At 30.9% G+C, this 62,421-nt stretch overlaps 6 protein-coding genes and 2 pseudogenes across 19 annotated transcripts; 5 read left to right on the forward strand and 3 right to left on the reverse strand.

Annotated features, from left to right (window-relative positions):
* Positions 1 to 509: 509 nt before the first annotated feature.
* Positions 510 to 19,711, forward strand: LOC111282952 (ADP-ribosylation factor GTPase-activating protein AGD2-like). 12 transcript variants are annotated; one of them, XM_089760580.1, is made up of 20 exons: positions 510 to 738; positions 1,070 to 1,146; positions 1,610 to 1,710; positions 2,094 to 2,164; positions 3,149 to 3,211; positions 4,460 to 4,504; positions 5,078 to 5,143; positions 5,798 to 5,845; positions 5,956 to 6,051; positions 6,159 to 6,200; positions 6,997 to 7,212; positions 7,334 to 7,462; positions 8,386 to 8,601; positions 11,802 to 11,888; positions 11,993 to 12,247; positions 13,315 to 13,433; positions 14,729 to 14,819; positions 15,358 to 15,824; positions 16,164 to 16,302; positions 19,625 to 19,711. In XM_089760580.1, the coding sequence occupies exons 1-19, from the start codon at positions 691 to 693 to the stop codon at positions 16,273 to 16,275; spliced, it is 2,349 nt and encodes a 782-aa protein (XP_089616706.1). In that variant the 5' UTR covers positions 510 to 690; the 3' UTR covers positions 16,276 to 16,302; positions 19,625 to 19,711. The 12 variants fall into 12 exon arrangements, with proteins under 12 accessions (XP_089616706.1, XP_089616707.1, XP_089616714.1 ...); XM_089760581.1 differs by lacking the exon at positions 19,625 to 19,711 and adding an exon at positions 17,494 to 17,607; XM_089760588.1 differs by lacking the exon at positions 19,625 to 19,711 and having other exon boundaries at positions 15,358 to 15,658; positions 15,762 to 15,824.
* Positions 16,781 to 18,099, reverse strand: LOC111282955 (small ribosomal subunit protein mL103 (rPPR7)-like; annotated as a pseudogene).
* Positions 18,152 to 22,118, forward strand: LOC111282954 (uncharacterized). The gene is made up of 7 exons (XM_022871277.2): positions 18,152 to 18,963; positions 19,625 to 19,711; positions 19,824 to 19,868; positions 19,960 to 20,055; positions 20,188 to 20,289; positions 21,373 to 21,527; positions 21,603 to 22,118. Exons 1-7 carry the CDS (start codon positions 18,406 to 18,408, stop codon positions 21,682 to 21,684), a joined length of 1,125 nt encoding a protein of 374 aa, XP_022727012.2. The 5' UTR covers positions 18,152 to 18,405; the 3' UTR covers positions 21,685 to 22,118.
* Positions 22,119 to 23,015: 897 nt separating this feature from the next.
* On the forward strand, positions 23,016 to 29,231 carry LOC111282464 (putative RNA-dependent RNA polymerase 1). Of its 2 annotated transcripts, XM_089760579.1 has the most exons (5): positions 23,016 to 23,127; positions 23,350 to 23,893; positions 25,594 to 27,464; positions 27,642 to 27,792; positions 28,180 to 29,231. In XM_089760579.1, exons 2-5 carry the CDS (start codon positions 23,372 to 23,374, stop codon positions 29,053 to 29,055), a joined length of 3,420 nt encoding a protein of 1,139 aa, XP_089616705.1. In that variant the 5' UTR covers positions 23,016 to 23,127; positions 23,350 to 23,371; the 3' UTR covers positions 29,056 to 29,231. The 2 variants fall into 2 exon arrangements, with proteins under 2 accessions (XP_089616705.1, XP_022726288.1); XM_022870553.2 differs by lacking the exon at positions 23,016 to 23,127 and having other exon boundaries at positions 23,291 to 23,893.
* A 10,050-nt stretch (positions 29,232 to 39,281) lies between these two features.
* LOC111281760 (alpha,alpha-trehalose-phosphate synthase [UDP-forming] 6-like) lies at positions 39,282 to 43,480 on the reverse strand. 2 transcript variants are annotated; one of them, XM_089760591.1, is made up of 4 exons: positions 43,349 to 43,480; positions 40,819 to 42,892; positions 40,454 to 40,727; positions 39,282 to 39,786 (listed from the first exon to the last, which is right to left on the reverse strand). In XM_089760591.1, exons 2-4 carry the CDS (start codon positions 42,861 to 42,863, stop codon positions 39,493 to 39,495), a joined length of 2,613 nt encoding a protein of 870 aa, XP_089616717.1. In that variant the 5' UTR covers positions 42,864 to 42,892; positions 43,349 to 43,480; the 3' UTR covers positions 39,282 to 39,492. The 2 variants fall into 2 exon arrangements, with proteins under 2 accessions (XP_089616717.1, XP_022725143.1); XM_022869408.2 differs by having other exon boundaries at positions 40,819 to 42,947.
* A 6,224-nt stretch (positions 43,481 to 49,704) lies between these two features.
* On the forward strand, positions 49,705 to 51,482 carry LOC111282946 (UDP-glycosyltransferase 74G1-like). The gene is made up of 2 exons (XM_022871261.2): positions 49,705 to 50,560; positions 50,639 to 51,482. The coding sequence occupies exons 1-2, from the start codon at positions 49,775 to 49,777 to the stop codon at positions 51,365 to 51,367; spliced, it is 1,515 nt and encodes a 504-aa protein (XP_022726996.2). The 5' UTR covers positions 49,705 to 49,774; the 3' UTR covers positions 51,368 to 51,482.
* Positions 51,483 to 52,515: 1,033 nt separating this feature from the next.
* LOC111283070 (heat stress transcription factor A-8-like) lies at positions 52,516 to 54,869 on the forward strand (annotated as a pseudogene).
* A 1,858-nt stretch (positions 54,870 to 56,727) lies between these two features.
* On the reverse strand, positions 56,728 to 58,800 carry LOC111283060 (vacuolar iron transporter 1-like). The gene is made up of 4 exons (XM_022871448.2): positions 58,483 to 58,800; positions 58,221 to 58,306; positions 57,888 to 58,002; positions 56,728 to 57,059 (listed from the first exon to the last, which is right to left on the reverse strand). Exons 1-4 carry the CDS (start codon positions 58,725 to 58,727, stop codon positions 56,762 to 56,764), a joined length of 744 nt encoding a protein of 247 aa, XP_022727183.2. The 5' UTR covers positions 58,728 to 58,800; the 3' UTR covers positions 56,728 to 56,761.
* Between the last annotated feature and the right edge of the window lie 3,621 nt (positions 58,801 to 62,421).

The raw sequence follows: 62,421 nt of genomic DNA on the forward strand, positions 1-62,421 counted from the left end.
CAAAAGAGTTCTTTCTTTATATAAATCAGAAAACGAGCATTTTCGTTAAGGAGATTCGAACCAGACATCAATTTATGGGTCCAATGGTAGGGAAATCACCGGGCCTTGGGCCCAATACAAGCCCGGTTTATGGTGTTGGACCTTTTTCTAGGATTTTGGAGCCCAAATCCAAGGAAACCCAAATAGAGACCCCGGCCCGCAAAAAAATTCCAGCTCAGCTTATTTTAGCCTGTAAAAAGAGAAAAAAATTGAAAAAAATCTAGAATCCATTGAAAATCGTAATATTTGGTCGGGACTCGGGATTGATTTTTATTTTATTTTATTTGAATTAAGTTTAGATAATAAATATATAAATTAAATTTCAATTAAATTTTATATTAAAAAATAAAAAAATCGAATTAAATTATATATTTTCATTAATTTTTATAAAATAAAAAAATTATTAAACTAACCTCAGATTTTTAAAAATTTGTAATTTTATATATTATTTTAAAAAACTGAATCAAATCAAATGTCAAGTGAACCATTTATTACTCCTAGTTTTTAGTTCGTGGCGATGCACCAAAAATTACCCTTTCTTTAATTAAACAGCGAAGCATCTCGTGTCCAACGTTTTCATTCTGGATCCACGACAGAGACCCTGAGATTTCGGAGTATTGAAATTCGAAACAAAGAAGAAGCAAATCAGCAATGGCGGCCTTTATCGAGCTAGAAGATTCCCCTATGTTTCAAAAGCAGGTAACTCCAAAATTCTCCACATTTTCATTATTGTACAAATTTTGATCCACAATTATGTTTAATTTATTAAATTCCTTTAATTTCTTAGCCAATCGCTGAAAACTTTTTCTTTTTGAATCAAATTGTGATTCAATTCTAACCGTTTTAGTTGAATATAACTAAGTTTTAATTGATTTTTTTACTGAATAATCAAAATTCGATTGAATTTGTTAAAATAATGACTAATTTTATATTGCCATGTATAAATATACTTCATGATCTCATTGGGATTAGTATTTGTTTTTTGTTAAATGATAAAAAAAAGGTTCTAATGTGTTTGTTGATTGAACAGATATGTTCTTTACAGTACACGGCTGATGAGTTGAAAGATCGCTGTCAAACATTATACGAAGGAAGTAAGAAGTTTATGTATGTTTCTTTCTTTTTCTATGTTCACTAATTCTTTTACTTGTAGTGTCGGATTTGCCTTATCAATCTGTTAAGAATGCTTGGATTCAGTTCTTGCCAATCTTAGTTTTTGAGGTTATGTTTTTTCTGACTCGTACGTCTTTGTTATAAAATATGAATTTTCTTTTCATTCTTAGTATATTAGGTTTGTTCCAACTGATAACATATTCTAAGTGCGCTGAATTCTCCCTGCAAAAGTATCAGCTTCGCAGTAAGGGCTTTGAGCAAGATTTTGGGTTCAAAATTTGGTCTCTAATTCAAATGTATCTTTGTCACATTATTTCCCTTAACATCTGACCTTGAATTTGTCCCCTCTCTCCCCTACCATTATACAATTTCAGCTACAATAATAAATAGGGTATCATTAACTTTATTGCCGACAACCCAATTACCTAAGACCTCTCTCTCTTTATTTCTTTTGCAGGACAGCTCTTGGAGAAGCATATAATGGGGACAATAGCTTTGCTGATTCTTTAGAAGCATCTGGTGGTGGACAAGATGATCCCATTAGTGTCTCCATAGGAGGTAAGTCAATGTGTCTTCTTATTCAAAGTTTTTAACTACCACACCGGTTAGCTCAGTTGTTTCTTACAAATTAATTTCAAAAATTTTGATTAGGTTTAAAGCTTTGGTTCTAGTATTTAAAGTTTTGTCAATTAGTGGTTATAAAAACAGATGTGCATTTGACTCTGTATCTGTGTGTGTTTCTGTCTGCTGAATTATTTTTCTCAAGTAAATTTCTGTGCTCAATCAACAGCAGAAAGTGAAAAACTATTCAAATGCTTTTTGGCTTTTTGCAGAACAAATGCTATTGAATGGCAATTGCTTTTTCACGGTTTCATAGAATAATCTAGCTGAAAGACTGAAGATTCTACCTAAAGAAACTTTTAAATGGTTCCCTTTTGTAGGACCAATCATGACCAAGTTCATCAATGCATTTCGTGAGCTTGCTGGCTATAAGGAGTTGCTTCGTTCACAAGTGAGAATCAATTTACCATCTAAAAAAAAAGACAATTCTTCTCATATAATTGAATGACAAGGGGATAAGTAGCCTTTGTCAAATGCTTATTCCAAATGTTTCTGTTTTTTCACTAGCAATATTTTATTAGATGTTATTTCCTTTGCCAACATTTGGTTTTTCCTTTTTTTTTCCTTTTCGATTTGATTGTGCATGATTACGCAGTATTTTGTGCCTTAGATATATTTAGATCCCTATGAATTGATATGCCTGTGCATATTTTAAAGTTGTGTGAAGTAATAAAGCATGCATGGATGATTTGTTAATGAGATTAGAATGGAAAATTTTGCTTCAGGTGTTGTAATCAACTTACCTTTACTCCCAACATGAGTGTGAAAGACATTCTTAATCAGAAGATGAGCTTCTAGATGGTAGATATCATGTATCTTTAGAACTTGTATTCATAAAGTCATAGAAGGTGTGTAAATGTAAGCTATCAACTAATTCAACCAGCTTTTAATGAGGAAATAAGCTGTCATCTCATAAAAAAGTACCTTTGAATTTGTCTTTGCTTAAAACATTGCTAGGTGCATGCGCACATGGTATCTGTACAAACAGTCTTATGACATTATCTTCTACTTAAAATAGATTCACCTGATCAGATTGTAATTTTGCGTCAAAAAGTGTTTAACGTGTTAATTTCTACATATGCAACTACTTTCTAAATTCTTTATTTGCTCTTAGATGCCTTTGTGTTCAATGTGGTTAGGATATAGCACTAGTAGGTACTGAACATATTTGTTGTGCATGAAGGCTAACAATTTTGAGGCCACCTGCTGCATAACTTCAGATAAGCAAATTTTGTTTTAAAATATTTCTTATATTTGAGAGTCAATATTAACATTTGCATCTTACCTTGCTACATGCCCAATAGAATAGTTATTATTTTTCATGTTTTGTTTGGGATGCTCAATTTTTTATCTGAGATTTGAATACCTATTGCAGGTTGAGCATGTGTTAGTTGATCGGCTAATGCATTTTATGACTGTTGATTTGCAAGATGCAAAGGTGAAGATAATTTAGCTGCTATCTCTAATTTTTTTTCTAAAATTGCTGGTTTTGAAATTGTTATTAACTAGCCACTTTCCACAGTCTGTGTGTGTGTTGAATTTTTCTGAAAAATTTAAAAGAGACTGAGATAGTGAGAGATGAAATAAATCGCTCCCTTGTTGAGATTTTGCATTGAAACGTTGCTCTGTGTGATTGCAATGGGGGTTGTTCATGATTGCCGCCTTTCCCTGACTTTTCCTGTAAATCTTTAAATTTGATGTAGGTGCACTGGATGACATATGGTGACCTTTTTTCTGTTAAACAACCACTTTGGTTTTATAGCAAACTTAATTACTTGTCATGTTTTCTTTGGTCTGTTGATGTGCTGTGTGTTGATTAATTGAGACACTTTTGAGAGGCCTTACCTTATTGGAATCTTTCCCTCCACCATAAACAACCTCTAACATCACTCTTTTCTGGTCTTTTTACTTCTGATTTGCATTTTGTGTTTTCTCTCGTCTTCGCACCTGCAATCACTTTTTCCTTTGAAGTTGGAAACTTTTCTTTTTTCTATTATCCATTTCCACATTATGTATCCATGTAGTTTTCTGTTAGCCTAGAAATATGCTTTTTATTTTATTTTATTTTATTTTTTTTATCTATGTACTTCCAAGTAATAATATTTCTTTTATCTTTCCATATATCTTTTATATTAAATTTGCCTCTTTTCCTTTTTCTTATCATCTTGAAAATGGAGCGCTTTCTAACAAAACTCTGTAATCCACCTTGGAGTCTGAAATTCTGAATGTGAGGAAAAATATAGGACCCTCAAATGAATAGAAGAGCCAATGATTGAGGCATATTATGTTCCTCTTTGCACAGGACATATAACAGCATTTTTTATTCAAGTCATGGACATTATCAAGTCTTTTAGCAGAGATTGTATATTTCCAGCATAAGAACTCATCGTGGATGAAGATATTGGATCTACATGTTCATAATTGTGGAAGCCAAATATTTGCAAGATGGATTGAGATGTCTCCTCAAAATACAACAAATTCAGATGGTGGGAGCTTGGGGGTGGTTGTGGGGGGTGGCATATAAATTGGATGGAAACATAACAATTACATTCATTATTAAAGAGCTCAACATTTTTTATAACTTTTCTTTCTTGCTAATAATTTTAGAGTCTAGAGCTAAATTCATGTCTCTATTCCTCCTTTCCTCCCAAATTGTCTCACAGCTTTTATCCTGTGTCTTTTACAGGAGTCTCGTCGGCGGTTTGACAAAGCTATAAATACATATGATCAGGTATTAGAGACAATGAAACTTCCTTTTTGGCATAAAGTTAATTATTGGGTTTGGATATTAATGACAGTTTGAATCTCCTTCGTTATTTTTTTTCTTTCTCTCTCGGTCATGGTATCATGAATAAATTTTGGAGCTAAGGAATTATTAGTTAAAAACATATTATGTCTATATGTACAGCTACTGAGAATTCTTGTAAATCAAGGGCTATCCGGTAAAAATGAAAAACAGAGAAACCTGTCAGTAATTGGTGACATGTCTTCTGTCTTCTGAAATCTGATTATTCCTTGCAGCAAACAGATTTATTCTAGTTTACTATCTTGAATATTAAGTGGCAAACATTAATGAAGATGTCTCATTTCTAAATAAGTTCTCCAATGGATTTACTAATACAAGTGCTGAGAGCATACACAAATGATGCAGATGGATATGCCCTGTAAAATTTTACATCACAACTACCCTTTCTCTAAAATTTTATGAAAAGCTACAATCAAGCATAATAAAACCATTAAAAGCATAGTGTTCCTTGATTCCGGTCAAATATAAAGCTTTTCACCAAATGTTCTGTACTGCCAGGCACGTGAAAAGTTTGTGTCTTTGAAGAAGAACACACGAGGAGATATTGTTGCTGAGCTAGAAGAGGTATGCCCTTTCCTTATGTAATTATACTATTCTCTGTATGTTTCACCAGTTCTCTTATTTTTCTGCTATACTCCTGGTTCACTAGTTAGTAAACATTTAACCGTTTCAGTACCATCCAAAAGAAACAAAACACCTGTTTTTCCGGACCATAGAACTATGGATTTGATCTTATTTTAGGTTGTAACTATTGTAGTCTTCTTTGTTTATGATGTATTGTGCCTTTTTCTTGCTTACCTTTATCAGAAGAAAGATGTTTCTGGTTACCTTGATGTAATGTTTACACTATCTTGTCTTTCTGCTTAGATATCCTTTATGTTGTTTCCAGTATCTAATAGCTCATACTTGATCTGCATTGACAAAAATTTTGGGTGCAAATCTTTAACATTCTGTCCGAGTCCCCAAAAGTAAATATATCTTTTGTTCTGAGAATTGAGAATCTAACTAACTAATTCCTTATAATTAAAGATGGAATTGTGGCTTGGTTTTTGCAAATCAAGGCATTATTGGTTCAAATTATACCATGTTATTATCCACATCTATTATGTTTTCTTGATAACTTCCAAACTTCTTTGTAGAGTGCAATTGTCTTTTTCATAATAAAACTAACCTGGCTTGTATTCTGGGTTGGATTGGATTGTATTTTGTTCTTGACAGGATCTACAGAATTCAAAATCTGCTTTTGAGAGAAGCCGCTTCAATTTAGTGTGTTTGTTGCAGCTGCAAATCTCCCTGTTTATTTATATTAAAATCATATTTTCCATTTTATTTCATGCTTCATTTGGTGACTTTTCTTTCTGGTTTAAGGAAAACAGGTAAATGCACTAATGAATATTGAAGCAAAAAAGAAGTCTGAGTTTCTGGAATCTATAAGTGCAATTATGGATGCCCATCTGAGATATTTTAAGCTGGTTTGTACTTCCTTTTATGATGTATTTCTTAATTTTCTGCTGGACTCAGCTAGTTATACAAGTTGTCGTGTGTGTGACTAAATATGATTGATTTCCTTTTGTCATAGGGGTATGACTTATTGAGCCAGTTGGAACCATTTATTCACCAGGTAATATTTTACTTTTTTCTTTTATTTTAATAAAAAACAAATGAGACTAAGTTGTTGATTACCACTTTCGAATTAACTGGATTAATTATTTAATGAGGGTTGTTTGTCTCCATGATGTTAAAAACAAGTTAATGACTTGCAGTCAGTAGAATCAATGATTTCTAGAAACTTCTTCTGTAGAAAAGTTGGCTCTGCAAATGGCTATGAGCTATGACCATAATGTTGGATGCTTGTGTTGGCAATCCATGTGATTATGGGAATACTGTGTCTTTGTTTAGAGACTATATTATTTGCATGCCTCTTTCTATTATCTCTTTCTTTTTGCATTAGATGTTTACAGTTACAAAGTATAAACAGATAGACAGGCACATGCAAGACACACACAACTATATTCTTGTATGCTTAATTTTGGGAGTTACCATGTCAAACAACATTATTTGTCTACGCCAATGCATATGAATTTATCAAATCCTAGAACCATCTAGTTGCACGGTTCATCCTTCTTCAAGATTCTTCAATTAAGAATTTCATCTCCTGACTGCAACTAGAGATATGCATTTATATTATTTGTTACATAAATCGTTCTATAAATGCATAAGTTAAATGCATATCTCTGTTTGATCTGCACATTCTGTGTAGAATGTGTTCGCACTTGTCATTTTGAATTTAAAACAAGTGGCTTTGGTCCCATGCCCTTACACTGTTTGTCTTCATCATAAAATTTAATCTAATCTGATTTAATTGCTTTATGAATAAGGGTTTCACTTGATAACTGAATTGATTTTTTTTTGTAAAGGTATTGACATATGCTCAGCAATCAAAAGAATTAGCAAAAGCTGAACAAGATAGGCTTGAAAAACGTATTCAAGAATTCAGGACCCAATCTGAGATAGATACTTTACGAGCTTCTACTAACAAAGAGCCTTCCACAAGTACTGGTGGCATTCATGTTATTGGCATGAGTTCAGACAAAAACATAGAAGCGATCATGCAGTCCTCAACAAATGGGGAGGTGAGTGCTTGATCTTCTTATCTTTTTATTGGGCTGTTGTTTTCATATTGGCATCATGTTTATTTCATCAAGGGTGTTAATTGGAGAAATTAAATATTTCTTTTTTTCATTCATTTTGCAGGTCCAGACAATCAAGCAAGGATATTTGATAAAACGTTCTTCAAGTTTGAGGGGAGATTGGAAGAGGAGGTTCTTTGTACTCAATAGTCAAGGAACTTTATACTATTATATGAATAAGGGTACCAAAATGGTATGTTATATTACTTTATAACCATCCTTGGTTGATCAAGTTTAATGATATAGCTTGAAGCATATTGTCCCTTTATTATGATTATGGATAAGTGGGGCATATACCTGGATTTTAGTCTTTATGCTTGCTAATTTATGGTTGTGAGAAATTTGAGGATGTGTGACAGAGATAATTAAAGTGTTTGTATGGTTTTGTTGCACTATAACAGTGTTAATTTCTTTTTTGCATAGCAAGCTCAGGAGAGAAGTGAAGAGAACAGACTTAAAATTTCTCGTTGCCCCATTTTTTATCTCTTCAAATGTGGTTAGATTTGGAGAAAAATGAGAATGAGTAATGTAATTCTTCATGATTTTTGAATAAATCCTTTAGATGTAGTGATAAAATGTGTCAAAAAACTCTATATCTAAGCAAGAGAAACTGAAATTCCTATCAAATCACTTATCTTCTTTTCTTGACTATCTGTCCTCTTCTCTCCTATTATTTCAAACACACTTTAATCTAGATATGCCTAAAATTATAAAGTCCCTGTATCTAGGTGCTGAAAAGATAATTTTAATCTTCTTTTCCAGCCAGCTGTTCCAAACTGTTTGAGTAGAGAGAGAAAGAAAAGGCTTTTTTAAGTTGCATGAGTATACCTCATAAAATTTTGATTTGCAAGTGAGGTGAATCTTTTCTTATTACCTATAAATTGACTGCTTGTTCTGTGGTGTTTATAAGTAAATTTAACTCTTATGCATAAGCTTTTGGCTACTATTGGTAGGAACTCATTCTTTAAGATAGCTAGAGCAAAAGGTCTTCCAGGAACTATTAAGTCAAAGTATCTAGTCTTAATGCTATTTCCCATGTAGGAAATAATTTTGGGCTTATGTTGTGAAAATGATCTTGCTGAGGCATGATATTTACTTTATCTGCTTTATTCCCAGGGTTCTCACCATCAGTATACTGGTTCAGCTGAACAAAATAGTGGTGTATTTGCTAGATTTCGTGCAAGGCATAATAGGTCCTCATCATTTAATGAAGAAACTTTGGGCTGTCATATTATTGATCTTTGTACTTCAACAATAAAGATGGATGCAAAGGATACAGATTTGCGGCTTTGCTTCAGAATTATATCTCCACTGAAAACTTACACATTGCAGGTGATATTGATTGATCATTGAAATTTTTTCGCCTCACTTTTCTTGAACTTATCAAGGATATGGTTAAAATATAGCAAAGTCGCAGCATGATACATTTAACTGACTGCATATAGTATGAAAAGGATTTTCTTGCTCTTATTGTTGGATTTTTGCTTGGGACTTTATTTGTGTTATTAATTATCTTATGAAACCTTAATTTTAGCTATTTAAGATTGACTAAGGTTTAGATGATGATAGATGAAGGTGCTAGGCACTTAATGGTATTTTGCTAGGTTGCTGTTTTAGCAAGGTGTTGAACAATTTACAGTGTATCATTTCAATATCTTGCTGTTTTAGCAAGGTGTTGAACAGTTTACAATGTATCATTTCTATATCTTCAGGCTTCAAAAATATTTTGGAAAATGCAATCAATTTTTGTGACAAATCTGTAGAGTGGAATTACATGAAACATGAAGCAGGTTGTATTAGCCTCTCCATATATTTTGGAAAATGCAATCAGTTTTTGTAACAATTCCGTAGATTGGAATTATATGAAACATGAAGCAGGTCGTATTATCCTCTGCATATATTGCTAGTATTTATTTTTAATGGTGATGAGGATTCCAGTGTGAAGTTAGAAAACTGTTTTCTATTGTCAAATAGAGTGAACAAAACTATATTAAAGGTATAAAAAGTGAAATTTGTACTTCTATTAGAGCAGTAAACCCACAGGTCAATGCCATGATGATTCTACCAGTGATAGTGTGAACCAGAAATTTGATTGAGTTTAAGCATTGCAAACATTTTGGATAGATGAAGGGAAAAAATCACTAAAATGCACCAAAGGAGTGCCAACAAGGCTAATTTTAATGGAAAAAATGATCTAAATGCACCAAAGATGAAAATGAAGAAGTTTAGTGAAGAGAGTCAAGGAAAGCTAGTGATAAATTATTTTGATGGATTATTCAGCAGAAGTGATCTAGACAGTTTGGAATGCCTTAAAAATTTTTTTTGATTAAAAGTCTAGAAATGTGTGGAATTAGAGTATTTGTTGTAAGGAGGTTGTCAAGAAAATCAAAAGAAGAAAAGCAGTTCGCCTTGTCGAAGCCCTAATGATTAGGTTATCTGATGATAACTTGGTTGAAAAATTTGTTTGATAAGATTTTAATGACTGAAAAGATGCTTGATGGATGGACGAAGAGTACTATATAGATCTGGTGTTATTTGCAAAGTTTCTCTAACCGTACCTGCCTTGAGATTTTGTGAGAAGGTTGAGAACAGGTAAAGGTGTGAGCCAACAATTTCATAAAATCATGGGTAATACCAGTGAGTTTGAATCAGAATAGGCTTACATCAAGGATTTTCAGAATCCTTACCTTTTTGCAGTCGTTACAATGAGGTTACTATGCATATTGAGAGTAGAATTCTGAAGTCCATGTTCTACGTAGGTGTTATGTTATATTTTTAGTAGATGAAACGTAGTTTAGGGTCAATCAATAAGTCTGAATTACAGAGTGCACTTCGGTCATGTTTTTATTTGGGTTAATTGGAATAGAGATAGAATAAACTGAATGTGGTTTTTAATATTATCAAATAGGGATGAAAGTGAAGTAGTAAATGGGGTTCAAGATATTGTTAACTGTGACCATTTTAGGTATCTAAGATTGACTATTGGCAATTTGTAAAGGAGGAGAGACAGAAAATGATTTACTTATCAGATCAAAGCACGCTGGATGAAATGGCTAACTGCTGGTGCAACTGGTGTGTAATATGATTATAGGGATGCCTGTTCACTTAAATTGTAAAATGTAGCAGTTTCCATGCATTTTGGTAGTAGTAGTAGTTAGCAAACGTATACGCAAAAGATTGCAGCTGAGATGAGAATGTAGAAGTGGTCTGTGCTAGTATACCCAAAAATGAAAAAAAAAAAAAAAAGAAGTGAAAGAATGAGAAATGAAGTCATTTTTCCAACAGTGCAGATAGTATCCATTAGGAAAGAAATTAGTGGTAGAAAGTTTAGATTGTCTGGAAAGTTGTAATATAAGTCCAGAGATGTGTAAGTATGAAGGGTGACTTGATACAGGTAGAAGGAATAAAGAGGGGTAAAAGTGAACTAAGGGATGAGGTAGTAAGGATGTGAAATCTAGAACATCTTTTAGAAAGCAGAGTCTTAATTGAGTGGAATAAAGGAAAAGGATTCATGTTGCCAACCTCAACTTGCTTTTTGGAATTAAACTAGAGTCTAGTTGAGACAATATCTTTGCATTATGAATGTTCCAACTAGGTAGTTTAGATAGCTTTTTGAACCTAGACTACTTGCACTTGCATGAACATGAACCTCCACACCTCGTTTTTGGTATTCTTAAGGACTAGTAAATACTAAAAATGTCAAAGAGGTCTGCCATGCTAGCACAGAAGAGTTTAAAATGAGAGCCATAACCAAGAGAAACTAATGATAATGATATGGATATGGTGACTAAATTACTGTGAGTTTTAGGGCAGTCTTCTATTGAAAATTTGATGTTAGATGCTTTGGGATGCAAGACTCTTGTTTACAAGTGTTTGGAACTTGTACAGGTGTTGAACAAAATTGAGCGTGATATATCTTTAGAACTGTGATGCCACTATATCATTTCCTTTTGAAGATAATTAATATTCCTTTGTGTGTGTATGTATGTATATATAATTATATATCTATATATTTATTTATGTATGTATGCATGTATGTATATCTGTAGGCGAGTGTGTGTTTCTTGTGAAAAGGTTGAAGATTGAATGCTAGTTAAATACATCGGTTAAAAGGATGAAACAATTGTGTCTGAAGTTTTTGGAATACCTATTTCTTGATGCATCATATTTGTCAGTAAATTATTGCTAAATTCTAATCAATTTATCAAATCTGCAAAGTTATTGAGAGATATGGAAACTTCTCAAAACACAACATTTTATTTCACACAATGACATGCCCTTTAAAAGCAAATTTCGAAGTGTTCGTAATCAATAGCTTTTAGTCTTTGTTGCCTATAATTTTATACTTCTTCAACTATGGCATGAAAAGCGTGGATCAGATTCTCATACAAACTTGTTTGAAACAATTATTACAGTTATATTTTGAACTAGATAATTGAATATAATAAAACAAAAGACAATATTTGTGAACTTTCTAGATTAAGCTATATAATAATGTTTTGTTTGTGATAATTGTGACTGGTTTTGGGCAGGCTGAAAATGGGGCAGATAGAATGGACTGGGTTAATAAAATAACTGCAGTTATTACATCTCTTTTGAATTCTCATATCCTGCAGCAGGTTCTTTTTTCCTTTTAAACTCATGTTTTTCTATTTATGTTGAAACACTAAATTGCTACTAATGGTGATTTGGTTGTCTGTTGTGGCTGCATCCGGGAAAAAAGCATGTGGAGAATAATGCTTATGCTCGCAGAGCTTCTTCTAATGCTAGGTCACCTAATAGCCTTGGTACTTTAGAGATTGACCAAATAGGCAACAGAGCAGAGCCCGTTTCTGTGGTCCTCAAAGAAATTCCTGGAAATGATGTTTGTGCAGAATGTAGTGCTTCTGGACCTGATTGGGCATCCCTTAATCTTGGCATATTATTATGCATTGAATGCTCAGGTGTTCACCGTAATCTTGGTGTACACATTTCAAAGGTGCAATTTGTTCTTCAAAGAAGAGAGAAAGACTGTATGGCCTTTTTTTTTTCTTTCCAGTTTTTGTTAATTTTGCTATGCTGGTTTTGAGTTTATAATTCATAATCTATATTTGGTCTTCAACCTGTTTACAGTCTCTTAGAAACATAGAGTTTATGCTCTTTGATAGCACTAAAAATTAGTGTCCACTGTTAGCTGTGATGTAATTATTTTTATGCCTGCGGAAAGTTTATTTCTGTAGTAGGGACATTGAAGAGTATTAGGTCACAACAAAGGTTTCTTCTTACTATTCTTCGTGTTGTTATTTTAGACTTTAGTTATTACACTGTCCACCTTAGGTTGCAGCAATGTCTCTTCTTACCATGTTTTAATTATTACTACCTATATGGTTGGTGTGCATGGGTAAGAGTTCCTCCATTTTGATGATATTATTAGATTGTTCAATTGAATTCCACATTATCGTCTCTTAAAGTATTTAGTGCCCTTCATTTCCATTTTTTTTGGTTGTTGAATCAGAATGTTGGGAGAATCTGTTGTACAATTTCAAACCAGCTAGTATACTTGCAAGTAACTTTGCTGTTATTGACTTACAAGTAGTTTTGCCCCGAAATATGTGGTGGACAATATGAGTTGTGTTAGGAGAATATGTTTAGTTCACCCTACACTTTTGGGTGCTGCACCGGGCTGTTAGGAGAATCTGTTGTACAATTTCAAACCAGCTGCTATACTTACAAATGACTTTTCTATCATTGACTTACAAGTAGCTTTGCCCATGTGGTGGACAAACCAGCTGCTATACTTACGAATGACTTTGCTATCATTGACTTATAATTAGCTTTGCCCATAAAAATTAGGCAGACAATATGAGTCGTGATGTTAAATTCCCAACCTTTGAATTTCATGAATTGAATGAAAACTTACTTGCCATTTTAAGTAGCAAAAGAAGAAAATTTAAGGTCAGAAGAACAGATAAGAGGGAGGAGGCTGATAGAAAGAAATTGATATCCTATGATCTTTCATACATTTTAAGAGTCTTCAATAAAAGAATACTCTTCTTCTGTGTGCAGGTGAGATCTTTGACATTAGATGTCAAAGTGTGGGAACCTTCAATTGTGGAATTATTTTGTACTCTGGGCAATGCTTATTGTAACTCTGTATGGGAAGGTTCACTCGTTAAGAATGAGAGGTAAGATTTCCTCAGGTTAAAAAGAGAATAGAAATGATGCTCCTAACTAATCTGTTAATTTGCGAATGCTATTTCTGTACACTAACTGTAATTTTTGATATGGTACCTATAGAAGATCAGGCAAGGACAAAAAAAAATTTAATATGCTTTATTGGTCTTGTGATCATGTTAAATATGAATATGCATGATTGAGGCGTTTTCTATATCTACATTTTGTTTCTCAGAAAAGAAGTTTTGCATTTTCCCTTTTGTATGTTTGTTTTCATGTGAATTTGAAAATTGTCTCTAAATAGTTTAAATTAGGTTAATGTAATATCTTAATTATGAGGAAATATAGAACACCATAAAATTTGGTGGCCTTTTTGTGTTTAAAAAAAAAAAAGAACTTAAACCTCTTTTTTCATTATTTGACATTAAAAGGGTTTTGTAGGTAAAAAAATTGTCATTGTTTTTTCTTTGTAACAAGCAATAATTCTTATTGAAACAATGTTAAGGATCTAAGTACAAAAGTAAAATTAATGTCAATTAACCATGTCATCTTTTGAGAGAAATCATGGTTATACTTAAAAATACACTAACCCAACTTGTGGAACACTTGTTAGCACAAATGTCAGCAATGAGCTTTATGTTCTCTTTGCACATGCCTGATCTCTGTAATCTCATATCTTCTAAAATGTAATTTATAGAAATGTGGAATAGTTTTGTAAAGAGATGTCCGCGCTCCTTCATTTAGTCATTTCTTCATTATCATTATTTTTACCAATAAGAATTGCTGTTCTAAAATGCCATTGAAGTCCTCAAGTGAAAGGATTGTTTTTGATAATTAAATTTATTTCTTATGCTTTATCTTGAACATGATGAATTTTAAATTGGACAAAAGTTGTCTTTTTTGTTAAAATAGTGTTTGGTATAATAAGAGTATCTTTCTCTCTCTCTCTCTTTCTTTTTTTTTTTCTTTTGTGAGCAAGAGAAAAAAGCCTCATCCCTTTTTTGTTTTTATTCTTGTCTATGTGAATATGATGTTGGATTCCTTACTTTCTACCCTATTCTTTGCCTTATTGTACTCACTCCTCCTTACATGTTTGCCAAAATTGTCCAAAAGATGCTCTGTTTTTGTTAGAATGATAGCTTGATAATCGGTTAAGTTACTAAAGAGTGAATTTGAGGAAACCAAAGCTGGTAGTGGTTTAATTGATGATCTATAACTGGTTAACTGGATAGCTTCATTTTGTGTTGTAGTAGCTACCTATACAATAATCTGCTTTACATTTCCTTTTCAATGTAATTCTTTGCAGAGTGGATGAATCAAATGCTATTGGCACATCAATAACAAAACCATGTGCCAAAGATGCAATATCCAATAAAGAGAAATACATTCATGCTAAGGTATCTAGTTAGATTTTTTTTTCTCTCGATGTCCATCCATTGAAATTCATATTTCACCATCCATGTATTTCTTCCTTCCCTCTTCCTTATTTGATTCCCCCTTGCATTGCACCATTTAACTTACGGGGAAGTTGACTGGATTTCAGTCAGTTGGGAACCTCTTCTGGTATAGTTGCCTCCTTCAAGTAATTGTGGTAATGTTAGTCTTCTGCTACTGGTAATCATTCTCTAAATTGATCTGTGGATTATTTAGCTTCTTATGCCAGGAAGGAATAAATCACTCTAGCATATGATGTGTTATTCTTCGTATTCAAGACTATTTTCTGTTGGTTCTTTGTTCTTTATGCCTGAAGTTATATTCAAGGCTGAAAAGCAGGTGCACTTGCACACTAACACACCTGTTCCCTTTAGACAATTTCCAATTTTCATCAGTGCAAATCGCCATGCTGTTTAGATTAGTCTTTCATCTCTCGTGCTGCTAGCATAAGAGGCTGTGATTTTGAATAAAAAGCCTAACATTATTCCTTCTCTTAACCAGTATGTAGACAAATTGCTAATCATCAGAGATGCAATGCAACCCAGAGTTCCTTCTAACTCAACAGACATCTGGCAAGCTGTTAAGACTGATAATTTAAGAGAAGTATATCATCTAATTGCAATATCAGACACCAATATCGTAAATACCACCTTTGATGGTGTTTTTAGCATTGAGTTGTATCACCTTGTTGTTGATGCACAAGACTCATCACTTGATAGCCACAAAGAGGAAAGGAAACAGTATGATCCATCAGCCTGTCAGAGAATCAAGGATTCAAATGACCCGGGGAATTGTCTGCAAGGTTGTTCGTTGTTGCATCTGGCATGCCACTGTGGCAATCCAGTGATGCTTGAGCTGTTGCTGCAATTTGGTGCTGATATAAATAAGTGTGACTTCCATGGCAGGACTCCTTTGCACCATTGCATTTCTCTAGGGAACAATACATTGGCAAAGTATCTACTACGAAGGTAGGCTGCATGTTTTGCATAAATAACAGAAGCTATTTGTGGTAGGGCTGTTAGAAGACATTTTGCTTAATTGTCTGAATTAACTTCAAATGAAATTTCATATTGGTCCCCAAACTTGGACTTGGAAGCTTTACCACGTACCAAATTATTTGGTAAACATATTTCATATGGTTAAAAGATTGCATCATACAACATATTAATCTCTGCTCATATGGTGCTTGATAAAAAGGATTGATAAAATGACAAGTTACAGATTGCCTTTGAAATCTAATATAATACTTTTATTTGTTAGTCTCATCTCTCATGGATAAGCGGTTTTAATATGCCAATGATGTGCAGAGGCGCACGGTCATCGATTAAAGATGGTGCGGGATTTAGTGCATTAGAAAGGGCTATGGAAAAGGGAGCAATTACAGATGAGGAGCTGTTTATTTTGCTCACTGAAAGCTAGAGAGAGAAACTTGGGTGCCCCAAATTGGTAAGCCTGCTTCTCTCCCTTGGTTTCTCACTTATGTTGGCTGCTGTCGCCTCTAGCATAATAGGAGTTTTCTGTCCTCTTCTAATCTGTCGACTTTGTTACTGAATTGTTTCTCCTATATTTCAAACTAATATATGTTATTCTTTGCAATGTGGAATGATTATCTCTGTTGAATTAATTTCGATTCTATGTTATGGTTTGCAATGCTTGGCCCTTGAAAAAAATCACTTTAATTATTACCATTATTTCCATGGCTACCAAAATTATAACTGAAAAGAACTTCAGAAAGAAAAAGGAAAATTATCCTTAACTATAACACCCTTGATCAATAAACTTGATTTCCAATGAAAACTATAATTTCATATGATGTTTCGAAAGTGAAAATTCATATCTCGAGATTTTTTGGATATAAAAAAATGGTTGAATTGAAAGTTTAATAGCAATTTCAACAATATAGAAATGATCATATCTTTTGATGACTATTTATCTCCACATTCTATGGAGGCGCAGCTTTGATTTTCAACAATGACTCTAGCACATTCCCTTTTAGTTCTTTATTAACTTCTCAACAACTTGTTTTGCCTCTTTTTGACCTTGACATTTCCATCAACTCTTTAACCAGGCAGTGTATGGCTTCTATAGTTTAATAAAGGAACAGCAGCTTCAATTTCCCCCCATGATTCTAGGGCATCCCCCTTTAGCCTCTTTTTCATCTTCTCAACAACCTGCTTAGCCTCTTCTGATCTTGACCTTTCTACCAACCCTTTAACCAGACCTTCCATTGCCTCAAATGGAGGAACCCAGTTCCTCTTTATAATTTCCATACTCATTTCCAGACCTGAATCCAACCCATCTATGATAGTATTGTAAGTGGCTGAAATCGGCTTCACCCCTTTTGAAACCATGTCATCCAGCAACTTCATTCCTTAATCCTAGCCTCTTAATCCTATGATTATTAAGTAGTCAAATTGCCCTATAAACCTTTCTTCAAAACCTGTTTCATAACCTATCAAATCCATTTGATCCCCATTCTTCAAATAAGCGCTAACAATAAATTGTAAGTATCAATATTAGGACTCACATCCATGTTCTCAACCCATTAGGGTGCAGATTAAATCTTGTTCTCTTTCACAAACGCTTTCAAAATCAAGTTATGCGATACAACAGTAGGCTTGACGCCAAGCTTTGCAGGAATCGTCTTGAAGCAATCGTGAATTTGCTCGAACATCCCATTGTTCAGATAAACAGTGAGAATAGCACAAAGGGATTTTTCGGACACATTAGAATACCTGTTTTCAGACAAATCTTCGAGGGTTTGGAGTGCATTTGAGTAAAGCATAATGAGACGAATCCAAAACCCTGCAGACTTAAGGGCTGGGGCATTTTAAGAATGAAGCTTTTGGGTTTAGAGGAGGCGGTTGGCACGAGCTAGCTTGCGGATGGAGAGGCGGTAGATGGGGCGGTGGCGGAGGAGAGTGGGCCAATGGGAACATTGTTGGAAGATTTCCGCTAGCTTTTCAGGTTTTTTTCGGATAGGATGTCTGATTTTGCGGCTTTGAAATAAGGAAATGGGGTCTTTGTTTTTAGCCTATGTTAGTCTGAGTGGAGAAGAATCACTTGGGTATTGCTGGTTTTGGGTTCTTGAAAATGTAAGCCATGCTTTTTGATGCTGAAGCTGGGCAATTCGGGGAGAGAGTAGTGCTTTGGGATCCTGCCTTCGGAAAAGGGTAGAGAATTTACAATAGGTGCATTCAACTTAAAGTAATACAACACTAGTTGTAATGTAAAGTTTATTATTGTCAGTGTAGTAAGGTTTTCTTTTTGGGGGTTAGGTTAATTGGGGTCAAATGTCCCAATCAAATGGCCCATTGGGACCTGCAGTTGCAGGAGTTAGGGCCAAAATCCAAACATTTCCAAAGTCCAAAACCATCAAAGTTGAAAGTTGAAACCTTTTCTTCGCCATCGTCGGTGATCAGCATTCAACTATAAAAAACGAGCAGCAAAGCAGTCAGTACCAGTCCAGCCGCCACCACCGCCACCACCGCCACCACCACCATCCCCTCTTTCTCTGCCTTTCCTAAAACCTCTCCTACCTCGCCTACAATGGCTTCTCTCAGCCACCCTCTCAAAACCCATTTCATTTCCACCCCAAAAGCCAAACTCCAACTAGGCAAATCCCCCACCAGAGTCCGCATGTCTTTCCAAGAATCAGGCCCAAGCGTCGCCGTCGTAGGCGTCACTGGCGCCGTAGGCCAAGAATTCCTCTCCGTCCTCTCCGACCGTGACTTCCCTTACCGTTCCCTCAAGCTCCTCGCCTCCAAACGCTCGACTGGCAAGTCCATTTCATTCCAAGACCAAACCTTCACCGTCCAAGAGCTCACCGCCGACAGCTTTAACGACGTTGACATTGCGCTTTTTAGTGCTGGTGGGTCGATAAGCAAAGAGTTCGGTCCCATTGCGGTTGAGAAAGGTACCATCGTTGTAGATAACAGCTCGGCGTTTCGAATGGTTGATGGAGTGCCTTTAGTAATTCCTGAAGTGAATTCGGAAGCTATGGATGGGATTAAAGTTGGGATGAAAAAGGGTGCTTTGATTGCAAACCCAAATTGTTCTACTATTATCTGCTTAATGGCTACTACTCCTCTTCATCGCCGTGCTAAGGTATAACATAAGTTCCCATTTTGGTGGGTGTTATTGACTTGTAAATATTTGAACATTTTGATTGGTAGATTAAGGCTTGCTTAGAAATTGGTTTTCCAGTGTCTGTTTGATGCTTCATTTGGGTTTTATTACATTAGATGTATGATGTTTTAAAAGTTGCTGAGTTATGAAGAGTAGAAAATTTTTGTTTCAGAGACATTCCCTTGTGTAACAATCTTAGCCATTTATTGTAACTTGGGTTTTTTCGTAAATAGAAGGACAATTTAGCAAAGTAATAGAAACATGAATGAAGGAATTGTTTGCAAAATTTGCTTGGTAAGTAACTGAAGACATAGTGAGTTTGAAGTAAGATGACTAAGTGATTGCTTGTAAAAGCTACTACGTGAGAAATGAATAATTAGAGTTTTAATTAGTATGTTATAATGTTTTGGGTGCTTTGTATTTTATAGTGGATTAATTTTAACTGAAATTTTTATGAGATATTGAGAAGAAAACTATATGGTTTGAATCTTTAGGGTAGGATATCTTTTGTTCATTGTTTTGAGCTTTTGCCAGTTTCACTGCCTAAGTTATTGTTATGCTGTATCAAGCAACTTAAAGATCTCATGCTTACCTGGCAATTTATGTTTCAAATGTTGATTCTCTTCATGGCATGTTGCAGGTGACACGTATGGTGGTTAGTACTTATCAGGCAGCTAGCGGTGCTGGTGCTGCTGCTATGCATGAGCTTGAGCTACAAACCCGTGAGGTGATTTGATTCAGATTTTTTTTTTTTCTAATCTTCATTTATTATTTACTTGTTAAACGAGTGTTTGGTCAATATTTTCTTCTAATTGATTCCTTGCTGCATTTTCTTTTAGGTCCTGGAAGGGAAACCTCCAACTTGTAATATCTTTAAGCAACAAGTATGTGTTTACAGTATCCATAAATTTGTGTATATCTTTTCATCTCACCAGGTTTCTTATAATTTTCTCTTATTTCTTTTTGCTTTTGCAGTATGCTTTTAATTTGTTCTCACATAATGCCCCTGTTCTTGAGAATGGATATAATGAAGAGGAAATGAAAATGATAAAAGAGACAAGGAAAATCTGGGTAAGTAGTTAAAGTGTTCTGATATAAAAAAAATCATCTAATGTCTTTTTCCTTTGAATTTTCTATTGAGACAAAAAATCATCTAATAGAATAATGTTTTGTCCTGCATGATTGTCTTTCCCATTTTCTCAGAATGACATGAATGTTAAAGTCACTGCTACATGCATACGTGTTCCTGTGATGCGTGCACATGCTGAGAGTGTGAATCTTCAATTTGAGAAGCCCCTTGATGAGGTAATATTTTATAAAATTGTGAATCTATAATTTTATCATCAATATATGAAATAAAAGTGATGAAAAAGTCACAAACATTTTATTTGCTCTTGTCATTATAGCTAGTCTGGTGCATTTACATGCATTGCTTTCATCTTTCAAATTTTTAAGCTCCTTTTTATTTTTTTTAGGTGAAGAAATTTAGGGCTTCTTCTTATTTTACTTGTATGTATAAGTTTTTTTTCCCCTTTTCCTTTCATCATTTTCATTTATTGGGACAGAAGTTGTAAAGAATGGGTTAGGTTTAAAGTTGGATTTTGTTCAACTTTTACAAATATAAGGAAAATTGGAAATGGAATAGATATCTTACATTCTTACTTTCAAGCCACATTGTCAGGGTCAACTCTTTTTAAATATGTAATATGTAGCATATATAATCGTAAAATGCTAGTAAGGCAGTGTAGGACCCCAATTTATATCATCCCTAATCATACTGCAAAGTTTTCAAAATAGAAAATAAAAATCCCAATTTTCCTGTTTTGAAAACAATGTCAAAGCATTTCTGGTGTAGCCCATGTTAATTTATCTGAAGTTGATATACCTTGATCGGAGCTTGTTTATCTTAAATCTTATTTCATGCTATCTTAAAAGAACTTCTAAGGATGTTTTTATTGCCATTGATCTTAAAGAGAAAAAGTGTGCTCACTAACATGCTGAGTAATATATACTACTTAATATTACTTGTTGCTCCTTGGTATCTTTTTCAAATTGCAATCATTCATTGAGTCAAATATTATATATATATATATATATATATATGATGTTTTTCAAGTTGAGGTTTTTAGATCATGGTAGCTTAAATTTGATAAAAGAATACAATTATATCAAATGCTATGTTGTCTTTGAAGATAATTGTTATATTTTCAAAAAGATCATGAACCAAAGAGATCAGAATGATGAGTACGAGTTATTTATAAGCTTGGCCACATCTGTTCCTATATAAAAAAGTCTTCTAGATTCCCTGTTTCTGACCCAAAAACGTTTTCTCATGTAGCTTTGGTTTTATTTTCAGCTCTTTATTTGGTAAATTTTTTTGTTGATCAGGATACAGCAAGAGAAATTTTGAAAAATGCTCCCGGAGTAGTAGTTATTGATGATCGGACTTTTAATCACTTCCCTACACCATTGGAGGTATCAAACAAAGACGATGTTGCGGTTGGCAGGATTCGCCAGGATGTGTCTCAAGAAGGAAATCATGGGTAAAATTCCTCTTTCCCTACATTTTATTTGTCCCTTTTAGAGTATTTTCATGCTAATATGAAATTTTAAAATAGGTTGGACATCTTTGTTTGTGGTGACCAAGTACGCAAGGGAGCTGCACTTAATGCTGTTCAGATTGCCGAGTTGCTGTTATGATCTTGCTGGGGCAAATTCATTCATGCAATTAGATTTGAACTCACTAGTGTTTAGTTTAATATAATTGGTCTTTGATTGCGGATATTTTTATTATCTTGTTTGAGTTGAACAAAATTTTGAAAGTCTTTTGTAGCATAAACAATTAGGTTTTTATTTTGGCTCTTGACGTTTTATTATGGATTCATTTGGCGAGCAAAGTGAGGGGTTCGCACAGAAAATGATATGACCAAGCGGTGAGAGTCCCTCTTATCATGCTGCCAAATGAATCCTATTTATATGGCCGGTTCGCGGCTGTCATACTCTGTGTGGATGACATATGGTCCATTCAGGAATTGACACATGGCTTAAACATGATACCATTGTAGTTAACAAAACCTGAAGAACATATTGAGCTACTGTACCACTAGCTATATTGAAGAAAATTCTCCCTCCTACCCTTTAGCTTCTTGTTTGTGATTGTGTCAACAAAGGAATTCTACTGCCAAGTTCCTTGAAAATTCAGCAAGTTAAACATCTTCCCAAGCTTAAGGGTTAAACAAAGTCAAGATTCCATGGAATTTGGTTCAAAGCTACATTTAAGACTCCATCAAATCATTTCTTTTGGACCAAGTTCTTTTTTTCTTGGTAAAATAAGGCATAACTTTGACCCATGATAAAGGTAAAAGAATCACCCAAACTTAAATTACCAAGGTTTTTTTTTTAAAGTGAAATATATTTAAATTACTTATTCATATAAATATAATATTCAAGTTACTTAAATCTAAATTATTGTGTCTGAAATATTCTAAACAAATTTAAACTATTTACCATGGAATCCTTATTGCCTAAGCAATTTAAACTATGTATGCTTTTTACATTAAAAAAAAACCCTAGATATCAGTACCAAAAAATAAAACCCAGATATGCTTTTCTTGAAGAGTTTAATATTTTATGTGGAAAAACTTTATCTTAAGTCATTATATTAAGAAATTATTACTTAAAAGTATAATAAAAAAATTTTAAAAACAAGTGATAATCTTTTAATTTAGTTTATAATATTAAAAATTATCCACATATAAAAAACGAATTTTTTTCGTATTCAAATGTTGTATTTTTAAAAACTAGAGAATAATACTAAAATACATAAATTATTTTGGATGGGTAACCAACAGGATTTCGAAACGTGTCAATCTCAAATAAGTTCGACCGTTGAGGATCATAGCCCATGGGAGCCTGATGTCAAAAATACTAAAATAATCGTGCAAAGCAAAGCCAAGAATAATCTCAAACCTTACCACCCTTTATTTAATTCTCTTGGCGCCACAACTAGGCATCCCCTCTCTCTGTTATAAATTTCCTTTGTTTCTCCTCTGTTTTCATCTTTACATCTCTTAAAACTCTGCTGAGTTTTTCTCTCTTCTTTTCTCTTCAAATTCTCGTGAATATCTCTCTCTTCAAAGTCTGGTGAGTCTCTCTCTGGTTTTTTTATTTGCTTTGCCATTCTTGGTTCTGTGTTTTTTCTTCTCAAATCCTTCTTAGCAGTAGTGTAATCTGTTGGCAAGAGTAATGGTCTCTGTTATATGTTTTCTTAGTGCTATTTGAATTTGAACATCAACCATGCTGTTGATCATAGCCAAAAGCTAAATGGGAAATTAATATTTTGTGTGTTTGTTCGTGAAACTGCAGGTGAAAGTGATTGGGGAGGGAAATGGGCAGGACAATTAACCTCCATGGGTTTGCTTCTGCTGTGACTGAAGCAGAGGTGACAGAGTTTCTGGAGGAATATACAGGGAAAGGAACTGTTGAGGCAGTAAGTGTTGGGCAGTCCAAGAAAGAAGGCTCAAGAGCTCAAGCCAGAGTTCAATTTAAAGCCGTTGAAGATGTTGTAAGAATCTTGCACTGGGCAGCTAACCAAGCTCTTTGGTACAATGGTTCTTATTTGAAAGCCTGGCAATTGCACCGTAACATTATCCCACAACCAAAGCCACAGTTGCATAGCATAGATGATTTGATGTTGCATTTTGGTTTTCAAGTTTCGAAAGAAAAGTTTTCTGTCCTTTGGAAACAGGCTTATGTCTCCTTTAAGTTTGGTCAGAAATTGGACAAATTATACTTCTTTCTGTCTTATAATTCTATGAACTACAAGCTTGAACTGTTCAACGACAATGTTTGGCAGATTGTGTTACATTATCCACCTGATGAAACTCAGAAGTGTCTGCTCATCATTCAGGTATGTTTCAAATTGATTGATTTAATTTGAATTGATTCCTATTCTCTTTATGACTAGTGTTGGAGAAGCTGTTTACAGTTTGAAGAATTGACGTAGTTCTAATAATCTAAAATATGATACGATTACATAATACGAATACAATATAGATATAAAACATAAAATTAATATGATTTAAAATTATAATAATAATTATATATGAATTTAATAAAATAAAAAATATATATTTTATATTTTTATGTTGATATTTATTATAATATATAATTTTTGTATAAAATATAATATAAATATATAAATTTTAATATTTTATATAACACTAATATATGAATCGTCGGATCTAATTCTGATCAATGGCGGATTTACGTAGAAACATGTCGGGGGCAGTTGCCCGCTGAGTTCCTAAATTTCTTTTAGGGTTATTATAGTTTTAAAAATTCAAGATTTTACCCCATTGAAAATTTTGGTGATTGTATTTGTTTCCACGGTTAATACAAGAAAGTTTTTATTGTTTATCAATATTGTAACTTTAAATGCGAAGCAATTTTATTGCAATATATATTTTTAAGTTTATAAAAAATGAAAAAAAATTATATTTAGAGAGTTTAAAATTATTAAATTTATAATTTATTCTAATAATTTATTTAGATTGATACAAGGTGATCTTATAAGTGTAACGAAACTTGAAGCTTGCATTATTTAAATGGTTTAACCATTTTTTAACACCAAAAAAATAACATATAAACTATAAAGTAATAAAAATAAATAATCATCTTTAAATAATATAAATTTATGTTTTCATTTTTCTTTTCATTGTATGTAAGAAAAAAGTCATATTTTATTTTTTAAACTATAATGGATAAAAAATCAAATATATTTGTTTATTAAAAAATGATAAAATTAATATATTAAAAATAAATAATAAAATTAGATACGTCAATTTTTATTTCATTCTTTCACATATTATATTTATCGTTAAGAATTTTATAAGTAAAATTTTATTAAATTAATATGTGTATGTATCTATTATGAAAGATGATTTACTTAAATAATTTTTTGGCTATATTTGTTAAAATTATATAATTAATTATGGAATTATTTCTATTAAAAAATACTTTTATATACAAAAAATATTATACTTGCTAATTTTATTTGTAATTTTTAAAATAAAATTTTATTTTAATGAAAAATTTTTAAAATTAACTTAAAATATTTGTCCCGCTGACCATAAATTCTAGCTCCTTCCCTGATTCTGACTTGAAAGTTTTGAGATTTTGATTACCATCTATTTATCTGTGAAATTAAAAAAAAATAAAAAAAGTTTCATTAGAATATTCAAATAAAAATCTATTCTATTTTATATTTATTATATTTTATGAGAAGAAATTAATTTATATTGGTGCAAAACTAAAAAAAAAAATTTACACAAATTTTTAATAATTGATTTTAGTAATCCAATTAAGGTTTCAATTGAGTTGAGATAGAAAATTAAGATAATAAAATATTAAGAGTTTAAACTATTATTGAATTTTTATTCAAAAATTTTTAACTTTTGCCTTTTTTATTTATTCTTTTTTTTTCCTATGCAACTCTTCATGTATATTTTGGCCCCTATAGCATTTCTGTCTTTGCTCCCATGGTGTTTTAGAATTTGTGCGACAATATCGTAGGTGATTGCTGACTTAATTTTGCCCCTTCTATGGTAGTTACTTGGGGCCCCTCGGATCTATGAGAAAGATGTGCCTGCTCTCGACTCTTCTAGGGAAGTTACAGGGGTTGACCTGTGGATTAGGGGAGTTGATTTTACTCCGGACCATTGTATTGGTCAATCCTTTGCTTTATGTTTGGAGCTTCCCCGAAAAGTGCAACTCCCAAGATTTGATGAGAGTTTTTACTACGAGGAAGTTGAAGACAATTTCCTTCTCCAGAATGGTTCTACTTTTTCTTCCAACCCTGATCTTGTTCCGATAATCAGTCCACCTCCAGGTTTTGACTTGCCTTATGGTATCTTGTTTAAAGTAAATTCTTTGGTTCAACACGGTTGTCTTCCTCCCACATCTCTTGATGCCAGATTCTTTAAGTTGGTTGATCCCTGTAGAATAGATATTGCATTCATAGAACATGCATTAGAGAAACTGTATAGCTTCGGAGAATGTTGCTATAAACCTGTTAAGTGGCTGAAAGAGCAGTATAAGAAATACCGCCAGTCGGTGAAACCTCCTAGACCTCCCATTCTTGCATTTGATGATGGATTGGTAGCTGTGAGAAGGATTCAAGTGACCCCATCCAAGGTGTATTTCTGTGGTCCGGAAGTGAATCTTTCTAATCGTGTTCTTCGTAATTATATTAAAGAAATGGATAATTTTGTTCGGGTTTCTTTTGTTGATGAGGAACTAGGAAAGATACATTCAACCGATTTGTCTTCAAGCACATCTGTTAGTGATGGAAAGCACACTAGAATTTATCAAAGGATATTATCAACTCTTAGAAATGGAATAGTTATTGAGGATAAGAAATTTGAATTTCTTGCTTGTTCAACAAGTCAATTACGAGAAAGCTCCGTTTGGATGTTTGCATCAAGACCTGGGCTTACTGCAGTGGATATCAGAGAGAAATTGGGTCATTTTCGTTTCATAAGGAATGTGGCCAAGTATGCTGCCAGATTAGGTCAGTCTTTAAGCTCATCTAGGGAAACTTTAGAAGTGAGCATGAATGAAATTGAGGTAATTCCTGACATTGAAGTTGAAAGTGGTGAGACTAAGTATGTTTTCTCTGATGGTATCGGAAAAATATCTACTCAACTTGCAAAGGCAGTGGCTGAGAAATGTAGCTTGACAAGTTACACTCCATCTGCGTTTCAAATTCGGTATGGTGGTTACAAAGGAGTTGTAGCTGTCGATCCATCGTCTTCAGTAAAATTATCATTGAGAAGAAGCATGCAGAAGTATGACTCAGATGGTACAAGTCTAGATGTTTTATCATGGAGCAAGTATCATGCTTGTTTTCTTAATCGCCAAATAATCATCCTTATGTCTACTCTTGGGGTTGAAGATTGTGTTTTCGAAACGAAGCAGAGAGAGGTTTTAGCTCAATTGGATGCAAGTTTGATGGATCCAGAAAGGGCAAGGGAGGCACTGGAGTGGATATGTCATGGAGAAATTGCCAGAGTTCTAAGAGCAATGCTTTTGTGTGGTTATAACCCAGATTCAGAACCATTTCTGTCAATGATGCTACAAACAATTCATGCATCGAAATTGCTAGATTTGAGGACCAAAACAAGGATTTTTGTTAAGGATGGAAGGAGTATGATGGGATGTCTAGATGAAACTGGGACACTAGAATATGGTCAGGTGTTTGTGCAGTGCTCTCTCTTTAAACCGAGGCAATTTTCAAACGATTCCCTCTTAACAGTCAACGATGTTAGATCGGATCGAAATTGCCATGTTGTTGAGGGGAAGGTAGTTGTTGCTAAAAACCCTTGTTTGCACCCTGGAGACCTTCGTGTTCTGCAGGCTGTGGATGCCCCGGTTTTGCATCACATGGTGGATTGCATTGTTTTCCCACAGAAAGGAAATAGGTATGACCATCCAATACTCATATGCTTTTCTGAATTGTTTTTGAAGTATTCAGACTCATTTTATAGTATATAGTACAATGTATGGTTTTCTTATTATACAGTACTTAATTATCTACTGGTTTCTTTCTATAGTTAAATACTTCATTTACTGATAGTGGTTACATGACGATCAAACAGACCTCATCCAAATGAATGTTCTGGTAGTGATCTGGATGGCGATTTGTATTTCGTTTGTTGGGATAAAGATCTCCTTCCTCCCTGCCAATTTCCGCCCATGGATTATGGTACATCACCAAATGCCATTTTGGATCATGATGTTACCATAGAGGTATTACTCAAATCATGTAGTAAAATATTAAGATTCATATTACTGTTTCATGAAGCATGTCTTCTTGATTCTAATTATATGGAGTACTACTTTCAACAGTGTCCAAATCTTCATTGTGATTTCTTACATATCAATGTGACAATCCTCGGAGAAAAACTTGCAATATTTAGGCTGAGCTTGAAAGTAATCTGTTTAGTCTTTTTTTTTTTTTTCCCCAATGAACTCGAGGAAACAGATGGAACATTTACTTGGACTAGAAACTCTGTCAGGAAAGGAATGTATATATATGCTTCTATATGAGTTAAATTTTATTTGCAATTTCAAGAAATATTTAATGGTTCTTTCTGGTTAACATATATATATATATATATATACTTCTATTTACAGGAGGTAGCAGAGTATGTTACCAACTACATACTCAATGACAACTTGGGAATCATTTCAAATGCACACACTGTCTTTGCAGATAGGGAGCCCCTTAAGGCAAGGAGTCAGCAATGCATTGAGCTTGCCAAGCTATCATCCATTGCAGTTGACTTTCCTAAAACTGGTATTCCAGCCAAAGTACCCCATCGTTTACGCGCCCTAGAATATCCTGATTTCATGGAAAAGCCTGATAAACTCACCTATGAATCACAAAGTGTGATTGGAAGGCTTTACCGCGAGGTGAAAAGTATCGCAACAGGGGTGAGTACTGGTGTTAAACATTTCACCAAGGAAGTAGCAGAGCAATCCTATGACTTTGACATGGAAGTTGATGGCTTTCTGGATTATGTCAATGATGCTATGTATTACAAAGGTCAGTATGACTACAAACTAACTAACCTGATGCGTACCTATGGGGTCCAAACCGAAGCTGAAATGATCAGTGGATGCATCATGAAAGTGTCAAAATCTTTCGACCGAAAAAGAGACTTGGAAACAATTGTTTTGGCAGTGAAGTCATTGAGGAAAGAAGCACAAAGTTGGTTCAATGAGAAAGGAAGTGATGAATTAAATTCTGATGATGAGAATGTATTTGCAAAAGCTTCAGCATGGTACCATGTGACATACCATTCTAAATTCTGGGGTTTCTACAATGATGGAGTTGATCGAGAGCATTTCATCAGCTTTCCATGGTGTATCTATGACAAGCTTCTCCAAATCAAGGAGAAAAATAGGGAAAGATCTTCCCATTTCTCATCACCAGAAGAATGTAAACCCAATCCTGGTGGGTTGAATTCTGATGAGAAACCTAGTTGGCGTCTTTGTTCTTTCATGTGAATCAAGCATTTCAAAAACTTGTACAACTCTTAATTTGTTTACACTTACAGTAACCTTAACTCTATGTTTATGATGTTTTCCGTTTAATCTTTGTCCATTGTAAAACCAAAAAAAAGTCCTTGAATTTGTATAATATTTAGATTATAGATAAATAATTTCAGTTTCTTTTCCAAATAAATATTTGAGTTCTTCACTTTTACGTCAAAACATTAAAAATACATATCATTTTTTTAATTTTATCCATGTAATTAAAAATTTACTATTATATTGTATTACATACTAACTTAATATTTATATTTATATATTTTTCTATGTCATTTACGTAAAAAAATTATTAAATATATTGATAGTAAAATTTTTAAGCTTTATAAATGAAATTAAAAAAGGTGACATATTTTCTTAAGGTATATTTAAAAAAATAAAAACTAATTAAAAATAAAAAAATAGAACATGTATTGATATCTTAATACTGCTTATGAAATTAAAAATTTATACTGATAGTGTATCAAATAATAACTCGTCTTTATATATATATGATTAAAATTTATTTTCAAGGTTAGACAAATTGAATATTTATATTTATATATTTATTTAAATTGTTATATTCTTATCTGTTGAAGAAAATTTGGTGGTTGCATTATAATATGGTTTATGGTGATATTGCAACATTCTTTACATCTCTTGATTTGTTTCATACCATTAATTTGTTCGACGTTCAATTTTTGAAAATTTTAAAATTTAACAAATATAAAAAAAATTGGATGAAAAATGAATTAAAGGGACATATAAATATTAAATAGCTCCCAATGATGGATAAAGTTATTAAAATTATATTTAAAATTATTAAAATTTTATCAGTTATTATCAAAATTATTTTAAATATTACTAAAATTATATCATATATTATTAAAATTGTATTAGAGGGTTACCAAAGTTATATCAATATGTTAACAAAATTTTATAAAAAATAATTAAAATTGTATAAAAAATTACTAAAATTTTATCAAAATTTATAAAATTTATATAAAATATTATCAAATTATATTAAAAGTTATTAAAATCAAAATTATATCAAAGATAATCAAAATTATATTGAAGTTAATCAATTTTTTTCTCAATCTTTCTTCCATTTCATGACATTTTATTTTCACTTTCTACCACCACTTTCGGTGTCTTCTATCCATAAGAGAAAATATGAAGTTTGATTTATGTGGTTTAAGTAAAGAAGGCGAAGTCTAATTTAAGTGGCGTCGGGTTATTAGGGAATGTAATGTAATTAGATGCGGCTAAGTTGTAAGTGTTACAAAATAATTTTATTAAAAATAATAAATAATTTATTGCAAGATTAATTTTATATAAAAAAATTATAATTTTTTATTACAATCCCCAAAATTATAGCCGAAAATAAAATTTCTCACTAAAAATAAAAATTCAGTTTTTTTTCCCAAAAAAAAAAAGTCCTTGAATTTGTATAATATATTATAGATAAATAATTTCAGTTTCTTTTCCGAATAAATATTTGAGTTCTTGCCTTTGGAATCAAAGCATTTTAAAGCATACACTCATAATTTTATTTGTCTTGAAGAAGTTTTAATCAGTGTTAAAATAATTGATCAAAATATCCCTATTAAAATGTTATTATTATTTTATCAATTATTCATCAATTACTATTATTATTTTTAATTTATTATTATTGAATTATCATTATCATTAATAAATTAAATTATTTTTTATTATTAGACTCTTATTGAAACATAATATTATAATTTTTGCATAAAAAAATTTACCAGAAACTGATATCAAATTAAATCAAACCAAAAGTCGCATTTTTTATTGATTATTTAAAAATAATAATAATTATTGGGATAAGATTCACATGTGAGTAAAGAATCCTACATCACTAAAAAATTTAAATGAGATATCTTATATATACATAAATGACTCAATAATCTAATAGTTTAAACTTTTGGACTTAAGTAGTGTCTAACATGTATGTATGAGTTTTCTGGTATGTTCTTATAAGCTTCAAGTGTGATAAATCTACTAACAAGTGATATCAAAATTAGGATTATTTTAAGACATTGATATAAAAGTAGCCTAAGACATAAGTATATTCTATTTGAGAGCCTAAGACATAAGTAAACAGCCTAATACATAAGTAAATTCTATTTGAGAGCCTAAGACATAAGTAAATTCTGTTTGAGATCATAGAGGATGACAGTATCAAATTATTTAATTTAAAAACCTATTATAAAATATCATTTATATTATAAAGATTTGTATTAATCGGTATTGAGAGATTCGGCTAAACTAACTAATAAATATGAAAGATGAAAGCTAGAAGAAATTAGGCAAAAAGACGCTGGCTATAATCAGAAAGAGTTATTTTGAAACATTGATACAGAAGCAGCTTAAGACAAAAGTAACTTTTGTTTGAGATCATGAAAGATGATAACATCTAATTATTCAATTTAAAAGTCTATTATAGAAGATCATTTATACTGTAAAGATTTGTATAAGTCGATATTGTGTGATTCGGCTAAACCAACCAATAGATATGAAAGATGAAAGCTGAAAAAAATTAGCCAAAAAGGCACTAGTTATAATAAAAAAATAGGTTGATATCAGTGTGTTCCATCATATAGTGTAGGAGATAAATGCCACACTGTTTGAGAAAACTTGACAACATTGTATGAGAATAAAGTTATGCTTGTTAAAAAGCTTGATTCGATTAAACCAACATATATGAAAGATGAAAGCTGAAAGAAATTAGACAGAAAAACACTGACTATAATCAGAAAATAAGTTGATATTAGTGCGTTTCATCATGTAGCGCAGAAGACAAATGCCTACATTATTTGAAAAAAATTGACAGTATTGTATGAAAGAAAAACAAGTATGAATAAAGTTATGCTTGTTAAAAAGTTTACAACTTTACAATACATGGATGGACGATCGATTATAGAGCACTTGAGTATTTTTAAGATATATTTAATCGGATAACTACTATAGAGCTTTAGATGGATGATGAAATAAATGCGTTATTTTTTTTCGGTTCATTGCCAGACAATTAGAATACTCTAGTTGTAACTATTTTCAATTCAGCTCTTGATTACAATATGATATTGAAGATGGTAAATGATAATATGCTTAATGAAAAAGTAAGGAAAAAAAATTAGACCATGGGAATCAAGCTCTGGTCATAGAGAAACAGAAGATGGTGGTGCTAAAACCAAGTGAAAGAAGAGAAGCAAAAAAAACAATAGAGAGAAAAAGGAGAAGGGAGAGTTTATTGAACGAAAGTCGATTTATGATCTGATTGAGCTAAAATTTTATTAGTAAGTTTATGATTCAGAGTTTTACATTGTGAATAATAAAGATCGGATTTGAAGCTCTCTAGAAATAAATTCATGATGTATTTGTCGAGTCACTTATTTGGTGAGATTTCTATAATTGTCTCTCTAGTTGTTGATTAGCTCTAATTTTAGTTAAAGAAAAATTTTGTATATCCATTATTTGATAGTGAAGATTTTTTCTGGTAATCTATGATTTTTTTTCTCTATACTGAAGGGTTTTCTACATAAATCTTAGTGTGCTTTATTTTTTCTTGCATTATTGATTGTTCGAGTCCCAATAGTATTACTGGGGGGGAGATTGTTGGTAAATTAGAGGTTGATTGCGTCCATCAACTTCATTTACTCAAACACCAGTATTAAAAAGTTCAACTTGGATACAATGACTATATGATAATATGCTAAAGCAGAACATTTAAGTGAGTGATGTATTGAGTCAACATGGAGTGCAAGCTTGAAGGAACACTAAGATAACCTAGGTAGCAAGGTTGAATGTTGTAGCCTAACTTAAAAGCGCACTAGAGATGTTAGATTGCCTGACTTAAATAAGATGTTGATAGGACTTACTCGCATGGGAGAGCCGAAATGAGATTTGATTAGAACTCATAATTGAACAGAAAAAATTATTGGATAAGATTCACATGTGAGTAAAAAATCTTAAGTCACTAAGAAATCTAAATGAGATATCATATATATATATATATGAAAGACCCAAAAACTTAATAATTTAAACTTTTGGACTGAAGTGGTGTCTAATATGTATGTATAAACTCTCTGATATATTCTTATGGGCTCTAAATGTGATAAATCTCTCAACAGTAATGAAACTTGAAAAGAGTATTCGTGATTTCATCACATTGTTTTCGTTAAAAGCTTGAAAGTGAAGTTTATTTGATTGCACAGCTATGATCACTAATCAATATACTTTTACTACAATTTTTTCACCATCGGCGTCTTATTTTCTTTAATCTTTATCCATAAATCATAGGTTGAAATTTGATTAATTGAACTTCACAAGGATAGATAATGATCTTATAGCCAAAGAAAGGCATCCAATCTTTTTCAAGGCTAGACAAATATTAATGAGTTAACATTTAATATATTATTCGTGTAAATTTTTAATTAGATTTTATAGTTTTTAAATATACATAAAATTTTATACTGATAGTATATTAAATATTAATTCAACATTTATATGCATTCATATTCTAGTGTGGCTTATATATGTTATTTACATAAAAAAAAAATATCAAATACACTGATAATAATATTTTTAAATTTCACAAGTGAGATTAAAAAAGTGATACATACGTTTTAAGGTATATCTAAAAATAAAAAAAAAATTAATTAAAAATAAAAATAAAACATATGTCAATTTTTTAACATTATTTATGAAATTAAAAATTTACATTGTATCAAATACTAACTCACCTCAATATATACCACTCAAATTTATATTCAAAATTAGAGGAATAAAGTATTTATATTTATTATTATATAAAATTTATATTCTTATCTGTTGAAGAAAATTTGGTGGTTGAATTGTACTACTGGTTTACGGTGATATTGCAACAATATTTCCATCTCTTGATTTGTTTTATATCATTAACTAGCTTGATGCACGGGATTTTTTATTAAAATTTTCATAATTTTAAATTTATTTTTTAATTATTGATCTAATATATAATCATATATTTATAAATGCTAAGTTACAATTAAATAACAATTTATACATAATATATTATAAATAATATTATTCATCTAAAAGAAGTCTAAATTTTTGTAAATTTTCAATAATTATAAAAATCTTTTTTTTTTCATAAAAAGATATTTTCTTCAATTCATTTGCTAAATACTAAAAATGTTGATATAGGTTTGTGTGTGTGTGTGTGTGTGTATTTGATTGAACAACAAATCACAATTATTAATTTGGTTATAACCATTTACTTTTTATTAATTCTTATTTTTGACATATTTCAAGTAATTATTATAAAATATATTGGGTTAATAATTATTTCTATATATGTCAACAAAATAGAGTTATTTTTTAGATAAAATAGAAATAATAATTCTTTATGTTATGCTTAAAAACATTTTATTTTGAATTTTTTTTATTTTTAATCATTTTTAACATAATTGATAGTATTTTTTGTGGGTTAAATATGGTAATGATCATCATTCTTCTCATACCATCCATTGTAAACAAAGAAATTCAATAATAAAAAGTATAGCAAAAGAAAATAGAGAGTATAAATTTATATATTAATTTATCAGGATTAAAGATATACAATAATAAGAGCAAATATATTAATGAATTAAAAAAGAATAAAAATATTAAAGAAATGAATAAAACAAAAAAAATATAATACGAAAAGTTAATTATAATCAATTTAAACAAAATTGAAAAAAGTTATGGACTAAAGAGAAACAAATAAATTAATCAAATATATAATATAAAAATATTTTAATTAGAATATAAATAAAACATTATATTTGTTTTCAAAACAAAAATAAAATTTTATCTAACTTTTTTATCAATATTCAAATATCTCATATTTTTATATAAAGATGTAATCTCTTACAATTTTAAAAATACATATTTTCTAGTCAATAATTCATTAACTTATCTAAAAATATTAAATTTAAATAATCTATTAAATAATTTTTAATTTTTGATAGATTTTTATTTGAATTTAAATAATTATCCAAAAATATTAAATTAAAATAATTTATTAAATAGAATTATTTGACAGAAAATAAAATTTTGTTAAGTATATATATTTAAAACTGTCATTAAATTTAAAAAGAAAAGATAAATTATGATTTAATATATTTAAATTCAAAATTTATGTAAAAATTTTAATCTCAAATAGATTTTGATTTCAATTTAAATAATTATCTAAAATATTCAATTTAAATAATTTATTAAAAAATTTATTTGATAAATAAAATAATATAAGTATTATCTTATGTGTCATTAAAAGAGATTATCCACCTAAGCATCAATATAAATAATTTTTATTATATAACCTTATATGTTATAATATATATATATATATATATATATATATATTAGATTTGTTCGGCGTACAATTTTTGAAAATTTAAAAATTTATCATATATTAAAAAAATTGGTTGGAAAGTGAATTAAAAGGGACATATATAAATATTAAATGGTATTAAAAGTTATCAAAATTATATTTAAAATTACTAAAAATGTTTATAAAAGGTTTTCAAAATTATATTAAAAATTATTAAAATTGTTTCAATTATTATCAAAATTGTATTAAAAGGTTATCAAAGTTATATCAATATGTTAACAAAATTTTATAAAAAATAATCAAAATTGTACCAAAATAATATAAAAAATTTATCAAAATTGTATAAAAAATTACTAAAAATTTATAAAAAATTATACAATTTCTAACAAATGTTATCAAATTATATCAAAGATAATCAAAATTTTTTTCTCAATCTTCTTTCATATCATGACATATTTTTTCATTTTTCTACTTCCTTTTTGAGAAATATGCAGCAGTGAGAAAGCACTTTTGGAAGATCCTGTCTTTCGCCCTCTTGTTGAGAAATATGCAGCAGTGAGTATCAATTCATGTCTTTGTGTCTTTTGCTATATAAATCCAGTAGATCTCTATTCAGTTTGCCCCCATCATGTAATTCAATGGTCTACAAACTTTGAGCTTTTGGGTATGGTGTTCTACCTCCATTGTAATTTTACAATTGCTTTTACCACCTTTTAGGTTCGCGGATGCTGAGTAGGAGACTGGCAAAAGGAACATGACCATGCTGATGTCTGGCCTTTGGTTCTGTCATGTTTAATTTTCAGACAAGATAATGCCATCGTTTATGAGTCTTTGCCGTTTGGATAAACATGTTGCTGTAAAAATTTGTGTTGTGTTGCACTAATGGTTCCGCCTGTTTAAAGAATAATATAATTGATAAGCATTTGGGATCAAGAATCGTCTCTGGTTGGTGTATGTCTAGTTGCAAATGAATAAGCATTGAATCTAATAAACATCTACAACATCTACAACATACAATTAAAAGAATCCGTAAGATTCATGAAAGTAATCAAAATCAAAGAGGTTTAAAATTCCTCAATATATATAAAAACAAGGCCATTGCAAATGAGATTTCTAAGTGCAGGTTTCCCAAATAATGCAGTTGACACAACCATAAGAGTGTAAAACCATCCATGGCCCCTCAGCCACAAAATGCCCAGGAAAATTTTTCTCAAAAAGTTCAACATTCTCAAGTGGATAATGGATGTAAGCATAAGGCATTGATCCACTCTCGAACCAACGATCAAATACATCATCTACACGTCGTAGCACACCAAACTCTTGACCATGGATAGAAGGTACAGTCATATGATCAATATTGTGACGATGGAGATCAAAGACCTTAGCACCAGAAAGCCTTTAAGTTTTTCAACAGAATCCATGACTATTGGGAACTTCATCCCACCATGCGGTGAGAAAAACCAAAGAGAATTGTGTGACTAATAATACCCCACCAGCCAATATACACGAAAGACCATCTAACCCTTGGTACCACTGCCGCGGTGATCAGAGCATATATATATTACTTTAGTAGTTTAAACTAAATTATTATGTAAAATATAAAAAATATTAAAAAATATATAAAAAATAAATTGAAAAAAATTATTTTTCATAAGAATGAAACTGTAATAATAATAATAACAATAATAAAATATATATCTTTAAAAAATTATAAAAAAAAAAACAAATTGCAATAGTAATAGAATATATTTTAAAAAAATTACTGAAAAAATAAAAAAATTGATGTATACACATTACATTTGTAGTATTAAATTTGTAAAAAAAAAAATTTAGTGGCAATTAGGATTAGATAGATAATTTTTAAATTAATTTTTTGAAATTTAAAATGGATATTATAAGTGATAAAAATAATATTAACTTTTTTGCATTTATTTAAAATATAAATTTGATAATTAGAGTTCAAATATATATAATCATTTTGATGATTTTATTATTTAAAAATTTAAGATAAAAATTTTTAAAATTTTTAAAATCTTATATAAAGTTGCTAGAATTTTTAACGTCTTATATAAATTTTTTAAAAATATAATTTTTTAAATCAAGATAAAAAATATTATTGACATATTTTGATAAACTTAATTTTTGTAATTTTTAAACATGTTTGAAAGATTTTGATAATTAAATAAATTTTTAAATAAAATTATTTGATAAACAACTAAAATTATTTATTAAAAAATTAAAATCTACAACTTTAAAAAAACTATTTTATTTGTAATTAAAGCAAACTATTTTATGCTTTTAAAAAACTATCCTATATGTTATTTAAAAAAATTATTTACGTAGACACATAAACTTATTTATGTATGTTGTTATATATATATATATTAAATTAGATTTATTCGACATCTAATTTTTTAAAATTTTAAAATTTATCAAATATTAAAAAAAAAATTGGTTGGAAAGTGAATTAAAAAGACATATAAATATTAAATGGTATTAAATGTTATCAAAATTATATTTAAAATCACAAAAAATGTTTATAAAAGGTTTTCAAAATATATTAGAAGTTATTAAAATTGTTTCAATTATTATCAAAATTATATTATAAATTATCAAAATTATATTAAAAGGCTATCAAAGTTATATCAATATGTTAACAAACTTTTATTAAAAATATCAAAATTGTATCAAAATAATAAAAAAATTTATCAAAATTATATAAAAAACTACTAAAAATTATAAAATTTCTAACAAATATTATCAAATTATATCAAAGGTTATTAAAATCAAAATAATACCAAAGATAATCAAAATTATATAAAATTTAATCAAAAATTTTTTCTCAATCTTCTTTACCTCCTGTGTCGGTGTCTTCTAACATTGAGAGAAACGATGAAGTTTGACTTATGTGGTTTAGGCAAAGAAGACGAAATCTAGTTTAAGAGGTGTCAGATTATTAGGAAAGGTAATATGATTTTGTGTGGCTAAATGGTGAGGGTTACAAAATAATTTATTACAAGGTTAATTTTAAATAAAAATTTACCGCAATTTTAGCTGCAAATAAAATTTCTCACTAAAAATATAAATTCAGTTTTTTTTTTTTTTTTCCAAAAAGCCCTAATCAAATTTACGAGGCTTAAGTATTTTTATCAGTTGTTCAATTTATCACTCTTCAAGCCGAGTGAGACGTGGAAACAACCATTGACGACAAAATAAATGAGACAAATTATCAAAACAAATGCAAAAGAACAAACACACAAAAAGTATTAAAACGATGTTTCTAACTTTTTGTTTTTTTTTTAAATTTATTAGGCGAAGTAACCTATTTGCGAACAACGATGAGAGCAACGTTGAGGTTGCTTATTGGGAAACAGCTTTACCATAAAGCCGAATGCTACGAATATGTGTGGCTTATCATAAAAGACAATAAACAGCATAAAATGGGATGTGTTTACTGATTCCAACAAGTAAATTTGTACAACTCAGTTGCCAAAGTCCTCCAGTAAACGCCCCACAGGGAAGCCTGAAAGGACAGGGAATCAATGGTGGCTACACCTTGTAATTTTCTTGGTACGAAAAAGTTTAGAGTGACAGAAAGCTTCTCTTATATTACAACTACAGATCTGCACGAAGAACCAAGAATTCGAACTTTACAAATTCAATTCACGAACTTAGGGAACCACTTTGATACCAATAGAAACACAAAAGACATATGGCAAAAATAGCAGCAACAGCATACAAGAAAGTTTGGTTGAAGCTTTCATTGCCACAAATCCTGAACCAACAAAACCCCTTTTAAGAACAAACGAGCAAAGAGAATAAAGGAGAGAAATTGGGGAAGATCCGATTTCATTGCACAAGCACATATGTACAGCTTTACCAGAAAAGAAACAACACAAAAAAGTATCCGGTTGCACAGTTACTCTTACTGACACTACGATAATGTAGATTGCAAAACTAGGCAAGGAAATATGTCTGCTGCCCAGCCCACACACTTTTGAGGGTTACAAACACAAAGAACAGTGAACCTTCGTCTGTCTTTGCTAAGCAGACACGGAAAGCATTTGATCAGAAACAGAAGCCAGACCCTGCATCAATCTTACAATTTCTGCTGTGTCATCCAGATAGTACTTGGCCTTACTGGGTTTTTTACCAACAGTACATGCAAACACTTCTGCTCTGGGATCAATTGACGGGCCGGCTATTGAACTGGTGATTACCTCAAACATGTCTTCATCGGACCGGTCATCTCCTATACACAGAACAAAATCTGCTAACATTCCCCTCTCTTGCATGGTGGAAAGTAGGCGCTTAGCTACCAGACCCTTGCTTACACCCTGCATATCCAAAAAGAAAAAAAAAATTTATAGAATGCTTGCAAAATCATGAAGAAACGCATCTTTTGAAGTATGATAATTTGAGTGCCCTATAGCCATAGGATAGATTCACAGAAAACTTATATAAAGCTCCCAATTAAAGTTAAAGCAATTTTATATACAAAGGCAAACAAATGCATAGTATCAATCAACAGTAACTTGCATGGATATATCAATTAGAAAGCTATGATCATAAATCAATTTCTATCAAAGGGCCAACCCTCTTTGCTTCATGAGGATCCAAATATGATCAATAACATTTAAAAGAATAGTGTTTGATCTTAATTCCCTTCCCACTTGAAGGAACATCCTTAGGACAATGTGCAGACTCATTGTGACAGAAATATAAGCAAGGACATTTAAGTATCACAACATAGTGTGCTTAGTTTTTTCAACTCATACTTTAATAACTATCACAACATAAAAATTTGTTCAAACAACCCAACTAGAAGTGTAGTTAGATTGGAGGCCAGGAAACTGTTAAGCTGCAGACTTTTCAGTATACCTAACCGTCTCAGTTTTTCATAGTTAATTGATATTAGTGACAAGATATGTTAATATGAAAGCAGGCTTCTTGGCTCAATGTGGGCCAAGTAAATAAAAGTATGGGGGGACATATGATGCAAACCTGTGGCTTAACCTCCACAATATTTTTCCCACTCTTTACTGTAACAGGTTCATTGGCCAGCACACTTTCAAGATGATCAAGAAGTTCTTTAGCTTGGCATGATCCAAAATCTGGATCCGCATCCTCATAACACCAGACAAGGGCAGTTTCTTTATCTTCAATGTTGGACCCATCAGTAGTCTCCATGTACTGCTTCATTACAGGTTCTGCAATCTGCTTCCAAGTACAGTCTAAAGCTGGTACACATGTTTCCCATTCCACATCTCGCTTAAGCCTGAAACAATAAAATAAAACTTTCAAGTCAAAGCCACAATCTTATAATAAGGACAAAAGAAAAAATTAGGATCAAAGCAGGCTCATTTCACCTAAAGAAGTAGCCATGCTCAGCAGCGATTCCTAGTTTCTCACATGGAGAGAACCATTCAGTGAGTGTCTTTCGGCTTTTGGCACTGACAATAAAAACCATGTTGTTTTTGTCTCTGCACAAGCTATTTAGGATGTCGATGGATTTTGATGATGGACTCTTGTCAATGGAAGCTAGTGGCATTAAAGTGCCATCATAGTCTAGAAGAATAGCCCTAGTAGTAGTCCTCTTGTAAGCTGATACTATGTGCTCCATTGAAAGCTTTCTGAAGTTTGGATCGAGAGCCACAACTCTAAAACTTAGCCCAAAACCAATACCATAGCATCTCCGTCTGAGATGTTCTCGACATGTCCTCTCCAAATCTTGAAGGAAACTATGAGCCCAGTATCCAACATGATGGGTACTCACATATCTGTAATGCTTTTCATGCCTAAGTTGTTTTTCTGCCTCTGCCATAGCCAGGGCGCCATCCATTGCATCTGCCACAGCATCAATGTTCCATGGATTTACTCGAATTGCTCCACTCAGAGACGGGGAGCAGCCAATGAACTCTGACAAAACTAACATGCTTTTCTTTGGTGTAGATGGCTTCAACCCCAAAACCTTATCCAACCTCTCATTCCCTTGTCGACTGATTATATATTCATATGGTATGAGATTCATTCCATCCCTTACAGCTGTTACTAAACAACACTCTGCAACAACATAATATGCAATCCTCTCATAAAACTTAAGTGGTTCATCGATCAATACAACAGGGTCATACCCAGGCTTCCCGAAAGTTTCATTAATCCGCTTCACAGTAGAATACGTCTCTTCCTGCACTTCTTTCACATCTTTTCCTCTGCCTCTAGCAGGATTTGCTATCTGAACCAACACTACCTTCCCTTGGCACTCAGGATTCTGCAAAAGCAATTGTTCCATTGCTAGAAGCTTCAAGCTAATCCCCTTAAATATGTCCATATCATCCACCCCAAGCAACATTGTCCTGCCTTGATCACAATACTGCTTAAGGAGCTCTGCAACCTTGGCTTCAGTCTCTGGTAGGCTCAAAACTGACTGAAGCTGACCCATGTGTATCCCTACAGGGAGAATTTTGATACTAACAGTTCTTCCATAATACTCAAGGCCTATATACCCTCTCTTGGATTCATAAGTAAGACCAAGCATTCGACTACAACATGACAAAAAATGCCTCGCATAATCAAAAGTATGAAACCCAAGTAAATCTGAATTTAACAAGGCACGTAAAAGCTCCTCCCTAATAGGCAATGTCTTATATATCTCTGATGAAGGGAATGGGCTGTGAAGAAAAAACCCCAGTTTAACTCTATTGAACCTCTTCCTCAAGAAAGTTGGTAATACCATCAGATGATAATCATGTACCCACACAAAATCATCTTCTGGATTAATCACCTCCATAATCCGATCAGCAAAAATCTTATTGACTGACACATAGGCTTGCCACAAGGACCGGTTAAACCTACCACCAAGATCCGGTGATAAAGGCAACATATAATGAAACAAAGGCCACAATTGCTGCTTACAAAACCCATGATAATACCGGCTAAAAAGATCAGGCGGCAGAAAGGTTGGCACACACTTGAAGGTCTCTAAAAGAATCTGTGAGACCTCATCTTGTTCATTTGGATGGATTTCTTCCTTTAAACAACCAACATAAATCACCTCAATATCATCATCTCCTAGCCCATCTTTCATTTGGAGGAGTAGTGAATTCTCATCCCAGCTGAAAATCCAACCCTTGCTACAACTACTACTACCACCACCACCACCACCACCATTATGACTATTACCGGATTTCCGCTGTGCCCTTATAGGCAGCTGATTAGCTACCATGATAATTCGATCTTTCTGGACAGATGATGATGATGGATCAGAGCATACACTCTCTGAGGGATCATCATCAATATCGGAAATGATCCCCGGGACCGTCATAATCCGGGGAATCCTACGGCTTATTCGGCCAAAAGATGGAGACTCACCAGAGGCAAGCTCCAAGAGATTCGAATATGATCTTGATACCATTTCTTAAAGCTAATCAAAACCGTGCTTCACTATGCCCACATACAACAAAAACACCCATTAAAAATGGATGAATTCCTCTCACAACTAAAATCACGAAAACAAGAAAAATCCAAAGAAGAAAGATGGTGAATTTCAGGGTAAGGACAGGCACTTCGATTTAAGTGCAAATAAATGAAAAAAACAAAGTGCAAGTTTTTGAGTGAGAAAATGGCGAATCAAAGAGAGATGAAATAAGGAAATTGCGAGATAAGCTTAGAAGAAGTGAATCCAAAACAAATGGTGGAAAGAAGTTGATATCTAGATAAAGAAAGGAATAGAATAGATTCGAGATTACACTGCTAAGAAAATATACTTCACCCAAAAGAATTTCCACTAGAGATTGTCACACTTTAACATCAACAACAACTATTGAAAAATCTAAAGTTAAAACAAAAACCCAACTTTGGAAAATAAAAATAAAAGTCAAGAACAGTTCAAGAAATTACCAGCAGTTGTTGTTGAATATTGAAGAATTCCCTTTTTTGGGTAGTTAGAAAATTTGGAAATTCAACAAAAAGTTCAGAGCTTTAAACTCTAGCTGATGTAAAATCCCCTGTGCCTAAACAACACTCCCCAGCAAAAGCCTGACAGAAAAAACTCAAAATAATAGTAACATACTGAGGTTTTTTTTTTTTTTTTTTTAGGGGAAATTTATTTTATTAATTTTTTTGGTTAAATAATTTATGACGTAAACACTGGCCCTTGGATGAGATTGTGGTTTGATCCAACGGCGAAGAGTAGAGGAAAATGTGCACTTGAAGATCTTATCCTTTTGTCCGTTGGTTAGTCCGCCACGAGGCAACATGGTGAGTGGGACCCACAAACATAGGGTCTGGTCTGAAAATAGCTGTAAATGGGTCCTACAAACCCAGGTGGCCTATAGCTATTCGCTGAGGTAGGTTTAATAGGCTACGTGGCATGCTTCCACGCTTCATTGACAGCGCAAGAAATAAGTCTCTCGAGATATGTGGTCTCGTTTTGACTGATTTACACGAGATTTCGTAGAATAATAAGTAGAAAAACGTAAAATATCTTTATCTCTCCACTGTTGAGGGTTAAGATAATAGATGTTAATTTCGTTTCTAATTGCTTATCCGCCACGTCAGTAAAGTGGGACCCACAACGCATATGGCTTAACAACGCAAGTGGGTTCATAAACAAAAGGATTTTAATTTAAAAAACGGCCGATTTAAGTGGATAAGCACGGATAAATGAGTAGTCTCACGTGGATTCCCATACAGTCGCCACGCGTCCCACATATTGTTTGAATTTGCAACGCATAAAAAAGAAAAACTGTGAAACGACAAAATCCTTAGCCGGCAACGGGCTTTGCACAGCACGGTTCCCCTTGAAATTGGAAGATAAGGTTTTTAATTGGGCTTGTGCCGTTAACAACCGCGGTGCATGGCCAACGATGGAAGTGCCAACGTGTAAGGACATTGTCCTTAGGATTGTAGTTATATTAGATCTAATGGATGGGGAAGGATGGCAGCTAAGTTAGGAAATTTGTGAACTTAGTAATTTTAAACAGACATATGAATATGATACGATATACGAAAAAAATAAAAATACTATAATTTAAATTTTAATAAAAATATATATTATATTCGACATATTTACATAAATTATTAGACATAATTTTTTATTATATACATAAAATAAACAAATGATTATATATATAAGAAATTGCAAAAAAATTTCCTAAAAAAATTGCAAAGAGAAAGGACAGAAAGAGGGAATCTCTAAGTACCACAATGATCATGGCAGTAGCCAACAAGAAAGTAAAATTTAGAGCCCTTAGGCCATTTTTTAATAATTATTGTTATTTTTATAATAAATATAATTTTATTTGATTTTACCTTTAGCTCTTGTGACAAGAGATCTTTTAAGATTTGATCTCTTAGGTCTGCCCTAAGAGTAATTAAGAAATAAATCTCAAATTTTGAATTTTAGATTTAAATTTTATTATTTGTGATTTTGATAAAATTTTATGGTGTTGTTTATTTTATTAATTTTATTATACGAAATTTAATCGTAATTGTAGTTTAGACAATCTTTTTAGGTGGACTTCCGTCTTGGCGGAAGGTGGTACTCGCACGAAGGGTTCTGTTAAATACTTAAATAGTCCTATTAATTTTAAATAAGATAAGATGATAAAATATTTAAATGATATAAAAATATAAAAATGATTTAATTTAAAATTTTAATAAAAATTATATATATGTTTGAATAATATAAAAAATATGTTTTATATTTAATAAATCAAAGTTTAATATGATAATTTTTTGTATATTATGTATTTAACATGATACCAACACAATATCTACTTGATTGCATCGATGAATAGAGCCTTTCCTTCCCGAGCTATGGAAACAAAGAAAGAGGCTCATTAGTTGGAAGTTATAGAGAAGATCGAGGAGAAGAAGAAAGTGGAATTAAGGATGGCAATCCAACTTATGCTTAATAAATTTTGATTTGATTTGATTTTTTATAATTGATATTTTTTTAATCGAATTTAAGATCGATTAATTGTAGAATAAAATTAAATTAATTTTTAGATAAATTTGTGTGACTCAATTTAGTATATATAAAAAAAATATTTTTAATTAATTATTTAATTTTATATTTATATATATTTATATTAAAAAATAATTTTTTATTAATTCAAATTGAATCAAGTACATTTTATATAATATTATATTGAGTTTGAAAATAAAAAATAAAAAAAATTATTTGAATCAATTTTAAATATTATAAATATAAAATCGAATCGAATTTAAAATTAATAAAAATTTCTTCCATCTCGATCCATTGTTATACTTATATGGATTTAACTGAAAATGTAGGGTTCGACTAGAAGGGTGGTTTTGCCTGCCCATTTTCAATGATATTCAAAGTATTGCCTTGGCTGCCTCGAAAGGGAGTTTGAACAAATGCACGGTTTCTTGTTCTGGTGATGATCTTCCAACCTGCATATTTGGGTGTGTTTCATATTTTTATTTGAAAATTTCAGAATTTTTTTATAAAAAATATTTTACAACTATAAATTTCAACCAAAACCATGCTAGTAGAATTGTATGGGCTCTTCCGGATCTTCAAATTAAGAGGAATAAAATCAGAACCATGCTAATTAATGGCGATGCATCGATCGACTCTTGATGCTCAAAGCAACCCAAATTCAAGGAACTCTCGGCAGCTGTTGCCTGTTGGCATAATAAGAAAAATAAACAGATATGAAATTGCTAGATTCAAGTAATTATTCAATAATATAAATATATTCGAATATTACTTTTTTAATAAAAATCTTTGAAAAATAATTTGAGATTAAAAAATTTTATAATTACTATTTAAAATTTATATTTAATACATTGTAAATATATATAAAATTTTAATATTTTATAATTTTAACAACTGAAGTGTTCTGGGCCTCCACAGAGAAACATAAGGGGTTGTTCTATTGGGAAGAGGGGTAGACTTAACACAGCCCAACCATTAATTGAACGGTTTAACTTCTTTTTATCTTCGGCTTTTGACCATAATTTCGTTGCTTTTAATTCAAAGATTAATTATATATAGATTTAAAAAATAAGATAGAAAGGCTCTGAAAATCTTAAATTTTAGGTTTAAATTTTTATTGTATGTGAATTGAATTGAATTTAATATTAAATTTATTTAATTATATTTTAATTTATTAATTAGTTTATTTAAATATTTAGAATTTATTATACATGAAAGTAATATGTAATTATTGTAGGATGTAAAGTGACAAATAAAATAATTCGAAAATAATATATCGTAATAAATTTATAATAAATAAATAATAATTAATAATATAAAATAAATAATTCAATAAATACTTTTAAATGTAATTATTTATCATTTAAAATAAAAAAGAATGAGACGTGAACATGCTAACAAAATTTTAATTTAATCAAACCACAAATTAGCTTACATTTAACTTCTTAATTAAACTAGCAGCCTTTACTATATTTTGATTATTTTCTCGCATGCCTTGACAATTTCTTTTGTCTCACTGACGGCTCAACCTATTTCTCACGCCTAATAACTCAGCCCCACCTCGTTCTTATCTAGGCCTTTCTTTATCCATTGGCTTTTAATTAGCCGAAGAGATTGGGGGTGAACCCCACTTATATAACAACTATAATTGTAACTTTTATACTTAAAATTTTATTGAAAACAGTAAGGATAGGCATGGAAGTTGCCTATTGCAACTTGGATTTTCGGTGAATCCAATCCATTTGGAAAAATAGAAATAAAAATTATAAATTAGACTTAAAAATTTTAAATATAAAATAATAACATAGCTATGAAATATCAAGTCGAGGTTCGAATTATTTTGTTGATTTTTAAATATATCGTCCAATTTTCTCTTTAAACCTCATCATTTTTCTTTAAAAAAATCCGCATAACAAAAATTAAATTTATCATTTAATGAATTACAATTTTATTCTCCTTTTGTTTTTCTTTTCTTCATTTTTCATCATTTTTCATTATTCTTTCTCTCTTACCCAGTCAAATATGATTTTTTTTATATTTTTAAATATTTATTTCGAGAATACAGCATAATTTTTATAACTAAATTTTCGAGATTTATGTTATTATTTTAAAAAATAAGGTTTTTCAAAAATAAATTTTCGAAATTTTTTTTTTGAAAATCTTAAAGATTTTTCGAAAATACATTTTTGAGGAGTTTGAATTTTATAAAATTTATTTCATAAATTTTAATTTATTTTCGCATGTATTTAAATTAGATCAAATAAAATAAATTTTAAAATTTTATTTTTAATCAATGAAAGACTAAAAAAAATATAATTTTAAGATTAATTTGATGAATTTAAAATTAATTTGATTGATTTAGAGTTAATTTAGAGTCGAGATTGAAGAGAGAAAAAAAAAATGAAAAAATGTTTACGGTATAAAAAAAAAATTGTTGAAAAATTAGGTGTATTTAATAAAAAAATTTAAATTTGAATTTGAGATATAATTACTAATAAAATGTACAAAATAAAATTAGAGATATAAATAAAATTTCCAATATTTTTTTATCCGCATCTCATCACTCCATTCAAATTTTGCTGTCCTCCATGCTTTCGTTGCTGGTATTAGGGGGCCCATCCTTCTGCCAATCTGCTGCATCCTCAGATGCTCTTTTATAGGTTAAAAATGGCTGCAATGCAAACTTAATTTTTTTAAATATTCTAAAGTCTTCCATGAGATTTAAATCTTGATATACCACAAATATTTAAGATATTCATTGAAAGTGAGGATAAGCTACATCTTGCTTTACTGTTTTAGATTTAGGCTCCATTTAGATGAACAATAAAATTAATTGTGTGAGATTAAAAATAATAATAAAACTATTATAATTATGATTGAAAATAAATTTTAATAAAAAATTTATATTAAATAAATTTCATTATAATTAACAATTAAATTAAACTGATGATATTATAAATTCAGTGGTATCACATCAAATATGGAGTTGAATCTAAATGAGCATTTAAATATGGTAAAAGGCATACCCTGGACTTTGGAGTTTCTAATTACAGATTTAAATTTTTTAAACAAATTATTTATAAATTTAGTAAAATAAATAAAATATATATTTTATATTTTTATGTTAATATAAAATATAATACATAATTTTTATATAAAATACAATATAAAATATATAAACTATTAATATTTTATATTATAAAAAAATTATAGTGCAAATAAAAATACAAATAAAAATGAACGTGACCAGCAATCTATTCGGCCAATCAACACCAACCGAATCTCGTTATCTTGTCTACACCACCTCTTAATTTTTAGCAGCCCAAATTAAAGCAAGAGTATGTATTAGTCCCTCTTCCAACCTCAATTATACGTAGATAGGATAATTATATAAAATATTATATTTATATCATATTTTATATAAAAATTATATATCATAACTTATATTAATATAAAAATATAAAATATTAATTTTATTAATTTTATTTATAATTTTTTAAAAATTTTAAATTATATTATTTTTATATTTTTATTTATATCATATCCTCATATTTTAAATCGATAAATCGACAAATTTAATGAAAGGAAAAGCAACCTAACAAAAATGTTGACGTCAATGAAGAAAAAAGAAACAGGAAATTACGAAAAATTTCAACGTTGCATGTACATTTTTCATTGATGTCATTATCTGCGTGTGTTAAATCAGTGACGTGATTATATTTTATTAAATTTACAAATTACATGACATTTTTTTATCAGCCAGTTATTTATTAATAACATATAATGAATAATAAATAATTAAAATTTTAATAATATAATGATTTAATATGATTTGAATGAAATATATATAATAATATGAAGTGATGGATTTATATAATTTTTTTTTTGTTATATGGTATTTTTATTAGTTAAAGACATGAATCTAAAATTTTTTTCCCATTAATTTAACAGTTTAAGTCATCAAAATAACTATAATTGTCAACGGATAGAGATTCAATAAGAAAAATATAGACTTTATCCTTTATTTGCGTACATAACTTAAAAAATATAACCAAAAAAAAAAAAAAAAACTTAAATCCTTTAATTGCGAGTGAGACATTTTGGATGATGGAGCTCTTTTTTAGTGCAAATGAATCATGGTATAGAAAGGAAAAAAAATTATAAATGATGAAATTTAAATTGATATTTATTTGATGTTATTTTTTAAAATTGATTTATGAATTAATTAAGTTTTGTTTTTTATTGTGAACCAATTAATTGAATTTTAAATTCATTTAAGAATTAAATTAAATTTATAAAAAAAGGAACAAATATATCCAAAAAAAAAAAAAAAGAACTACCTCCAATCGGTAAAAATGGAAATAAATCTGCTCATATCAGCTTTTTACCTCTTTATGCCAATGGATACGACAAAAATCCTTGTTTTAAAGACATCATCTCCAAGAAAACAATATCTCCAGTGGGGGCTCAGAAACTCAACCTGTAAACAAATGGAGGAAGAAAGAAAAGCCAAAAAAGCTCATGTTCTAATCCTACCTTTTCCGGGCCAAGGCCATATCAACCCTATGTTTCAGTTCGCTAAACGTTTAGTCTCCAAAGACGTCAAAGCCACATTGGTAACCACCGTCTTCCTCTACAACTCCATTCATTCCGACCCAACCAGCTCTATTGATCTCCAGACAATATCTGATGGTTTTGACGAAGGCGGCTTTGCTCAGGCTGGGAGCCCTGAGATTTACCTGTCAACTTTCCAGTCTGCTGGCTCGCAAAGTTTAGCAAGTTTAATCAATAAACTAGGTGATGATGGTCATCCCCTTGATGCCATTATTTATGATGCATTTATGCCTTGGGCACTCGATGTTGCAAAGCAGTTTGGGTTACGGGCAGCAGTGTTTTTCACGCAGTCTTGTGCTGTTAACAGCATACATTACCATGTAAGCAGAAGACTTGTCAGGCTACCACTTGAAGGACCTAATGTTTCCTTTCCTGGATTGCCTCTGCTTAAAGTTTCCGAGCTGCCATCTCTTGTGTATTATTATGGATCATACCCGGCCTGGTTTGATATGATCGTGAATCAATTCTCCAACATTGATGCAGCAGATTGGGTTCTTGTTAACACTTTTTACCAATTGGAGAAAGAGGTACAAATTCCATCCTGTAAAATTTCTTTTTCCAACATTTGAATCGTGAGAAATCATCTGTTATCGCTTTTGATTTAGGTTGTAGATTGGATGTCAGAAATTTGGAAGCTAGGGACAATAGGACCAACCATTCCATCCATGTACTTGGACAAGAGGCTGAAAGATAACAAACATTATGGTATAAGTCTCTTCAAGCCAAACACTAGCAGTTGCATGAGTTGGCTGAATAGCAAGCCAAATGGTTCTGTGGTCTATGTCTCATTTGGGACCTTGGCAGAAGTAGTAGTTGAACAAATGGCAGAGATAGCTTGGGGTTTGAAAGAAAGCAATTGCAACTTCTTGTGGGTAGTGAGGGAATCAGAAGAAGCCAAGCTACCAGATAATTTCAAAGAGGAGATTGGAGAGAAGGGCTTGCTGGTGGCATGGTGCCCTCAATTGGAGGTGCTAGTACATAAGTCACTAGGATGCTTTCTCACTCATTGCGGCTATAATTCTGTTCTTGAAGCATTGGGTTTAGGGGTTCCAATGGTGGCAATGCCGCAATGGGCTGATCAAGCCACTAATGCAAAGCATGTTGAAGATATTTGGGGAACTGGGATTAGAGCTTTCCCTGACGAGAAAGGTATTGTCAGAAGAGAGACCATAAAACACTGCATAGAAGAACTAATAATGGGAGTATCAGAAAGAGCCAAAGAGATTAAGAAGAACACAAACAAGTGGAAGAATTTGGCTAGAGAGGCAACCGATGATGGTGGAAGTTCAGATAAGAACATTGATGAATTTGTAGCTAAAGTACTCTGTGCCTAGCTATTTCTATCCATGATTTCTTTCTCAATTATGCATGCTTTCAAAGCGTCATTCAATGAACAATTTAATAGCGGAACACATATAATTGCCTTGGAATGTGATTTGTGATTTCATAGTATTATTTTATTATATGTTACATTTCTCTATTTATATATAGTTATTTCATTAAATTAAAATTTTTGAGAACTTTTTTTTGGCACATATATAATAAAATCTACATTTATTAATTATTTGAGTAACCTTATATTAGGGAACATGCATATGATTCAATTATTGAAAAATTAGATGAAAATGAATTACTATCAATTAGATGATAATTACATAAAATAATATTAATGTATTTTGAGATTACTTAATTTACAATTTAACTAATTCCCTATTTAATAATATAAATTCGATAATTATCAATATTTATTGGTCTGAATGGTAAGAAGCTCGATTTCTTTTAAATAAGGTTTTGATTTCAAGTCAGAAAATAAATTTGAAAAAGTTTATCCCTTTAAAGGATTTGACCGAGCTTGATTCCGGATTGATTGAAGTCCAAAGTAGCTTTTGAACATTGAGAGTCTCGGACAAAAAAAAAATACGATAATTCTGTATCTATATTGCATCTAGTGAAATAAATATAAAATATTAAAATTATTATATCATAATTTATATCGACATACTAAATATAAAATTTTTTTTTTTTTTATTTTTGTTAAACTCATAATTTTTATTAAAATTTTAAAATATATAATTTTATATTTTTTTATCATTTTTATATAATATTATCTGTTGTGTTTAAAATTAATAGATATAATATAACAACATCAGCTATGGAAACACAGCAAATCTCTATACAGTGATCGGAAGCCAAGTTCATATTCAAATCCAATATTGCCTTTCCTATTGCAGTTAATGGTGTAAAATTGTAATCAAATTTATAATTCATAAAACAATAAAGCTATTCAATTTATACAAATTAAAATTTTTGGATACTTAATTGTTCCAATCAAAATCCGTACAATTTGTCCTTTTTGTAATTCCCAACTGACCCTTCTCAGTTTCTTTATTCCACATATAAAAAAAATTTCACTATATTTTGATTTTTGAGGATCAAAATTTCAAAATTCTTTGCTTTTTTTTTTTTTTTTGAAAGTGGGTCTCAGTCCATAGGAACCTTTTCTAAAAAAAATGTTATGAAATGGTAGATGATGAGGCGACGGATTCAATAACTTCATGGAGCCAAAATGATGATAGTTTTACAATTTGGGATATGACTGAATTTTCAGTTCATTTGCTTCCAAAATATTTCAAGCACAGCAATTTCTCTTCTTTCATTAGGCAACTCAATATTTTTGTCAAGTTTCCTCTTGTTGGGTATTTGTTTTTGCTATAAACATGTCAAAGTTGGGTTTTCTTTTTTTTTTTTTTTTGTGTTTGAGTTTGGATTTTGGAGTTTTGAATTGGGTTTTGAGTTTTAGTTTTTTTTTTCTGAGAGCTTGTTTGTGGTGTTTTGTAGTCTTGGATGTTACATTCTAAGTAATGGGAATTCAAGTTTCTGAGTCTAAATTTGTAGAGGATTTTTTGCTTGTTTCCAGTTTCTGATATAGAAGGGGAAAGGAATATTTGCTAGCACTAACAGTATTTCTAGGTGAACTTTTTCTCAAATTTGCTGTAATTGTTAGTAAATTTAAGAAAAACAGAAATAGTATGGTTTTGATGCTTGAATAACACTATCTTAAAAATAATTATGTTTATAAGATACAACAAAACCTTAAAACTTTCTAAATCAGAAGTAGTGAAATTGGTCAGTCAGAAAGATCTATTTATAATAAATGAGCAGTAATTAATCAAGTCAATTCAAAAAGTCATAACATTTTGTATAGTTATGTTTTATTGTTTAAATAAATTTTATTTAAACAATCATGTTTTTCACTCTTCAAATATATTTATTCAAAATCATATTTATTCAAAATCAGTAATATTTCGAAATAAATAAATAATAATAATAAAAATTTAAAAATTAAATCTATTTGTCAAATAAGCCCAAATGCCCATCTTTGACTTTTAAAATTATTTAACCCACTAAAAAAACTCCTAGCAAATCCAAATAACTTGACCTACTCCAATACTTAATTCAATTATTTAAATAATATAAGTAATTTCTTTTAAACCATATATAAGTGATCTTTCTACTCAACGTAAGATACATCACGTTCTAAACTAACAACAGTAATGGTAAGAGCAGTATCAATTTGGATTTTGCAATTGGAAAGAGCAAAAATGGTAGTGAATTGATGGTTTTATTGACCTTGTTACCTTCTTTAATTGTAATGTTGAGCCAAACGAAGTATGACTAAGTTTTGGTAGATAGATCCTTTCATTTTCATGGGTACAACTGTACAATTTTGGTGAGCAAAATAGCGTTTCTGTTCCTTTTTATTGTGCACGTCTGTATCTGTTTGTATGGCATCAGATAGTGTTTGCTGGGTGAGTTTGTGTGGGTGTTCTATTTGAACTGTTAACCATTATTGAAGACATTGGTAACCCATAATGCTTTTCCAGGGTTTTAGAAAAATTGATACAGATCGTTGGGAATTTGCAAATGATTTGTCAGAGGTCAAAAGGACTTGCAGACGGAAAAACTCCCAGGGATCTGAGCAGAGTAAAACATTTCAGCAGCATGAGAACTCTGTTGGATTATGTGAAAAGAACGAAAATATTGGGCTGTGGAAGGAAATTTGAGAATTTGAAGACTGGATAAAAATGCTCTTATGCAGGAATTGGTTGGACTTAGGCGGTACCATGAGACTGCAGACAATAAGTTGCTTCTATTGAAGAACCATCTTCAAGGAATGGAGAAAGGTCAGCAGCAGTTGTTGTCATTCTTAATAATAACCATGCAAAGATCGGGCTTTTTGGTCCAATTGATTCAACCAAAAGAAAATAACTGGCGCATGGCTGAAGCAAGCAATATGCTAGAACAAGTCATAGAGGATGGTGAACCAGTGGCTTCTGATCATATGATAGTAAGGTTTCAGCCACCAATGGGTGGAACATCAACGCCACTACTCACCCCAATTATAGATTCTGAAAATCCTCTTGAATCTGATAATTCTTCAGATGGAATGAAGGATTTTTGAATGAATATTGATTTTGTGATAGTGCTTATGCATGAAAGTAATCACCTTTCATTCCACCAGATTTACATGATGATAGTGCATGGGAAAAGCTCCTTTGAGCTAATGCTTTTCCAGAGAATAATGACGATGGAAATCTAGATAAAGAAGAGCCCACCAACTCTGGTATGGAAATGAAGATAACAGGTTCTGGAACCCTTTTGGAAAAATCTTGTAGTTTTGTACTTTTACTACAGAATATGGGGAAATCCCAAAAACTCGAGATTGAACCAATGGTAAATGGATCACAGTTGGAGAAATCTCAGAACTTGGAAGTTCTGACAGAACAAATGGGACATTTGACTTCCAAAGTTACTAAACTACATGAAACTCCTTAGAAAGATACTTGGAAATTTTCAGGCATAATGTGGTGTTATCTCCTCACATCTTGTTTTCTCTCTTAATCTATATCCAATTTATATATAATTTTCTGTACATTTCTTTTCTTCTTTTCATTACACCATATCTAAATACATGTTCTTAATGAAAGAATTGCCTAGCAATTTGTACAATTGTAATACGAGGATGATATGGTTGTTTAACTCTGTTTATGCCAAGTAGCTCTAGCTATCAAAGGAAATTGCCTTGAATGAAATTAACATTTCAAACTTTCGGCTCTGCTCTCAATTGTTTATAAACCTATGTTGATATAGTCCTTAAATGATCTCAGCATTTATCATGATAGAAATTATGTGTTTGCATGAGAATATACTGTCTATGACACCTAACGGTAATTACCTACCAAAAAAAAAAAAATTACCGACTGGCTACTATACAATCATAAGTACTACCCTCTCTCTGTACTTTTTAAGTATAATTTTGTTGCACAAGGAAAGTGCTATATACAGAGATTATCACTTGATTTTATCATAATTGAATGAATTCTTTTTTTATATAATTGTTAATGCAGTGCATGACGTGCTTGCGAATATGCACACAAAAACATACATATGATTTTTAACACATACAATAATAATAATAAATTAAGTCTTATATCTTATAATTATGAGATTAATTGTATGAAAGAACAAACAAAAAATCATATTAGATTATAATTTTAAATTTTTTGCATTACTCATTTTTATCAATAACTACTTTTTCATCTATTTCATTAATTATCATATCATTTTTTATTATTTGTATCCATATGCATAAATAAACTTACGTTTCACATATTCAAATGATCTCAAACGATTTTTTTTTCATCTTTTCTTTAATTCAGACTATCCTTAATTTTCTTCGAATCTCTTTATTTTTTATTGAATCTCTTCTAATCTTTCCACAATATGATTTTTAACACTTACACAAAATACATACACTTGCATATGCAAGCACGAATCTGCTGTTCTTAATGCTGAGATTACTCTCTCTCTCTCTCTCTCTCTCTCTCTCTCTCTCTCTCTCTCATGGTGTGCACGTGTGCTTTGTTTGTTTGTCTCTTTGTCAATATGGGACCATTTAGCTTGTCCATCAACAAAATTTCGAGTCTGGTTGAGATTATCAGCACCACCAATGGATTCCTAACTTGTTAACTTTGTATAGGATATTCCTGTGTAGTATTCAACTGGTGTATCTTCTTTCCTAAACTAGGCTGAATTACTCTGATTTTGCTCCAGTTGCTTCTATTAAAGAAATAATTTAACATGTGCTCCCTTGAAAAGATTATAAAGGAAATTTTAAAAATACCCTAATTAAAATGGATGGCTAGCAAAGTAGCAAATACTTCATCAGTGTTTTGGGTTCAAACAGTAAATCAAAACAAAAACAAGCACATGAATTGTGTTATGTTGCCAGCAAAAAGACGGGCACTTGCCCTCCTTGAATCACTCGACTACAGCAGGTAGCTTTCTTTGGTGGTTCTCATCTGTTAGTCAAACTTATGAATCTTTGCATTTTTATATCAGAAGAGTCGAGTAATAGTGTTAATACTCATCATATCTTTCCTTCCTAAATTTGTTTTGCTTCATGTCAAAATAATGATTTAATAAAGCAGTTGCAGGAGCACTTTGATCGCAGCTAACTCACAGTTAATGGCAATAAGAATAAAAGGAGAAAAAGACATCAAAGTTATGAGATTTAATTCAATTATGAACATTAAACATATAAAAAGAAGCCAACTGAGCATTAATTCATATAATAATAACCTCCTCATTCTTTTGTCAAGAACAAACACGCATTAACTTATGTAGAAGCAAAGATAACTATATAGTTCGGACAATAGTAGTAGGACCTAGGGATGGATAACCTTAGCCAGGCCAAAAGCAGCAGCAGATGCAATGGCACCAATGAAAGCAGTTTGGACAGCACTTTTTACGGGTTTGTTGCCAGTGAAGTGACCTTTGGCGTAGCCAAAGATGAGGAGTGCCACTATGGTTATGATCACCGACGCAGCCACAGCATCCCTAGCTTTTCGAATGAACATGTAAGGAAGGAGTGGCACCAATCCACCCAATATGTAAGCAATAGCAATGGTGAATGCGCTCTGTAATGCTCTTCCTGGATCTGGCTTCTCTAATCCCAGTTCAAACCTGCATTTACATCATTATTTATCAATAATTTCCTCTATATCTAGCTTCTCTGTTTCCATTGTTTTGAGTCAAACATACAGAGATACTGTTCCATTGTTAATAAAGAACCAATATTTTCATATATATATATATATATATATATGTATGTATGTATGTATAAATTTTAGCTCTAATTACAATGGCATACTATAACAAAGCAAAAAGTCCTGACAACCAAGTTGCCCTTACCTTTCAGGAGAAAAAACAAAGGAAAATCAAGACTGGATTCGATCAATATCCTAAAGTGTCCCAAAAATAAATCTGTAGTTAATTATGATGATTCCGTTCCATTGAAGAATGAGGAAGGAATAACGTATTTGCAATAAGATAAACCTGACTGATAAGGACCACATGGGCCCTTGTCTTCATCTGAAAAGCGAAACCAGCTTTTGTCCGAATATTTCAAAAGCAAATTCGGCAATTCGGCTTTTCATTTGTCAAACAAGTCTAGTGTTGTTAATTCTGTGTTCAGTCACAGAAAAACAAACACTCGTTTCTTTTTTGCTCAGCCTCAGGCGGTGAGTCCCCACTAAACTTTGTAGTTTTAATGGTGTGTTTTTACTTAACTGTTCATAATCAATTCTACGTAGGATCTGAAACTGAAATGTCCTCATATATACCAAATTGTATTAATGGAGTAATGTTATTTTGGCTTAACATTTCAACTGTTGGATTGCTTACAAATGATATGAAAAACATTTTATTTTTTGTAAATAATTAGACAATCTAACTGTGCTGAAAACTTTGCAAGGTTTATCTAAATTTAAAGGGAGGGAATAAAAAACTTACTTCATCATAAAATCAAGCCAATCCTTAGGCCTTTTCCTTAGAGCATTGACCACAGGTGCACATTCATGTGGCTCCAACCCATACTCCGCCAGTATTTCAGCCACCTCCGCTGCCTCTGCATTTTCGAAACAAACCAAATTTTTACAACTGCATGTATGTCGTGAATATCCTTACTTTATACTTCATTTGGATTGCCGATGAAAAAAGATTTTCATCACACCATATTCGAATGACAAAATGACACGATGATACCTTGAAAAAACATCTAAATGAAGCATTAATCTAACACAAATTTAATCAAATGAATTACAAACTTTACTTAATTGTTATTACCAGTGTCAGGCACAGTAATTATTTCCTCTTCCTCTCTTTTCAACTCCCTTGCATAATGATCGGCCTCGCTTTTAGCCGCCAGATACCTAAAGAGCACAACATCATAATATTATACAACCAAAAAAACCTGTAAAATCCCAAACATATTCACACTTTACACTTTCTTCTTGTTGCAGTTTCTTAGTAACCAAACAGTAACCCCATGGTGAACATATCAAAACAAAGATATCGGAATAATTCAAACAATGAAAAGTATACATACCCGCCAAGTCCCATAGAGATGGCACCAGCGGCAACCTCAGCGATGCCAGCAGTGAGAACAATGGAAGAGGTAGCATTGGCACCAGACAACCCTGCGGCAAGAGCAAAGGGCACAGTGAGACCATCGGATACACCAATGATAATGTCACGGACGATCTCTCCAGCGGTGAAGTGCTTTTCCTTGTGCTGATTGAGAAGGCTTTGCTTCTCGGGTTCAATGTTTCCTCTGCTGTTTTCTTCTGCCATGGAAAAAAAATCCTGGGTGGTTTTTTCTTTTCCTTTTTCTTTGGTAACTATCTGATTGATAATGCCAAAACCCAACGGATGAAATGAAATAAATGGAATGTCGTAATTTAAAAAGGAAGTAAATGGGAAAACATTGGTCATTTCTGGCAAGTGGTCTCACATTCCAAAATTGTGAGCACGTGAGGAACAGCAAGGGTTTCTCTTTCAGTTTTTCTTCACCAAAGTGCTTAATTTTGTTTGGTTGTTTTGGATTATACCAGCCTGGAGCAAGAACAACATGAAATGAATCAAAAATTGAAACCCGTCAATGACCCAAATTAATTTTAATCCCCAAAAATCATACTATATGAACTTGAATTTTGTAATCACTTGAAATCTTATTATGGAACATAATTGAAATTTATAACACAGCTTGTCACTTAGACCATTTTTTTTTTAAATTTTAGCATTTACATACCAACTAAGAAATTAAATATAAATTTTTTCATTAATACTATGAAATCAAATATAAACATCAATGCTTGTTGATTCAAGTAATAAAAAATTTTTTTTTTTTTAAGTAAAGTTTCGATTTCAAATCTTATAAATAAAAAAAAAACATATTTAAAAGAATTTATTCTTTTTATGTAATTTGATTTGATTCAACTCTTAATTAATTAAAATTTAAAGTGATTTTTAAACAATAATAATTTCAAAATAAATAAATAAATAAATGGTAGATGCTATGGTTGTACGTACTAAAATCTCGAAATCCACGTACGAATTTTTGGATCCTTACCACTTGAGTTCAGCAAAGATTAAAAATTTTCTTGTTTAACTTATTGCTGAAGCTGATGCCAAAAAAAAAAAAAAAGTAATTCTTTATTCATGTCTAATAGATAGATTAAAATGCACGTAACTAATTTATATTTATTATAAATTAAATTTTAAATTTTATAAGTTGATTTATGGAGTTGTCCCATAGAAATTTAAAATTATTGTAATTTATTAATTATATTTCAATGGACATATGATAATCATATAAACCTGTTTGTATTAAAAAACTTCACCACCTATGTTTAAGACACTTTTTTAATTATATAGTAAATTAAATAAGTTTATATTTGATACATTATCAGTGTATAGATTTTATACATTATTAATGAATCAAATAATATTATCTTATTAATAAATGAATATCAATTCTTAAAATAAATGTATAAAATTTTAATTTTTTTAAAAAAATTTATTCATTAATAATATGACATCATCTGATTTACATCATTAATGAGGTGAAATCATCTTATTTATTAATAGTATATAAAATCTATGCACTAATTGTGCATCAAATATAAACCCAAATTAAATTGGATAAGAATTACATAAGTTTTATAAGTGAAGTTCGTGAAGTTTTTTATTAGTAATGAGTAAATAAAAACTTTAATAAAAAATTCAAACTAATAGATTGATGGAATTTAGTATGAAGATCAATAATATGTAAAAAAAAATTATTAAAAATATTGTTTATAATTCAAATTTGATCAATATTTATTTAACAATAAAAATTTTTATCAATATTTTAATTAAAAATATATATTTAATAAATATATCAAAATTTATTATTTTTTTCAAAATTTGTACTCTTGATCTATGTGTTAAGATCTTTCAATCTCTCATATTTAATTTTTTATTTTAATTTTTATTTACTCATTTCTAACAAAAAATTTCAACAATTTCACCTATAAAATTTCATACAAGTCTTTTTCAATTAAATTCATCAAGCCCAAATGTCTTTCACCTTGCTTAGCATTCACAGTAATTAGAAATCACAGTGGAAACTAACTATAAATAGTTTTCTTTTTTGGCAAATTTATGTCATATAATACTTGCTAAAAAGAAAAAAAAAAAAAAGAAACTAAAAAAAAGGATAGATATGCCCCAAATACTTTTTTTTTTTTTAAAAAAAAAAGAGGGCTACAAATTAAGCCAGAAACCCAACTACAAGCTCAAAATTAATTTTTGAAAGAAAGATGAATGTTATTGAGTGCACATATGCTGCTAATAGTTATTATTTGATAAGCTTAGCCAAGTAATAAGCAGCTGCAGAAGCAAAAGCTCCAATGAAAGCAGTTTGTATAGCACTCTTGAATGGGTTCTGCCCGCAAAGTAGCTTTTGGCTAACCTGAAAATCATTAATGCTACTATTATTCAAAACAATGGATGCCATCAAAGCCTCTCTTGCAATTGGAAACACCAGATATGGCAATAATGGCACCGATCCTCCCACCATGTATGATGTTACAATTGTTACTCCACTTATTAGTTCTCTCAGTGGATCTGGTTTTTCCAATCCCAGCTCGAACTTGCAATTATTTTTTTTTTTACATTTTCTCATTAATTTTTTTGTCTTGCAATAATCGTAACGATCGGAGCTTAAAATTTTATTTTGAAAGTTTTGAGTTCGAATTCTGAGATGATAGATGCTGTAGCAGCATCTGCATTTCAAAAGAAAAAAAAATCCAATTAAAGCATGGCTATAACTTTCTTCTATTGAAGAACAAAACTGATAGGTTCACTTCTTTTATGAGATACATGCAAAAGTTTCTCAATTATTTCCTTCTATATATCTTTTTTCATGAATATTACTTTTTATTACCATACTTTTTTATCACTTTTAATTTTATTAATTTTCACCAACTATATAACTCATCAATTCTAGCTATTTCACATATTAATTTGATTAAAATTATTTTTTGCATATATAAATATAATTTTGTTTTTATGGGAAAAAAAAATCGAAATTGGCTCTTTAATAAATTGTATAAATACATACATTTATAACTGAATATCGACCTAAACATTTTCATTGGCATTTATTTTAGGTCATCATGAGGAAAAATTAGCAACTAATTGACTAATTTCATCATTAAATGTTAACAAAAAAAAAAAAAAAAAGAATAATAGAGGATGGTACTTTTGTTCTGTTGGTAGTTTAAAATATGATGTATCCCACATTAAGTAAAAAAATCATTTATATGTGATTTAAAAGAGATTATTTATGTAAATTAAGTAATTAAACTAAGTGTTGGAGTGAGTCAAGTCATTTAGGCTTGCCAAGAATTTTTCTAGTGCGTAGATAATTTTTAAATCTTTTAAATTTTTTTGTTTATTTATTTATTTTGGAATATTACCAATTTTAAATAAACATGTTTTGAACAGAGAAAACATGACTATTTAAATAAAGTTTATTTAAACAAGAAAACATAACTATATAGAATGTCATGACTTTTTGAATTGACTTGTTTTGTGACTATTCATTTGTTATAAATAGATTTTTTTGCCTAACCAATTTTACTGCTTCTGATTTAGAGAATTTTTAAGGCTTTGTTGTATCCTATAGGCATAATTGCCTTTAAGATAATGTTTTTCTTGCCTCAAAGCTATATTTTTTTCTTTCATATTATTTTTGTTTTCTTAAATTTTTTAATAATTTAAAGGTAATTATGGATATTACATCTACTATTATCCCTCCTGCTGCTATGGATTTGGAATCAAGCATGAAGATTTATTTTCAAAATCAAGATGTAATCAAACTTGATCGTTTTAATGGATCAAACTACACTAGGTGAAAGGATAAAATGATTTTTATGTTGATTGCATTGAAGATGTTTTATGTACTTAATCCAAATTTGAAATCAATTCCAAAACCAACTTC

Source organism: Durio zibethinus, chromosome 5 (assembly GCF_047325235.1).
Source record: "Durio zibethinus cultivar Kanyao isolate XHJ-2024 chromosome 5, ASM4732523v1, whole genome shotgun sequence".
NCBI lineage: Eukaryota > Viridiplantae > Streptophyta > Magnoliopsida > Malvales > Malvaceae > Durio > Durio zibethinus.

What these genes read in the sequence shown, in the direction of transcription:
- LOC111282952 (XM_089760580.1), top strand. Translation starts at nt 691, where the DNA reads ATGGCGGCCTTTATCGAGCTAGAAGATTCCCCTATGTTTCAAAAGCAG. An exon ending in CATTAGTGTCTCCATAGGAG is followed by an intron (nt 1,711 to 2,093) that starts GTAAGTCAATGT and finishes TCCCTTTTGTAG; the next exon opens with GACCAATCATGACCAAGTTC. An exon ending in AGGAGTTGCTTCGTTCACAA is followed by an intron (nt 2,165 to 3,148) that starts GTGAGAATCAAT and finishes TACCTATTGCAG; the next exon opens with GTTGAGCATGTGTTAGTTGA.
- LOC111282954 (XM_022871277.2), top strand. Translation starts at nt 18,406, where the DNA reads ATGGCTTCTCTCAGCCACCCTCTCAAAACCCATTTCATTTCCACCCCA. An exon ending in AAGAGACAAGGAAAATCTGG is followed by an intron (nt 20,056 to 20,187) that starts GTAAGTAGTTAA and finishes CCATTTTCTCAG; the next exon opens with AATGACATGAATGTTAAAGT. An exon ending in TTGAGAAGCCCCTTGATGAG is followed by an intron (nt 20,290 to 21,372) that starts GTAATATTTTAT and finishes TTTGTTGATCAG; the next exon opens with GATACAGCAAGAGAAATTTT.
- LOC111282464 (XM_089760579.1), top strand. Translation starts at nt 23,372, where the DNA reads ATGGGCAGGACAATTAACCTCCATGGGTTTGCTTCTGCTGTGACTGAA. An exon ending in TTCCCACAGAAAGGAAATAG is followed by an intron (nt 27,465 to 27,641) that starts GTATGACCATCC and finishes ACGATCAAACAG; the next exon opens with ACCTCATCCAAATGAATGTT. An exon ending in ATCATGATGTTACCATAGAG is followed by an intron (nt 27,793 to 28,179) that starts GTATTACTCAAA and finishes TTCTATTTACAG; the next exon opens with GAGGTAGCAGAGTATGTTAC.
- LOC111281760 (XM_089760591.1), bottom strand. Translation starts at nt 42,863, where the DNA reads ATGGTATCAAGATCATATTCGAATCTCTTGGAGCTTGCCTCTGGTGAG. An exon ending in GAGCATGGCTACTTCTTTAG is followed by an intron (nt 40,728 to 40,818) that starts GTGAAATGAGCC and finishes TTATTGTTTCAG; the next exon opens with GCTTAAGCGAGATGTGGAAT. An exon ending in TTGTGGAGGTTAAGCCACAG is followed by an intron (nt 39,787 to 40,453) that starts GTTTGCATCATA and finishes TTGGATATGCAG; the next exon opens with GGTGTAAGCAAGGGTCTGGT.
- LOC111282946 (XM_022871261.2), top strand. Translation starts at nt 49,775, where the DNA reads ATGGAAATAAATCTGCTCATATCAGCTTTTTACCTCTTTATGCCAATG. An exon ending in TTTACCAATTGGAGAAAGAG is followed by an intron (nt 50,561 to 50,638) that starts GTACAAATTCCA and finishes CTTTTGATTTAG; the next exon opens with GTTGTAGATTGGATGTCAGA.
- LOC111283060 (XM_022871448.2), bottom strand. Translation starts at nt 58,727, where the DNA reads ATGGCAGAAGAAAACAGCAGAGGAAACATTGAACCCGAGAAGCAAAGC. An exon ending in ATCTCTATGGGACTTGGCGG is followed by an intron (nt 58,307 to 58,482) that starts GTATGTATACTT and finishes TGTGCTCTTTAG; the next exon opens with GTATCTGGCGGCTAAAAGCG. An exon ending in AATTACTGTGCCTGACACTG is followed by an intron (nt 58,003 to 58,220) that starts GTAATAACAATT and finishes TCGAAAATGCAG; the next exon opens with AGGCAGCGGAGGTGGCTGAA.